Source organism: Uloborus diversus, chromosome 1 (assembly GCF_026930045.1).
Source record: "Uloborus diversus isolate 005 chromosome 1, Udiv.v.3.1, whole genome shotgun sequence".
NCBI lineage: Eukaryota > Metazoa > Arthropoda > Arachnida > Araneae > Uloboridae > Uloborus > Uloborus diversus.
The window spans coordinates 183,211,811-183,272,774 of NC_072731.1; the positions used below are offsets into that span (position 1 = coordinate 183,211,811).

The following is a 60,964-nucleotide window of genomic DNA, read 5'->3' on the forward strand; positions in this document are numbered from 1 at the left end:
TTTTCATGAATATATTATCGTAGAACAAAATGAAAAATATTTAACCGAGAAAGAATTTACTTTATTGCTTTTATTCTCAGCTGAAAGGTTTCGCCAAATTTGTTTAGGGTTATAGCTTTAGTATTGTGCGAGCAAAGTACCCTTGGCGAGATTCCGCATGTTAGTTAAACCATTTTTAATTTTTATCATGAGTGGAATAAAATGGTAGAAAGATTACAGAATTCGAAGAGTAAAAAGAAATAATGGTAGATCAAACTGAAAAGAAAACTACCACCATATATCCGTGAGAATTTTGTTGATGATTTGCATAGCATAACATAATTAAATCATAACTCAGAAATTAGAAACATTCGAAACAGAAAAATTTTAAATTAACCGATTCGGGAATTTGAGAAAAATAACTCAGCTGCAAATGCAAAACAATAAGCGCTAGCCAAGTTAGGCAAAGAAGTATCATCTTCTTTTGATAATAATTCGTAATGTCATATTAAATTTTCTAGCATTAATTGTTATTCTTGTCACGCCACAATTATTATTTAGTTTTATCAAGAATTGATAAATATCGAATTCAACATCGTGGAACAGGCTGCTTTGAACTATGAACTACGTAATTTGCATTAATTTCTAACGTTTAGTAATGCTTCTTGAATTCTCATTTCTTTCTACGTGGGTCAGAATATCAACAAGACTTTGAAAATTAATTTAAAAAGAATTAAGCGAAAAAATCATGCATACGAACAAAATTAACTAGTCTTATTAGCATTTTCTTCGTTACCACGTGCGTTGGTTTTACTTTTTTCGTCCTCCATTAGAAAGTGGCTACAGTGCCCCCTATAGTTCGTTGGAGTTGCGAATTCCGTGACCGGAGAATTCAATTCCGCAGACTATTTTTCAAAAATGAAGACAAGCCTCATTTTAGAATATGAAATCAACTTAAAATGAAGAATTAGGAGGTGTTCTAATTCGGAACTCCAACAAACTGTAGGGGGCACTGCAACCACTGTCTAATGGCGGATGAAAAAGGTAAAACAAACCGATGCCGTGACTTATAACTTGCTTTGAAACTTAATGAATGACAGTACTTTTTCACCATGTTTGTGGGAAGTTTCTTCTTTAATCCTCTGAAATTACATTACACCAAAACTGTCTGAAGCCTATAATTTACCCCAAAGAAAGCACATGGAACAGAATGTTTTACCTTTTTCGGTAGTATTGTTAAGCACCGCGAGGTAGCGTATTCGAGCTGTGGAGTTGCGAATTAGCCCTTGAACTTCGTGTGAAATTCACATTGTGCAGCTTTTTAACGGCTGCGTAACAGACTGCAAAAATCGAACAAATATGAATGTTTTTCGATAAGGTACTCGTAAGTTAATGAACTTATTTAAAGTTGGAATTAAATAGCTTTTTTTTCAAACGAAAGTACTCTGTGTTCACTCCCACACCCATGACAACGTGTATACAAAATTTCATGATGATCGGTTGGATAGTTAAAGCGTGAAAATATTACAAACAAATAAACAAAGAAATTCACTTTCGCATTTATAATATTAGTAAGGATAAGGAGTGAGAGCTATTAAAACAAATTCATATTCTGAATGTTATTAGTCTTTATTGTTCTACGTATGTATATCAGCTGAGAACTTCAGAATGTTTTCTACTAGTAGCTGTTGCGCTATAAAAGGTATTATATTCTTCTACTGCATTTTAAGTGGCAAATTATCTTTTTTGGTACTCCTTTGTGCAAATTATCATAAAAGGAAACGGATGAAAATAAATGTTCCTTAGTTGCGCGTAAATTAGTTGAGAAATTATCAGGGGCAGATGTCGAAATATTTCTGAGGGGGCACCAGTGCCAAAAGTAACTTTATTTCATACGATTATTCATAAGAAAATTCCCATGGGGTTACTTCAAAATGTTCCTTGTGATCCCTCAAAGCCAATTAACCCACTCTAAAGTACAGAAATATTATGTGCTAAATTTATTTTACGGACAAAGTATCTTTTAATTTTGAGCCAATTAAATGCTAAGCGATAAATATTAGTAAGAAACATTGTCAAAATGATTATTAACGAAGACGAAGTTTTTAAACGGACCCATAGCCTCATGTTGAGTTTTTAGAATATTTTTTCCCATGAGAAAGATTAAGTGTGTTATAATACCCCTTCCCCCTGCTTGAACAAAGTGTTAGATATATTAGATAGACTGAAAAATAAAGGTAAATAAGAAAATTATAGCTTCATGGCAGATATAAATGTTATCGAGGTATTCAGAAACTATTTCTTTTTGTATTTTGAAGCACTTGCTGTTTTTGTTCGTGAAAGCCCCATGAAGCAGTTGAGATGCCATTTTACTACTACATGGCGTCTCTATTAATATTATGGTTTTTTTTTTTTTTCAAGAAAATGCCTAGTGGTTTCCTTCATTTTTCATCTTAATATATAAAAGTCTTCTGTGCGGACGTTTGTCAAAATAAGGCTTTTAAACGGCTGGACCGGTTATGATCAAATTTTTTGTGTGTAATTAAATTGGGGCGAGCATGGTTTTGAAGCGCAATAGATCGAATCGGAAACGTTTTTGTTAATTAATTAAAACGTTGGATGGTTATATCTTCCAAATGATTAATATTTATTTTAACTTATTGTTGAGCGAGAACTGAAATAAAGATTTTACTCTTTGCCAAAGTGCAATAGAAAGCCAACTCTGCTTTTGTAATGAAATTTCCTACTGTGATATGTCAATTGAAAACAGATAAAACGTAGAGAGAGAGAGAGAGTGATAAGCCTTCATTGCTTGAAAACAACGATTTTAGGTCCAGTGATATATTTTAAAGTAAAGTACTGGAAGAAAGCGGGTCTCTTTCACTAGGTTCACGCAAAACGCGTATTTTTCGTCGTAGTTGAACCATGCGACCGGATCGGTGCCTTAGGTTTTCCTAACCAAATAATCAGAAAATACTGTTTCCAACATTATTTGTTTCTCGGTTCAAATCCATCTGAGTTTTGGCACCAATGGCAAGAGTACTTTAAGGATTACCAAACTAATCAATGCATTATTAAGAGAACGGTGGAATATAGAGAAGAAACAAATTTTATTTTCGTCCAGATAAAGGTAGAATTACGGTAACCGGGTCGCTTTGGCGTATTTTTTCAACAACAGCCAAATTTGGCATCTACGATTCAATGTAAACGAAGTACTTCAATGTAAACAAAGGAAATCTACCAATAGAAAAGACCCAAAGAAAATGGGCGGAGCTTCTCAAACTATCACCTTGGTAACAAAGAATTAGTTTTTTTTTTCTTTCTCTCATCGTAACCGTAAAGAAAAAAAATGTTTAAATTCTTTTTCCTCTTTCAAATGATGATAATATAGCAAAATATGAAAATAAACATATTTTTAAACCTAAACTAAGAAATCATAAAGCATAGCTAGCAATTTTTTTAGAGAGATAACAATTAAATACTTGGAAAAAGGCGGTAAGTGTAAATTAGGAATGGGTAATTGACAGTTTTCCAAGAACATTTAATGCAAAAAAAAAAAAAATAACTTAAGCTGTTTTTGGCTAGCTTGCACATTTAATTCGAACTAAATACATAACTAGCCATTAGCGAAATAAAGGAAACGAAACATTATGCAACATTAAAATTAAACTGAAATTCAAATAATTTGCGAAATAAATTGAAATAACTGCAAAATAACGTTAACGTTTTGTTAACATGTAAAATAACATTCTAAATAAATGACTCAACATCTCCATTAAAATTTAAATTATCCTACCAAACCACATTAAAACACATTCTAAGGAACATTAAAATGTAACATTAATTTCCAACAAAATTTTAAAACATTAAAAGTTGGATCTAAAAAATTATTTAAATAATTCTTAAAGTAAACGGAAAACGCCATTAAGTACAGGAAAAGTGAAACAGTAAAACTTAAAATAATATATTAGATAAATTAAACCACATTAAAAGATCCATTCAGAGAACGTTATCATAACCGCAAATTTTAATTCAACCATACTGAATGAACTTTTACGATGGTTAATAAATTTTTAATTAAAGATGGAACAATATATGAAACAAAGTACTTACGGCGAGCAAAATCTTAAAACAAAGTATCCAAATGACGAATTTTTAAATCTACAACTTAAAATAGTTAACGGTGAAAATAATTCCACGATAAAAATTTTTATAAGATGTTTCGATGATCTAAAAATTGAAAAGATATTGTTTATGTTGCCAATTTTTAGAAAAAAAAATCACCTTTCAGAAAATTAATAAAATAATTCTATGGAATAAAAAGAAAAAGTATATTTTTCAGTCAAATCAATTACAATTTTTTGTATCGCCGATTGGCCAAACGAATAGCAAATCAGCTTTGTTGTAGGGTTGCCGAAATAGTTTCGTCGCCAAGTTGAGGTAGCGGGTTGCCAGAACGAAATATTTATCGCCGCGACCCGGTTACCGTAATTCTACCCAGATAAATTACAACAGGGTAGTTCCATACACACAAGATCACTGCAGTGGAAGATTCTCATCTTTGGTGGGAAGAACAAATTAGGCAATATATGAAAGTTTTCGTTCAAAAGATCGCACCGCTAATCGGAGTTCGCTTCGCTCACTAATCGTCTGGATTACAGGAACGTGGTGAGTTGGCGATATTGGCCATAACAATACAGTAGCGTGATTATTTGTTTACTACTGTTAATGTAATTCATTTTATTTTTTTTCATTTGGTGAAATATTTTCAAGTGCAAAGAATTGTTTTTGGTTTTTAAAGAGTGTTTACTATCAACTCGCGAAGCACCCGAGTTGCCCGTGCAAATGTTGATGAGATTAAAATGATAGAAGTTCGAAAAGTGTTAAATTAGTAGAACAGATTATTATTATTATTATTATTATTTAAATTAGTTTTATTATTGTTATTAGCGTTTCTACTATTTTTATTATTATTGATACCATTTTGTTTTTAATATCAACATTTTTTAGTTTTATTTTTATTATACAAGGAAAATAATGTAAGGTTTCTTCGTCTTAATCTTCTTACATCAGCGCAGCGAGGAAAGATTGTTTTATCTGCATTTACATAGCGCTCGCAGAGGAATAACTTTTACAGAATTTAGCGCATATTATTGGAGAACTATCAATTCGCGAAGCGTCCGAGTTGCCCATGCAAATGTTGTTGAGATTAAAATGATATAAATTCGAAAAGTTACAATTAGTAAAACAGTTTATTATTATTATAATTATTATTATTATTATTATTATTATTATTATTATTATTATTATTATTATTATTATTATTATTATTATTATTATTATTATTATTATTATTATCAGTATCATTATCTATTTTTTATCTTTTTTGCTTTAATATAAAAATTTTTTAGTTTGTTTTTATGAAAATCATAATGCAAGGTTTCTTCGTTTTTCTCTTCTTATATCACCGAAGTGAGGTAAGGTTGTTTTACCGGCATTTACATAGCACTCGCAGAGGAACAGGTTTTACAGAATTTAATAGCACTTGATTGGAGAATTATCAATTCGCGAAGCACCCGAGTTGCCCGTGCAAATGTTGATGAGGTTAAAATGATATAAGTTCGAAAAGTTTTAAATAGTAGATCAGATTATTATTATTGTTACTTTTAATTAGTTTCATTTTTATTATCAGTGTTACTACTATTTTTATTACTATTTATACCATTTTGTATTTAATATCATTATTTTTTAGTTTTATTTTTATTGTACAAGGAAAATAATGTAAAGTTTCTTCGTCTTTATCTTCTTACATCAGCGCAGTGAGGTAAGATTTTTTTCACCTGCATTTACATAGCGCTCGCAGAGGAACAGGTTTTACAGAATTTAATAGAACTTGATTGGAGAACTAACAATGCGCGAAGCGCCCGAGTCGTCAGTGCAATAGGAGATGAGATTAAATGATATAAATTAGAAAATTCTTAATTTGTAGAGCAGATTATCTTTTTTGATTTAATATAAATATTTTTTAGTTTTGTTTTTATGAAAATCATAATGCAAGGTTTCTTCGTTTTTCTGTTCTTACATCACCGAAGTGAGGTAAGGTTGTTTTACCTGCATTTACTTAGCGCTCGCAGAGAAACAGGTTTTACAAAATTTAATAACGCTTGATTGGAGAACTATCAATTCCTGAAGCACCAGAGTTGCCCGTGCAAATGTTGATGAGATTGAAATGATATAAGTTCGAAAAGTTTTAATTAGTAGATCAGATTATTATTATTGTTATTTTTAATTAGTTTTATTTTATTATTAGAGTTACTACAATTTTTATTACTTTTTATACCATTTTGTTTTTAATATCATTATTTTTTAGTTTTATTTTTACTATACAAGGAAAATAATATAAGGTTTCTTTGTCTTAATCTTCTTACATCAGCGCATTGAAGTAAGGTTGTTTTACCTGCATTTACATAGTGCTCGCAGAGGAACAGGTTTTACAGAACTTAATAGCATTTTATTTGAAAACTATCAATTTGCGATGCACCCGAGTTGCCCGTGCAAATGTTGATGAGATTAAAATGATATAAGTTCGAAAAGTTTTAATTAGTAGAACAGATTATTATTATTATTATTATTTTAAATTAGTTTGATTATTATTGTTAGTGTTACTATTATTATTATTATTATTATTATTAGTGTTAATACTATTTTTATTATTATTGATACCATTTTGTTTTTAATATCATTATTTTTTAGTTTTATTTTTATTATACAAGGAAAATAATGTAAGGTTTCTTCGCCTTAATCTTCTTACATCAGCGCAGCGAGGAAAGGTTGTTTTATCTACATTTACTTAGCGCTCGCAGAGGAATAACTTTTACAGAATTTAGCGCATATTATTGGAGAACTATCAATTCGCGAAGCGTCCGAGTTGCCCATGCAAATGTTGTTGAGATTAAAATGATATAAATTCGAAAAGTTACAATTAGTAGAACAGTTTATTATTATTATTATTATTATTGTTGTTGTTGTTGTTGTTGTTGTTGTTGTTGTTGTTATTATTATTATTATTATTATTAAAACTATCTATTTTGTATACCTTTTTTGATTTAATATAATTATTTTTTAGTTTTGTTTTTATGAAAATCATAATACAAAGTTTCTTGGTTTTTCTATTCTTACATCACCGCAGTGAGGTAAGGTTGTTTTACCTGCATTTACATAGCTCTCGCAAAGGAACAGGTTTTACAGAATTTAATAGCATTTTATTGGAGAACTAACAATTCGCGAAGCTCCCTAGTTGCCCGTGCAAATGTTGGTAAGATTAAAATGATATAAGTTCGAAACGTTTTAATTAGTAGAACAGATTATTATTATTATTATTATTTATATTAGTTTCATTATTATTATTAGTGTTACTACTATTTTTATTATTATTGATACTATTTTGTTTTTAATATCATTATTTTTTAGTTTTATTTTCATTATACAAGGAATATAATGTAAGGTTTCTTCGTCTTAATCTTCTTACATCAACGCATCGAGGAATGGTTGTTTTATCTGCATTTACATAGCGCTCGCAGAGGAATAACTTTTACAGAATTTAGCGCATATTATTGGAGAACTATCAATTCGGGAAGCGTCCGAGTTGCCCATGCAAATGTTGTTGAGATTAAAATGGTAGTAATTCGAAAAGTTACAATTAGTAGAACAGTTTATTATTATTATTATTATTATTATTATTATTATTATTATTATTATTATTATTATTATTATTATTATTATTATTATTATTATTATTATTATTATTATTATTATTATTATTATTATTATTATTATTATTATCATTATCATTGTCATTATTGTTATTAGTATTATTATTATTATTATTATTAATACTATCTATTTTTTATATCTTTTTTGATTTAATATAATTATTTTTTTAGTTTTGCTTTTATGAAAATCATAACGCAAGGTTTCTTCGTTTTTCTATTCTTACATCACCGCAGTGAGGTAAGGTTGTTTTACCTGCATTTACATAGCGTTCGCAGAGGAACAGGTTTTACAGAATTTATTAGCATTTTATTTGAAAACTCTCAATTTGCGATGCACCCGAGTTCCCGTGCAAATGTTGATGAGATTAAAATGATATAAGTTCGAAAAGTTTTAAATAGTAGATCAGATTATTATTATTGTTTCTTTTAATTAGTTTCATTTTTATTATCAGTGTTACTACTATTTTTATTACTATTTATACCTTTCTGTATTTAATATCATTATTTTTTAGTTTTATTTTTATTGTACAAGGAAAATAATGTAAAGTTTCTTCGTCTTTATCTTCTTACATCAGGGCAGTGAGGTAAGGTTTTTTTCACCTGCATTTACATAGCGCTCGCAGAGAAACAGGTTTTACTGAATTTAATAACACTTGATTGGAGAACTATCAATTCCTGAAGCACCAGAGTTGCCCGTGCAAATGTTGATGAGATTGAAATGATATAAGTTCGAAAAGTTTTAATTAGTAGATCAGATTATTATTATTGTTATTTTTAATTAGTTTTATTTTATTATTAGAGTTACTACAATTTTTATTACTTTTTATACCATTTTGTTTTTAATATCATTATTTTTTAGTTTTATTTTTACTATACAAGGAAAATAATATAAGGTTTCTTCGTCTTAATCTTCTTACATCAGCGCATTGAAGTAAGGTTGTTTTACCTGCATTTACATAGTGCTCGCAGAGGAACAGGTTTTACAGAACTTAAAAGCATTTTATTTGAAAACTATCAATTTGCGATGCACCCGAGTTGCCCGTGCAAATGTTGATGAGATTAAAATGATATAAGTTCGAAAAGTTTTAATTATTAGAACAGATTATTATTATTATTTTAAATTAGTTTGATTATTATTATTAGTGTTATTATTATTATTATTATTATTATTATTATTATTATTATTATTATTATTATTATTATTATTATTATTATTATTATTATTATTATTAGTGTTAATACTATTTTTATTATTATTGATACCATTTTGTTTTTAATATCATTTTTTTTAGTTTTATTTTTATTATACAAGGAAAATAATGTAAGGTTTCTTCGTCTTAATCTTCTTACATCAGCGCAGCGAGGAAAGGTTGTTTTATCCACATTTACTTAGCGCTCGCAGAGGAATAACTTTTACAGAATTTAGCGCATATTATTGGAGAACTATCAATTCGCGAAGCGTCCGAGTTGCCCATGCAAATGTTGTTGAGATTAAAATGATATAAATTCGAAAAGTTACAATTAGTAGAACAGTTTATTATTATTATTATTATTATTATTATTATTATTATTATTATTATTATTATTATTATTATTATTATTATTATTATTGTTGTTGTTGTTGTTGTTGTTGTTGTTGTTGTTATTATTATTAAAACTATCTATTTTGTATACCTTTTTTGATTTAATATAATTATTTTTTAGTTTTGTTTTTATGAAAATCATAATACAAAGTTTCTTTGTTTTTCTATTCTTACATCACCGCAGTGAGGTAAGATTGTTTTACCTGCATTTACATAGTGCTCGCCAAGGAACAGGTTTTACAGAATTTAATAGCATTTTATTTGAAAACTATCAATTTGCGATGCACCTGAGTTGCCCGTGCAAATGTTGATGAGATTAAAATGATATAAGTTCGAAACGTTTTAATTAGTAGAACAGACAATTATGATTATTATTTTTTAAATTAGTTTTATTATTATTATTAGTGTTCCTACTATTTTTATTACTATTGATACCATTTTGTTTTTAATATTATTATTTTTTAGTTTTATTTTTATTATACAAGGAAAATGATGTAAGGTTTTTTCGTCTTAAACTTCTTACATCAGCGCAGTGAAGTAAGGTTGTTTTACCTGCATTTACATATCGCTCGCAGAGGAACAGGTTTTACAGAATTTAATAGCATTTTATTGGAGAACTAACAATTCGCGAAGCTCCCTAGTTGCCCGTGCAAATGTTGATAAGATTAAAATGATATAAGTTCGAAACGATTTAATTAGTGGAATAGATTATAATAATAATAATTATTATTATTTAAATTAGTTTCATTATTATTATTAGTGTTACTACTATTTTTATTATTATTGATACTATTTTGTTTTTAAAATCATTATTTTTTAGTTTTATTTTCATTATACAAGGAATATAATGTAAGGTTTCTTCGTCTTAATCTTCTTACATCAGCGCAGCGAGGAATGGTTGTTTTATCTGCATTTACATAGCGCTCGCAGAGGAATAACTTTTACAGAATTTAGCGCATATTATTGGAGAACTATCAATTCGGGAAGCGTCCGAGTTGCCCATGCAAATGTTGTTGAGATTAAAATGGTAGTAATTCGAAAAGTTACAATTAGTAGAACAGTTTATTATTATTATTATTATTATTATTATTATTATTATTATTATTATTATTATTATTATCAGTATCATTGTCATTATTGTTATTATTATTATTATTATTATTAATACTATCTATTTTTTATATCTTTTTTGATTTAATATAATTATTTTTTTAGTTTTGCTTTTATGAAAATCATAACGCAAGGTTTCTTCGTTTTTCTATTCTTACATCACCGCAGTGAGGTAAGGTTGTTTTACCTGCATTTACATAGCGTTCGCAGAGGAACAGGTTTTACAGAATTTATTAGCATTTTATTTGAAAACTCTCAATTTGCGATGCACCCGAGTTGTTGATGAGATTAAAATGATATAAATTCGAAAAGTTTTAATTAGTAGAACAGATTATTATTATTATTATTATTGTTATTATTATTATTATTAGTTTTACTATTATCCATTATTATTTTTATTTATATATTTTTATTTTTTATCATTATTTTTTAGTTTTATTTTTATGGTACAAGGAAAATAATGTGAGGTTTCTTCGTCTTTCTCTTCTTACATCAGAGCAGCGAGGAAGGGTTGTTTTATCTGCATTAACATTTCGCTCGCAGAAGAACAACTCTTACAGAATTTAGTGGCATTTTACTGGAAAACTATCAATTTGCGACGCGCCCGAGTTATGATATTTAACTGATGTATATTAGAAAAGTTTTAATTAGCGGAACAGAAAAAACTATTACTTCAATATCAAATTATTCTCCAAAGGAGATAAATTAAGCAAACATTACTGAGTTACATTAACATAAATTAGCAGATAAAATAACAGATTTTTTTTTTTGAACCATTTTTTTAAATAAGCGAGAAATTTTTGAATTAATATCTTTGAATTTCTTCGTGGCATATCCAGAGTTTAATTTGCATAAGAGCCAGCGGAGGTGAGTTTCTTCACTGCTTTTCCTTTTGTTTTGCAAATTTTAACATTAAACCGAATTTCAGAATATTTATGAGTAAGAAACGGTTGTGAGGACATACGGACTCCTGCACTTATTTGGGTAGAAAGTAAGCTATTGTGTCTAAGCACAACTAGAATCTTAGATTCAGGTGTTTCAGTTTCCACTTTTGTATTTCAGTGCCATATTTGTTGAAAAAAAAAGACTTTGAAGAACCCTCAAAATTTGAGAATTTACGTTAAAGGTTTAAAACAAGAATCGTTTTAAGAACACTGCTTTGTCCTTTCTCCTACACATTTCCAATTTCCTCACTGTCCCCTGTCAATTATGCAAATTTTCAAGTATAGACAAATGGCAGAATTAAACAGTTGCGTACAACATTATGCTGCAATACTTTGTTGAATTTCTAACGACTTTTCGAAATTTTACATTATTACAAAAAATTTTATGTTATATTTTACAAAAAAAAGTGCAATATTATTCTTGTCCCTCAAATTTTAGTCATTACTATCTCTTAAGAATTTCAGTTGTAAAAAGCATCCCTATACAACATTTAGAATCTGCAGAATAATTTTTGTAAGATGAAAAGTTACCAATGCTGCAAAATTGCACATTCTCACGGTACATATTATTAACCACTTAAGACGATTAGTTTTTCATACTAAAGAAAATTAAATCTTTTTTTTTTTTTTTTTTTTGTATCTTCCGCATTGAAAAGTGAAAGGAACTGCGATAAAACAGAATGAGTTGTTTTCCAACTGGCTGAAATGGTTACAAAAGAATGATGAGATGCTGTGAATGCTTTGCTTAAAATTATTATTTTCCTAGTATCAACGAATCACTGGGGAAAACCTTCATCTCATTCCTAAATAATGAAAACATTACCAAAGAGCAGTCTTTTATGCGCGACCCCATTCTTAAAAGTGTATACTTCAAAAAAGTTTCACTGTGAATGCTTTAAAATTTTTTAGCTCGTGGTGACCATTAAATTGCAAGTATTGTGCACTGAAGATTATACAGTAGTCTCACCAATGAATAAACTTTCAGGCACAATTTCATTTTCAGAAATTCGTACTATCTTTAGAAACTAGTATTTGGCACATCACAGTTTTTTCTTTCCCTTTTTTTTTTGGTATGGATACGTTTCAAGAAAAGTTTGAAAGAACCTTTATGGTTCTTTTTTTTTTCGGAGGGTGGAACCCCCTTCCACCCTCCGAAAAAAGTGGGTAAGAGGAAAAGCTCCACAATCCAATAAGTGCTTTTCTTTGTTGTTTTATTTTTGGAATTGTGAGGTAGAAAACTACTATTGCCAATTCATCAAAGATTTTTTTGTTTTGAAACCTTAAACTAATTGCGAAATGCTCACTCACGGTGGTGGGAGGGTCCTTTACTTTTCGGCCTATCCTTCCTCCTTTATTATCTTTGCTGTACTGATATTGCATTAAATGCATTTTAAAATATTATTCTTTGCATTTAAATGTTGCAACAGAAGGTAACCTTTCTCACACATTTTACCCCCTGAAACTATAAATTTTTAATTTAATGTAGGAAAAATGAACCTTTTATTCTTTTTCCCAAACACAATCAAATGCATTATCTCATCGCAAAAATCTTACTACGTCGTCACGCAGCGTGAGCCCTCTCAGATTTTCTAACCCATTTCCACCCGGTCATTCTAGAGGATATTCAAAGTTTAAACCACACCTATGCGTCGGAATTCCTTTTTCGGGAAAAAGTTCATGAAAGGAAATTAAACGACTAGAATTATAAAATGAAAAGCACCCTTATGCTATCACTGTCGGTTAACCCTGACAATGGCGCTGAAAATGACGAGGGAAAGAATAAAAAATCTTCATCAGCTTGGAAATGAGTTGGCAGCTTGCCAAAATCGAAACTCACGTGTAGTTTTGGCAAACTCGCATGTGTTTTTAGGAATACGGTTCAGAAATAAATACGAATTTTAAATAATTAACACCAGAGGAGGGAACAGTTCTCTGAGTCAGAATCACCTGCAGTCTTTAGTTACATTGTTCTCCCTTGCGATTGTTCTTTACAGGTCGTGCTTGATTTCATTTAAGCATAATTCAATACATAAAAATGCAAAAAACTAACAGAATTCTAATCTTCTGTGTAAAAAAGGCACGCTCTTTTACTTGTTATGAGATGTGTAATTCATTTTTTTTCTTCTAATTTACAATTTTGCTTTTAAATTGAACATCCGTAAGTATACTGCATAATGTTCGACTATTCTTCAATTGGGAACTACACAACAAGCGCTAAATTTAGCGTTTAAGTGAGCCACGGTTGAAATGAAAATTTCAGGTTGGTATTCATCTTATTCCAAAAACGTTATTAATTTGATGAAAGTTGCGTATGCTTTTCAATAAATTAATAATAGGCAACGCATAAGTTTGTTACTTTCCCGACACATCAGTATGCTGCTGATTAAATAAACCTACTTTTCTCCAAGTTAGCACCTGAAGGGTAGATCGGGGCACGTTTACGCATAGGGCAGGTTACTTTTTTCAAAGCGAATTATAACTGGAGAACCAACAGTCATAAGAGATTGATGCTGCTTCTTAGCAAATATTCTCACAAGTTTTGAGCTTCCGTCGAGCTTCGGTCTAGAATGCAGAAATAATAATCTGTTTTCTATCAAGTTGAGTAAATTTTGTGTTAAACGTTTTGAAGCTTATTGTGAATAAATAATACTTAGCTAAGAAAGAACAAATATATAAAAGTTAGCAGAATTTTATCCTTTTTTGAGAAATGTACTTGTATGAACTGAAATATTATTAAATTTTTCTGCCCGTTAATAATAAATCGAAACTTGGTGACGGGGCAAATTAACGTGTTGACGTCGGTGCACCTTCAAGCACGTTCTTACAGTGTCTAATTTCTGATCGTGCCCTGACTTTTTTTTTTTACTCCGAACCTCCTCAAACCTTTTTAGTATTTTCAGGTTATTTAGTTTTGAAAATCACCATTTAATGTTAAATTGAGTTACAGATTCGCATCGTATAGCTTACAATCATATAGTTCTGTCGGTGCCCGTTCAGCTTTTACTTTATACACCACTCAGTATGTAATTAATTTGCTTCATTTTAACGACGGTAAGACATTATGTTCAAAACACTAACAGAACCACGTTAAGTGTCAAAATTAACATGCGTAAGCGTCCCCCGTGTCCGGGATAAGTTTACGCAACCGACTTGGACTCAAAAAAAATTTTTTTTTTTTTTTTTGACGTTTAAAAACACAAACTGAGCAACAACTGAATGTACCAATTTTGACTCCATTAACTGCTTCATAAAACCACAATATCTAAAATTTCCCAAGTTAAACATAAAAATCAGAAAATTCATAGAAAAAAATCCGCCTAAATGTGACTCGGTCTACCCGACCCATATCATTGAATCAATTCCTGAAGTATTGTGCTTAATTCATTGAATAGGATGCTTTCAACTTGACTGCTGTACTTTGCCATTTAGCGAATGTTTCGTCTCTAAGCGAATATTCGTTGACAAAGATACGGGTGGCATTTTTCAGTTTTAAGTATGTCACGGCTCATTTTAAAAATGCTTCGCAAAAATTGTCAAAACAATAAAGCGCTTCTTTGCTCGTCAAACGCTGCCAAAATCAATGTTGTTGAAATTTAAATCTAAATAAGACAAATAGTATCATTAAAGAAAAAGATTCGCTAAACAAATGAACTAAGCCCTTTAATACATTAACTTTGGGTGTGTCTCAGAACCATAGAATAATAATAAGAGACTAATAATAATACTCTTATTATTAGTCTATGGTCAGAACAACACCACACTAATATCTAGTGTGGTGTTGGTTAGAAGATCTAACTGTTGAATCTGTTTTAGTCTAGATGTATTTCTGATTCTTTCTTCTTCTGATTCTGCTGTATTTTTTCTAATTTACGTAACAACAAAGCCTGTAGCTGCATAGTTCAAATTCTTTTCCTAAAGCTACTTTTGAATAAATGTTAGATCTATTTTAGCCTTGCAATTTCAGAGACACATTCACAAGCCCTGTGAATTGCGAGTAACTACATAAAAATTTGGAGATAACAGTTCAGTGACTGGCTCAGTCTACTTCAAACCTTACCTTTGAAAAAAAACTGAACCTATGGTTCACATAGTCCATTCCACGGAAAACGGTCGTTTTTTCCCGCACGTGACGCCTCACATATTTCATTAAAAATACTTAAATTTTTATGAACACTTTTTTTCTGCTTAAAAAATTACAAAATTATGTGTAATCACTCATAAGTTTAACTTATTTGTCTTCAGTAAAAAATTTCGTCATTACCCATTAAAATTATTAATTTTTAATGAAACACATGAACCGTCACATGCGGGACAAAAGGTTGGCTTTTTCATGGAATGGCCCAATAATAAATGGTAAAGTATCCATCCAAAAAAAAAGAGATTTATTCCTAGTTTTAACAAAAGAAGACATATAAAACATGGTAGTAAACTCCAAATCTGCGTAAGTTCATTGCGTACACTTTGATGCGTCTGTGAATACACCACAAAGTCAATTCACATTGGGAAAGGTTCGTCTTATTCTCAAGATATAGCATACATGTTCATCATCGGTATTTTCACTACCCTTCAAGAAGAAATCAAATCATGCGTATGTGTGTATGCATGTAACAAGTGTGCTTATGTATGCTCTGTTGAACGTGGTGCCAACCTTCATTAACAAGAAAATTTTCTCGCCGTGTAGCAGGTGGAAAATTAAAGCCAAAACATCCACAGTAATTAACCAATCAATTTTGGAAACAGAAACCACGCCAGGCAATTCAATATTTTCCAAACATTGTTGGGTATATTGTTGGGTTTCTTTATTATATTGTTGGGTAGTTCGTTGATCCATGCAGTAAAAAGGGTCATTAATTACTCCCCATTTAGATCAGAGTTCTCATTACCGGAAAATTTAGAATGGTTCGGCTAAAAGGGAGGAGTCCGAAGCTCTCTCTCTTAAATCAATGTTCCTATATTAATTTAACTCTATACTTCCATTTTCAGAATCGCATATATTTACTAACCATTTTCATGCAAGCTTTTGAAATGTCTTTGACATTCCGGGGGGGGGGGGGAAGAGACAAATAATTGCAGATTTTGATTCGATGCGCTTGATGTACAAATGATACCGAAATGAAAATGATTTCAAAGACATTTAAGACTTTTTTCTTTCTTACACGTGAATGACCTTTTTTTTTTTTTTTTTTTTTTTTTTTTTTTTGAGCAATCACGATTGCTTATTGCTTTCATTTGACTGTTTTGATGTGCTATCAATTCATTTTCCCACCAGCACCCTCTGCAGCATCACCGTCGACTGGATCCTCACGATGCTGCTCCTATAGCGAAAACCGTCTCCAGGTTGAATCCGTATACTACACACGCATACATACACACTCCTACACACACACACAAGCACATACACACACATAAATACACCTACACACATACACAAACATATACACACACACGCCTACACACACATACACACACTCATGCCTGCACACAGACACAAAAACATATGCCTACATACACACACGAACGCCTACACACACACGCGCGTACACACACAGCACTGCATACACAACACGCACACATATGCATACATACACACACATGCACTCACACACATGCGCCTACACAAACACACGCGCATTCATACACACACACGCTCGTGATTGCGAAAAACATAATTTGAATTCAAGATGCCAAAAATTCAAATTAATATATATATATATATATATATTTTAAATATTAATACTGATTTGATTCCAGGCATCTCTCCGTGAAACTCTGCACAGTAAGGTTTCGTTACATGAGAATTCATCAAAGTTATGCTTGATAAAATAACTTTCTTATTATGCAAACATTAATTTATCAGTCTGATTATGTGAAAAAATCTTAACAGTAATTTAAAATTCCTCTTTGAGATAAATTTATGATATTTTCGAATCTGTTAATGCTTTATCGACTAAAGTAAAAGAAGTTGTTTTCAATTCAGCAAAATTCAGTAATAACTTTCTTATAATGCAAACATTAATTTATCAGTCTGATTATGTGAAAAAATCTTAACAGTAATTTAAAATTCCTCTTTGAGATAAATTTATGATATTTTCGAATCTGTTAATGCTTCATCGACTAAAGTAAAAGAAGTTGTTTTCGATTCAGCAAAATTCGGTGATAATTTTCTTATAATGCAAACATTAATTTATCAGTCTGATTATGTGAAAAAATCTTAACAGTAATTTAAAATTCCTCTTTGAGATAAATTTATGATATTTTCGAATATGTTAATGTTTCATCGACTAAAGTAAAAGAAGTTGTTTTCAATTCAGCAAAATTCGGTGATAACTTTCTTATAATGCAAACATTAATTTATCAGTCTGATTATGTGAAAAAATCTTAACAGTAATTTAAAATTCCTCTTTGAGATAAATTTATGATGTTTTCGAATCTGTTAATGCTTTACCGATTAAAGTAAAAGAAGTTGTTTTCAATTTAGCAAAATTCGGTGATAACTTTCTTATAATGCAAACATTAATTTATCAGTCTGATTATGTGAAAAAATCTTAACAGTAATTTAAAATTCCTCTTTGAGATAAATTTATGATATTTTCGAATCTGTTAATGCTTCATCGACTAAAGTAAAAGAAGTTGTTTTCAATTCAGCAAAATTCGGTGATTTTGGCATGGCTCCGTTTTTCTTTTCTTAACTTAACGAGAGCTTTATCCTTGGATATTTTCATCAAGAAAGTTCACATCAACCATCAAAAAGAATTTGCTTGAAAACGGAAGTAAAAAGTTAGTGTTTGTGTTTCTGCACATAAATCAAACCATCTGGAACTTTCTCTCTGATGCAATGTTGGGTTCAATTCATCTTGCAAAATTTACTTTTGTGGCCATTTAATTGTTTTGTCAGAAAACGAGCCAAAGTAGTTGAAGCTGATCCAACAGAAAATAGAGCATTTAGAAGGAACAAACTCGTTAACTGACTGCAGATCGCCACTAACTCTGTCATGTGAATGTAGGGGGAAGGCAATAAAGCATTTTAAATCGTCTTTTAAAAGGAGAAAGTTATCAAATTAGCAGAATGCACCTTTTTTAAACCATACTAAAATTTTTGCTGAACAATCCGATTTGGATGATTTCTTTCTTAATCGTCAGAAGGCGATTCCAAGAAGGTAATATACTTTTGTTTAACTCTATATTTCTTTGAAAAAAGCTGACACAAGAAAAGTATGATTTAAGATGGAATTTTTTAATGAATATTTTTCTGGAACTTTTAGAACTGTATTAATTTAGTGATATGGTATGATTGACGCACTCCCTAGCTCATAACTCTTCTATCTTCTCATTTGTTCCTGTGATTCCTTTTTTTTTTTTTGAGAATCCCTGTTCTGTTTTAAAAGAGGAATCAAAAGTTTAGTTTATTATTTTAACAACCGATTTTTTAAAACAAAAACAATTCTTATTGTGAAAGAAACATTTGTCTAACAAAAATTAGATTGAAATCATAGAACAAATTGCAAAATGCAACTTTTACGGATACTTCTGGATGTACGAAAGGTCATTTATATGCTTTTTTCTATGCCTTAAAGTTATTTCATCTCTGAAATTCAAATAAATTTTACTACAAAAATATCAAAGGTTGAGAATTACAATAAAAAAAACCATTACATATAAATTCAATGCATACATATAGAAATTCTCTTGAAGTATAACACGAATCTTTTCGACAAGAAATCGAGTTTTCTTCCTAGAGAATAAACACATTTCTCTGCAATCTGTACCAACTATGCTGCCACTAGATTCAACATAGCATTCATCAAATTTCTGAGCCATAAACACAGATTGAACTCGCCGTATTTGAACAATATTAGCATTTCGGCGTTTTTTTATTCGTGCTTTGAGAAATAAATAAGAACTGTTAGAGAACGAAAAATATATAAGTGATTTCTTTCGGGCGAGAGTAAAATTCTGTGATTCATTCCAAGAATATTATTCTTTTGCTCGCGAAAGACATGAAATGGGAACGAAAAGTTGAATAATGATAACCTTTTGTTTAAAGTTGAAGTTTATGTTCGATTCATTATTGTGATATCTACATTGAAAAATGACCTTATCTACAACATTTAAGAAGAGTAATTATTAATGGATTTATACTAAAATACACATTTGTTTAACTACTGTAGTTGTGTGATAAAATAAGTGTTACTGGCATGAAAGTTTGCGAAGTTCATTAAGTTCCGGTTAATCAAATTGGTGTGGTTGTCAGTTACTGTTATTACTTATCATCAACTTATTTCAAAATTCAGCAAAATAAGTTTTTTGTCTAAATCATCAACTAAAACAATCTTTAGAGAGCAATTAGCTCAATATTTCACAGCAACGTAATTATCGCGAAAGTTAAAATGTTTCCAACTCGTGATTCTGATACATTGTAAAACTTTTGAATAATGATAATAATTTAGTCATATGTTACGTAATGTAATGAATATGAGCAGTATTTCGCTAAATGATTCTTTGATGGATACGTACCAGAGCACGTACCAGAGCACACGTAGTAAATAGAGGAAAAAGAAAATTACAGTTTGGAGGAGAATTCGATCGACGGTTCGGATGTCTGCCAAGACCGTTAAACTTAAAAATGTGTCAAAATTGAGAACATTTCAGGAATAGAACTTTTTTTTTTTTTCAATGTAGTGAATAAAGAAGAAAGTTAAAAAAAAAAAAAAAAAAAAAACGAATAGCCTGAGGAGCAATTAATATGGGAATTTTCGTGCTCTTACTGCAAATTCTTGAGCAGCTGTAAAAAGTTCATCTTAATGAACATTTTATTAAAAAGTTATCATTAGACATACATTTTTACAAGGCAGATGAAATAATTAATGGAGACGTTGGTTTGTTTTTGTCGATAAAGTTCATCAATGTTTGACTCTACCTTGATCAAATAGCCTTCAACACTGGGCAATTGCTCTTTGCAATTGGGCAACAATTATGCTTTGCAATTGCTCTTCAGGTAATTTGAACTAGAAAACACTCTTTTTGTGCTGAGTAAGCTGTCGCAAATCCCAGAAATTACTCTACGGCTATGTCTTATAGTTCTTCTTCAATACTATGTAGTCCAGAAGTAAAGTAACAAAGTACTTCAATAATTTTGTTTCAGTCTAGGATCGCACGATATAACTCCTACCAAATTCATGTCGCAGTTTAATTCTAGCATTTTCAATGCAGTTTTTACTTCCTTTTACAAAAAAGGAAGTCTTGTATTCGCAAAAAAATTTTCACTCAAAAATCGATCTTAATTTCCATTTTACTCACCCCCGAATGAATATTGAGTTTTTTTTCGACTCGACCACACGTGGATAGGTGCCTAAAAACGTATAGACACGCGAAATATACACGATATTTCGCGTGTCTCCGAATGACGATTCCCGAGTTAATTACAACGAATTTTCTCGTGACGTCTGTATGTACGTATGTATGTATGTGCGGATATGCGTATGTATGTCGCATAACTCAAGAACGGTAAGTCCTAGAAAGTTGAAATTTGGTACGTAGACTCCTAGTGGGGTCTAGTTGTGCACCTCCCCTTTTGGTTGCATTCGAGTGTTTCTAAAGGGGTTTTTTGCCCCTTTTGGGGGGGGGGAATCATTGTTAACTTCGATGTAAACTCAAGTGGTGTTATAATTTGGCGGTCACTTGGCGATATATCGCCAGTCTTTTGGTCGCCAACTTGGTGACAAATTTGCCGTTTTTTTTAAAAATCAGTTTCAATTTAGCCACTTTTGGTGATATATTAAAATTGCCAGTAATGGGGAAATGACATTAAATTGGAGTAAAAGGAAATCATGTGATGCACACATCAGCTCATTTTTTTGTACTTTCGGGTAGTTAACTGCGTACCATCGGCTGAAAACCATTGCTTCAAGGCCTATTTTTGTTTTGTCTCTCCGCAGGTTGACGGCTCGAGATGCGGAGGGTCCTCGACGGCTGAGAGCGACCCCCCTCCCGGTCGCCCGATGGCGTCTCGGCCCTCCAGATGCAGCCCCACTTCGGCAACGACTCCGCCCCTGCGCCCCCGCTGACCCGCTGCGAGCCCTGGGGCGAGACCCGACACCTGCTCCTGCAGGCGGCGCACTGCCTGCTGGCCGCAGCGCTGGCCGTACCGGTGGCGCGCCGCCACGCCATCTACGCCTTCGCCTCGCGCCTGCTGATGGCGCTCTCCTTTCTGGCGGCCTGCGCCTGGGCCGCCTTCGGCCGCGCCTGCACCAGTCCGGACGTGCTGGCCTGGAATGCGACCCTGCTCGTGGCCAACTGCGCGCAGGCTGCCTATCTCGCCTACAGTCACCTGCCGCCTAGGATCGCCCCGGAGCTGCAAGAGCTTTATCTGAAGGTAGGCACTTAAGGGTAGGAATACAAATCTGTAGAATATAGTACCGCTAATAGCATTTATAACTTACATTTACCATGATAACCAAATAACAATTTTCGTCTGTTGAGATCAGAAGACACTTATTTAAAAACAAATCTTTTATTGAGTACACTGCAAAAAATAATTGTTGTTTTTAAAGTAATATACTGTATTTTCCTACAGTTTAATACTGCTTTGCTAAATAACAGAGAAAAACTAAAACTGTTTTAAATAGCGCAAAAGGTGTTTCTTTTCATACGGGAAGATAAACGAATGAATTCGAGGTGTCGACAGCCATGTTAGTAATTTTTGGGGTGTGTGCTGAGACAGGACTGATCAGCTGTAATTCAAGTTAAAGGTAAGTAATAGTTATATTATTCATTCCCTTTTCCTCAAAATGTAGTTTTCTTTATTATCGATAATGTATGTAAAATAATAGTGTGTATTTTGAAATCATAATTCGTATTCCAATGTTCGTTGATGTTGACTTTGCAGTTTCTTTTAGTTGCTAAGTTGTAGCGATTGCTTTGCAGCAAAAGTCCGAGTAGTTGTTGTGATCCTGAATATTTTACTGCACGTATGATAGTTTTTAAACATTTTCTGAAATTCAAATTTGATTTAAAAATAAATCAATTCTTCTTGATCGTATTTAAAGTTATTAGAACATTAGACTTTGTTTACGATTATATTTTGTGTTATATAGGATGTGAGTACTTAAAATTTAAATTCTTATGTTTTCTAGTAAATTTTTAGCGTATCGCGATTGACTTCTTTCTTCTTTGTTCTTTTTCTTTCTTATGTTCAGTTTTAAATTATTTAACAGTTTGTATTTAAATATTTTATTGTTAAACTTTACGCTATAGCGTAAGTAACTTTTATATCCTGTACATAATTCGATGAATAAAGTGTAAATAAATAAAATAACAACGTAACCGAGAGACATGCAAACAGTATCAAGTTTACTGATATTTTTTGTTGAAGAATTTGCCCCTCTGGAAATACAGTACTCTGATGTCTGAACGACTCAAAATTCTCTGAAATCTGGAACCAGCTTTAATACTTATCGAACAAAACTAAAATAACAATAATTAAAAAAATCATCAATGAAGCACTGAAAAAAAAAAAACTAATAAAAATAAGCATTTTTAGATACAAACACGAAACCCTTGTGTTTTTAAAGTTTTATATTTGCGTCAGTAGGAAATTAAAGTTTTACTTCAGGAAAAATGCACTAGCACCATTGAAACTTGTGAACCTAAAAATAATTTTAGAAACTATAGTCAATGGCACTCGATGGGAGGTCACGGGAAGTCTCTATGACCGCCCCAAAATCGCCATATTGGGAAAACTTTGCCGATTCGGCAAATTTGGGGACATAATTGTAATGTTGCAATTTTTGAATTCTCGAATGTCCAAATTTCATTAGATATTGTACTTAATTGTGCGTACTTAATGTGTGCATGCACCAGTATTTTATTAATCGACAAATATGTAAGTTCCGTTCGACAAATTGAGATTATACGCCTTCCCAGCATATTTAAGTTCAGACCGTGCCTGGCTATATTTTAAATTTTTCAGCCTTTCATTTCTGATCAGGCAGTGTTGCGTTCTCGTCAAAAGTACAGCTTTTTAATTAAAAGTAGAAAATTTACATTATTATGCATTGTTTGTCATATTTTATTTACCTTGAAGGACATGCTCGTTTAAAAAAGTAGATGCTCGAGAACTACAGTAGAATTTGAAACTCTTGTAACCTTGAACTCGTCAGTTTCCTTACATTTTAACTTTAAGAACCCTTTGAGTCTTAAAGTTTGGCGTCAACGTGTTTATGCTGAAGAAAAAAACTATATGATAAATACTGAAAAGTATGATTCTGTACTTCACTGTCTTTCACTGCATATAAAAAGTAAAAATATGTCAGAGTGTTATCCGTGTAAAATGGAAAAATCGGGGAATTTCGTTTAAACCTGTAACGGAGATTCAAGCCAAAGCCGAGTAAGATCTTTTGCATTTAAATGCGATGGGTTCCTTAGCAGTTGAGTTCTTTAGATGGAGGGGGATTATTTTCACAATAATAGACAATTTTTCAAAAAAGTGAGGTTTTCGAATATTTTGTCAGGTTTCAAAAAAAGAACAGAGAGATTTGCGGGAAAGATCCGATTACGGAAAAGAAATTCTGAACTCCCGGTTTGAAATTTACCTTAGCGACCAAAGCATAAGAATCGAAAAAACCAACAAATCCTCCAGTTAACAAAGTAGCGTCATAGAACACTATAACTCAACATTAATGAATGGAATTAGGACACTTTTAAATGAATCGGGTTTGCCTAAGCAGTTTTGAGCCGAAGCAGCTATGTGCTTCCACTACTTACGGACTAGACCGGTTTTAAAAAGAAAAACCAAAACCTTTTTTGAGCTATTTGAGGGAAGAGAGTCATCTGTTAAACACTCCCGTGTTTTTTGGCTGTATTTCGTATATTGGAATTCCAAAACAGAAAATAAACAAATTGGATATGAAAGCTAAACAGGTAGTCATGGTAGGATATGCGTTTCATACGAAAGGTTATAAAATTTGGAATCCCGAAAACAGCGAAGTGCCAGAAACTCTGAATGTTTAATTCGATGAAAATAAATTCTGGGCGGGGGAAAAAAAAACAGGAACGGGAAACAGAGATATACAGTTTTTTTTCACTTCTGAGTAAATCTGAAGTAGAAGAAGAATATCCTGAAAATCATAAAATAGCATGTTGTGAGAATTAAATGGGTTAAAGAAATACCAAGGCAAAGTATATATTGACACGACGGTTCTAAAGTCCGAATCGCGAAGTCGAGGTTTATTGTTCTGAAAATAACATTGAATATGACCCAAAATATTTTGATTTCACTTGTGATGATAATTCAAGAAAAGTATCAGATTCTGATGAAGATAGGGGGGATAATTCAAGTAAGCTAGAAGCTAACATTTCCGAAGATGTAATTCCTTCACATTTGAAACAAAGTTTGAGAACGCCAGAAAGTGAAGATTGGCAAAACGCAACAGAACAGATGAGAAGAACGAAATAATGCGCTTCAAGGCCAGACTAGTAATTTTAGGTAACCACCAGCTATGGGGGGGGGGGGGATACTTTTCGCAAGTGTTCTCTCCAGTAATTTCCTTTCTTTTGGTTGAGGCTTTCTTTTCAATTTTTGTGTATAAGCTACATTGGGTCCATTTCCAAGCAGATGTTTGCAATGCGTATCTATATGCGGATTTAAAGGAGGAAATTTGTGAGACAACTGAAGGGTTTGACGATCCCTGAAATCTAAATTTTGTCTGCAAATTGAATAAATCATTGTTATTCTGATACAGATTACGCCTCAAATCACGACGACCGGATTCCAATGCCGGGGGAAGGGGGGGGGGCGCTTGTAATGTTTTTGGATAGGGTACGAATAATATGGTGTACATTCAAACAAAAATGCGTAGCACTGTCAACGATGGAAGCGGAGTATATTTCAATTAGTGAACAATCTAAGGAAGTTATGTGGATCAAAAAAAGTTTAAATGAATTAGCCACGAAAAGAGTTCAGAATTTTAGATTGTCACAGTGCAGAGTACTATTAATCAATCTAGTTGCGATCGATTTTTCTAGTTCTGCAATAGAAAATTGCAGAACTAAGCAGATTAATGTGGGGTACCATTTCCTAAAGAATTCGATTGACAAAAATGAATTTGAAATAAAATTTGTTGAGAAACTAAAAATAATTTTAGCTGACTGTTTCACAAAACCTTTCTGTAGGGAAAATTTACGTAAAGCTTGAACTGCAATGACATATTTTTCTAGAGTTTTTTTTTTTTTTTTTTTTTTTCTGAAATGTTTCAATTATTCCATTATGTTTAAGCTATAATTTGTGCACACAACCGGATGGCCTATAATATATATATATTTTTTTCATTTCTTACAGTATATTTCATTTTTTGCGTGTGCTGGCTTGCCAAGAAGGGGGGTATTTGCTAGCGAATATTTTGTTCCTGTCACTCCAGCGCACGAAAAAAAAAAACAATTGTAGTTGATTTCATTTTGAATTTATGCCCGGTGATATGGTTGCGGTTAGGTATTTCGGAAAAATTTAAACTATAAATTTCATTCTAGCCGCCTGAATTTACTTCATTTAAATTTATTCACTAATGCAATATCATTTCTTTCAGTTTAGTGGTGTGCAAATGTAAAGAACTACGTAATTTGTGACCAGAACTGAATGGCAGTCTTTATCAAGATGGCAGTTCGCATTTGTGTTCCGCTTGGAATTTCAAAGAAGCCTCTAGTCTGAATGATGTTGCGATGATTCACTTTGTGACATGAATGCCGGCAACCGAAAACGGAAGTATGACTTTTCATTTATATTTTTGTGTTTTCGGATGTAATTTGTAATCACCAATGCTTTTGAGTTTTAGAGCGTTCTTAGCCACTGAAGCCTATTCTACGGTCTGCGTGCCGTATTGGGCCCCTGAAGCTGATTTTTGTGACCCGTTGTCAGGTTCTATGTTACAATCAAGAACTATGTATTGGAACAAGATAAACTAAATTTTATTTTGTTTTGATTGAAATGTGATCGGTCATACAATTCATTTAAGTCTGAAGTTTTTTAATTTGTAATTTAATATTAGATTTTACGGGTAGTTGAATAATATCACTTCAAGAATCACCGGAATATAGAAATTTCTATTGCTAGAGCTAAATTAGACGTACATTTCTTTCATTATTTTTTTTAAATTTTCCAGTAAATTTTGAAACACTGATTCTTTGTTTTTACATGTTATTAAAATCGAAGACACCGAAACAGCATGCTAAAAGTACGGTGTATTACAGCGTATGAAACTTTCTTCGCATATTCAGACTTGTGTGACACTTATCAAACAAAATTATAAATTATTTTTATTGTAATATAAATAAAAAGCAGTTATTTTGTAAATGTGAGCATGTTTAAATCTACAGTTAAAAGTGGTGCGGTCTTCTGGCAAAGTATTTTCAAGAAGGGTAGCATTGTTTACAACAAAGACGGCGGGCCAAATGTGGACTTACAATTTCTCAATGATTAGAACTGGCCCTACCAGATTTACTCTTTTTTGACATGTTTGATGATTTATTGTTTTGTTAAAAACTTTCAACTTTTCTGACCGATTTTCATTTTTTACTGAATTGACTTTAACTAAGCCATCTTGATTTTGGGAATATAGAATTGTTTCTTCCAGATTTCAGGTAAACTCTGAAAAACTTAAAGATAAATTGTCTAAATCCTCTCAAAAGAAGTGCCCCTTAAAAAAAAGTCGCTGGTGGCTTAAATGGGAACATCGATAGCTGTTCGGGGCGGGGGGCCTCCCCATTTTGAAAGACATAGAATATAAATGAAACATTTTAAATTATGCTTAAATATTAAGAGATATATAAGATAGAACGTTCTTACGGTATTATTTTATTTCAACTCAAATGACTCTTTTATTTGATTCCTTAGTACTTAAGAAAAAAGCTTCAAAAAATTAAATTTTAATAATATAATAACACAATTACGGAATATAAAATGCATGAAAAAAATATTTTAAAAATTTAGTAAAATATTTCACATTAAGTACAGACAGAGTTCTAAATAATTATTTTTGGCACACTTTGTTTTATATTCAGATTTCTAACGATGGGAAGCTGTCAAAGAAAAAGATGAAGCTGGTATCAGTTGAACATAGTTTGAGCTGTTTAACAAGTGTTGGAAAGGAATATGAATTACCAAAAAAAGGAAAGAAAAACCATCTATATACGACCTTCAGTGCTACTATAGCAACTCGGGGGTGGGGGGGTACTAAAAGAGGCTAGATAGAGTATTCATTGTTTTAAATGGAATACCCCAATATTTCCCAATTGGTTTTCTTAAACATCAACCTTGCTCCATTTCCTAAAAAATATTTCGCTACCTCATCCTTATTATTGTTTTGAAGTAAACATATTGTAATCCGATAATCTGAAGCCTATTATAAGAAAAAACTAGATACAAGTTTTATCATTTTTAAAACATTTTTATTTTTTTCTTTAGGCCAAGATGTTAGCTTTCCTATTTTGGACAACTTGGAATTCTTGACTTATAGAAGGATTTTTATTCTCCTGATCACTTCAGTTATCCGATCGAAAAAAATAAACATTATTCTTAATCAACAGTGTCATATGTATTACGAAATCCTTCAAAAATACCGAAAATTATAAGGACTTTTTTTTTAATTTTACTTCAAAAACCAGTATAAGTGTATTTCTTTGCATGGAAGATAAAATGTAAGATATTATTTTCTTTTTTTTTTCTTTTCTGAGTTCTTATGTAAAGTATCCAGATTAGATCTACTTTAAGTAGACATTAATAACTACCGTTACAAATGCGTAATTTGCAAATTGCTGCCAAACAGTTTTTTTTTTCTCCTTAAAACAACATATTTACGCTTAACTGGTTCCTGAAATAAACGGTTCAATTACAATTTAGGTATATGTTAAGCAGTTTCAAAATAAAAACAACTCTCGAGGCAACCTTAATTTCAGATCATTCAGAGTCATAATTTTAAACATTTTAGGGCGTATTTTTATACCGACGTAATTTGATTTTTCCATGTATGTTTTTTGGTTTCTAAAAGTTTTATGAGATTCTAACAATTTTTATTTTGACAGATGCTTTCATAATATAAGGCCTAATGATGGCTCCAAAGTCGGCAAAGATGTCACAAAGAAGAATCAAGTTCGTGATGTAAAAATGTTGACCTTGAAAGCATTTGCATTCGATTTTGAATGAATTTCTGCAATTTCACTGTAATAATCTGTATTTATAGGTAATGTATACGAAATAAAATAATTTGGCGATTTTTAATGGTGTGAATGTTTTGTTTTTTTCTCATGAAAACAGTATAACAGAATATTAAGTTAAACTTTATATAAACCTGACAGATTTTACTATACCGAGTGAAAAATTGTTTATGTTTAGTAGCTCTGAATTCTGAACTGTCACATATTTATTGTTTTCATCTATGTAAACTTTAAAAGGTTAATAATATCAAGTATTATCTAATCTATAATACTATTCAGTTTACAATAAAAAGCATTCTGTGCAGTCTAAATGCTGAATACTGCACATATGGTGTGAAATAACGTTTGTTAGAAGTATTTCTCAAATAAAGTAGGTACAAGTGCAACTTATAACATTAAAAAAAGAAGAAAACCATGAAAATAATCTGTTTTTCCAGAAAAGGAAAATAAATACAAGGAATTGTATGTATGAAGTTAAAAATAAACTTAAAGGTATAATGGATTGCATACTGTAAAACATTTCCCACGTTATGCTGCTCATTTTAGCATTACAATAATGCTGAAAGTGAAAAAAGTACTTTCAGTGAAGATACGATGTAGTGTTTTCAGTTATATATATAAAAAAACTTCTCATTTTTACTACCTTCATGGATCAAAAAGTTTTGCTTTATGAAAAGGCTATAATTGTTCTTAAAATAATGCTTCAGACCATATCTTGCAATTTCCTTCTATTTGTAAATTTTTAAGTTGGCAATAAAAGCTAAAAGTTTTTTGTAGAAATGAAAAAGCACCATTTTTCCTCCTTTAAGAGGTGTTTATAAAATATAAAGACGGGCATTGATTTATTTTGTGTACAATGAAATTAATATCAATAAAACATATATTTAGCAGCAGTTAATTATTTTTATGTAAAATGCTTTTATATTTCTCTACTTGTTGCTTTTCATAGCCTAAAACATTTTTGTTGTTGAAAAACTTTAGAAAAGGAACAGATTTCGTATGTAGGCTAATTTCTACAACGTACATACAGAATCAATTGCTTTACTTTTCTATATTGTTCTTCAGCTGTAAAAGCAGTGATTTCGGCTATGAAAAGAGACAACAATAGGGGAGAAAACTCTTTTGCATAAAAATTTATAACTATTTAATTTATGGTTTACTGCTGTTAATTTTACTGTACAAATCATTTATAAAACCGTATACTACTGCTTTTACGGAGCAGTGCAGCTGATTTCGCAGCATATTACTGCTAACTTTACAGTGTTACTGTTAATTTTGCAGGGCAATTTCATTAAAAAGCAGTATATTACTGTTAATTTTACATACTATCTCTGTTCAATTTACAGGCCAATTCATTCCTAAAACAGTATATTACTGCTAATTTTACTGTTTGATACTGTTAATTTTACAGGGCAGTTTCATTAAAAAACAGTATATTACTGGTAATTTTACAGTAAGTCATTGTTAATTTCACAGGGCATTTCCATTAAAAGACAGTATATTACTGCTAATTTTACAGTTTATCACTGTAAATTTCACAGTAAAAGTCTGCTATAAGACAGTATAATACTGCAAATTTTACAGTTTAGAACTGTAAATTTTACAGTTTTTCTTTGGAATGTGAGCTGCCAGTATTATACTGTAAAAACAACAGTTTATTTTTTTGCAGTGTATGTTATAATGTACAACATGAATTTCATGGCTACCAGCTTTGTAGCTAACAAAATTAACGGCATAACCTTCTAAAAAAACACACCTAGTTTCCTCACCTTATAAGTACGCAACATTTGCATAATTCAGAATTTTACAGTTCACGGTTTACAGTGATACTTTTCACTTTAAATATATAAGAAAGAATATGTAAATGTGTTCACTTTCAAATGTACGCACGCAAAAACAATCAAATTAAATAATTCTAACACCGCGGATATGCTGCAAAAAGGAAAAAATGACGGACTGATCAGGTAAAAGTTGTGCTTCCTCGAAAACTTAGCTGCATTGATGCATCATGCTTTCAAACAGTGATTTTTTTTTTTTTTTAGTAAAGTAAAAATGTTTTGTATTTTTGCACAACAGAACTTAACAATAAAAAACAAATGTATGCACGATGAAGAAAGTACATTAAATAAATGAATAAATAAAACAACTGAGTTTAAATTTTCAATTTTTCGACAAAAAAACAGCCATCGGTATTCGTTTTTTACTGCGAAAATATGTTTCCTGATTATTAATTGACTCGCGAATAATCAGCCCCGCGGATAATTGGGAGTTTACTATAGTTACTTAATTAATACAGTCCAGATCCATTGGAATAGGGTTGTTTCCTTCAGTCAAAAGTAGTCCTTTTTGTCACTGAAATTGATAGAATAAGTAAAAAAAAAAAAAAAAAACATGGACCCAGAAAATACTTTTATTTCCAAACAATTATTTTTTAGTTAATTTTTTAAAATGTCTGATTTTTCAAACAAGTCGCTGTTTTGTTGACGGCACAAATGATACCCTTTGTCGCATCTTTCTACCGCTATTTCACGTTATGATAATCAAGAAGCGAATTAAAATTGCGCTCTACGATTGCTGTAAACCATATTGTTGCCAATACACGTGAGTAAAGATGCGAATTAAATATTTTGCTCTGTGAATGGCAACACAGATAGACATTTCATCATTTGTGATGTCATCGGACAGAAGCATAAGCATTAAAAGCGCGCCAATTTAAGTAAGTTTTCAAAAATATTAAACTTAAACAAATTATTTATAAGTTTTTAAAAATCTTAAGCTTAAACAAATTATTTAAAAAATAATCAAATCTATGTTTTTAAGCATGCTCTTTCAGAAAAAAATACTTTTAAAATTTTGGAAACGACCCCATTATATATTTAACTTATGATTTTTTGGACTTAAGTTTATGTTCGAAATTACATTTTTGCATTTTTTTCTTACATTCAAATTGAAATGTTTCACAGCAATCCATGAACTCAGAATTATGCAAATTATCTCTACACCAAAAGTAAGGAAATTTGGTGTTGGAAAGATGATCAACTAGCAGTTATGTTAGTTGTAGCTACGGAGATAGTAGCAATGTATTTTTGTATATGGTATATATATTCAATAAAAGCTTTGATTTCAAGAAATGCCACTTGTTCGGAACAGACGGAACCATACTTAGTGTTTAGTCTTCGCGTTGTATACACGTTGTAAACGCAGTTGGCAGAAATATATAAGATATGTTGTTAGAAAATTCATTGTCATCTAATATATTTTGTTCTCGACAGGTTTTTGCACCCCTGAAGGTGGGTAAGGACCAGTTTCGTCAGCTGATCCGTTATGCTCACATCGAACCTTTAGATACGGGGGAGCACTACGCTCTGGAAGGGGTCACCACCACTGAACAGAGACTCTCCGTCCTCCTTTCTGGAAAGTAAGTCATTTCTCCCTCTCAAAAATTTTCTGATAAATTGGCTGTTTAATTATCACTAAAAAAAAGATGCTGATCAAAGACAGAATACTTTAAATGAGAGTAGACTAGTAACGGAATTCCTTTCGCATTCCCCTGGACAGTGATCAAAACTTGTTATATTTCTCTGAGTAACAAGACCGGAGTTTAATTTTACCAAAAACCATAGTTATAACCATAGCCCTCATTAATTTACGTGGTTCCAAAGGAAAGCCATGCTATTGACACTCAGGGCTTTCAAAAGTAAGATTTTTTCCCCTATTTCGTTTATAAAAAAATGTTCAACGGAATTGTTTCGCGGCCCATTCCACTGAAATCTAATACTGAGAGAGTTGTGTCAATTGTCCCTTGTCCCAGCACCTATTCTGTTGTGGCAAATCATTTTGTGAAATCCCGAAGACTCTAAGTGGTCTAGTTGCTGAGATATAAGCAAAAGCAGGCCTCAGAATTTTCCTTGACAAACATGTCAAGTGTAATAAAAGTGCTTAAAAATCACTTCAATTCTTTTTTATGTGTTCATTTCTGTTTTTGTCGGTCAAAAAAAAACTTGCTTTTACTATGCTAAGTATATCCGTGCTGATGTCTAAAACTGGCAACTGTCCCGTTTTGAGGGGAAAAAAATAAATGGTCAACTTAAGTATCCACCGTGTTGTGTCCAACCGTTATGAATCCGTGTTATGGTGTTGCATGAATTTCAAGCTCTGTTGAACTGGCCTTCAAAGCTTTGAAGAATGGACAGCTAGAACAGAACGCATGAGAGTGAAAAACTTCGGGCGCAAGATGGCCCCCAATGACAAAGAGTCACTAATCCCATTCATGCCAACGCGTCTACTTTAACTCCGAGGAAGATTTTCCTTGGACAGAATAAATGAACAAATTAAAGGATTATTTTTAGAAAAGTATATTTAATTTTAACTACTAAAAAAACATCATTCAAAAAGTTTATAACTTAGTTAAACGAGAGAGAGATAGCTAGTGCTACAATTTTGATGTAGTCACATGGAACAGGTTTTTTTTTTTTTTTTTTGAATTCCGAACAACTTTCCTCAGAAAATTAACTTAGACAATTATCGTTCACTTTTTTTTCCGCATTTTCAGTTCGTTGCTGCTTCAAATACTTTCCCCTAATTATATTTCCATTGTTCAATATTTCCTTGAGTGAAATCAACTTCAAATCATTTTATGTGCACTCTTTTCATGTATACTTTTCAAGAATGGTAAAAATGTATTCCCCCTTCAAGATTAATTGAACACTGAACGTTTACCGATTAGTCATTACTTCATCAATCGTGCCGGTTAATACTCCTATACTACTGTTTTGATATTTTTTATTAAACATTGCATAACTCTTGACACGTCCTTCTACGGTAATATTCAATTTCACTGTTACGCTTTGTCTTTCATCTTTTAATTTGGTAACTCTCGATGAAAATTATTTCTAATTGTGAATCCTTTTCCAAAAAGTTACATGCACTCAAAACAATTAATCGAGCATAGTCGATAGGTATTGTCGAATTGATAAAAGAAACAAATTACTATTGTAATCTGCCCTTTTTACAGTAAAAAGGTCCGATTAAAACATTCTCTGATCTTAAACAATGTAAAAGTTCTTGAAACACTTGAATGTATCACACACCTGTATACTTATCTGAAACCATTTGGCCGCGTGCCCACTTTCAAACTTCTTATTTATGACCGCAAAGCAACGGGTGGAGTAGTTTCGTTCAGCAAAATTTTTAAAAAGATATCTCCGTTCTGAATAAGCTTGGTGTAATATATCGCATAACACGCATTTTGTTCCCTTCTAAAACGAACACGTTTTTTAATGGTCTTTTAGTGAAAGTGATAGAAAAGGTGGAAAACTATGACGATTCACTATGTGTTTAACTAGCAGGAAAATAACTCATAAAATATTCTAAGAATTCCAAAGGTAAAGGTAAGAAGAAAATCGGGTTTCTTCATTAATGTGTGGGTGATTCCTACGAGTGCCCCCGAACTTAAATTTTTGATTCGCCGAATGAAACTCCGAATTTTACCGAATGATAAAATATAAGGGTGGAATCATTATAATTTTGTTTTTTAAATGCAACTTCACTTTGATGTCTCCAAATTTGCCGAAACGTCAGACTGAATTTGTTGATTAAGGAATTTTTTTGAGATCTCATAGCCTTTCCAATCTGACTATTCCACGAAAAAAGCAGACATTTTTTGTCGCACGTGACAGACTAACATTTGATTCCAAAATGTGCAATAAGCAAACATTTTCCACCAAGAAACCACACGTGTATGTAGATTTCTGAGGAATTTAAAATCTCTGTTTAGAACAACTTTTAAGTATTACTTTCGACGCAAAAGAGATGTCACGTGTAGGACAAAATGGCGGAATTTCTGTGGAATGGCCTACTATTTCTTCTTAAAACTAACATTGAAAAATTGTGGTTCGTAAAGACACTTGCTAGAAGAGAAACTCTGCCTTTTATTATTATTTTTTTCATTCTGAACAGTTACTTAACTCGCACATTTTCCCTCATGCCACGCTCGTTTTTTCTGCACCTGGCTAAGGCATATTTGTTCAGAACAAAATTGCTTTTAAACTAATCGAGAAAACTTCCTGAAAAAACTTTTTTAATAGTATTTTGCGCGATATTAATTCCAGTGGTATCGCATCAAAAGTAAGCCTTTTCTATCATCGAAGACAAAACGGTGCATTGAGTATTTTATTTTCGTTTCGCAAATGCGAAGCAAGATTACTGAAATCTATTTCTACCTCATCAGTTTAAAAAAAAAGTTGGATATTTTTGTTTCTCCAGATTTCTAGAGTAAAAATTGCTGATTGACTGCACTTGATATTCTTCTGTTTCGTAGTTAGTGTTTTATTGACCTTGGATAATAATGAAAACGATTTTAACAAGTTGGTCATGCATAGAAGGATATTATTATTTCATTAAAAAGCATTAATTTAAGACACTGAATGCCCTAATGGTAATAATTATTGTCTAATAAAATGCTGCAAAAACCGCCAAAACAGCGTGACACTTTTTTTTTTAAAATCAAAAGTCATTACTTTTCCAAAAGACCGATTTAGCTAACCTTTTTCGAAAATTATTTCTTCTGGAGTTAAAATCTATTAGGGTAGACCTACCAATAACTGAACACTTCCCCAGTGAATGAACAGTTCATAGTTTATTTCAAAAAATAAAGTTTCAAAAGTTTTTTCTCAGATGAATCGATTGGAGTCCATTTCACAAAATTCCCAAAAGTAAATGACCTGGAAACACTGTGTATGTCCGTTCTAGCTCATCAGTTTCTCTTAAAAGTTACACAAATCAATAAAAATGTTTTTCATGCCGTCGTATGAACTGCTTCAGTTAAAAACGATTTCAAAAATTTCTTAAAATGAAGTTCTGCTTAAGTGTTCCTTTACTGGTAACCACCATACATTATTTTATATTTTAAATTTATTTTTTGAAGAAGTCTTATAGAGAGAGGGGGGGAGAGTGAGAGAGATGAAAAACAAGAGTAGCACACCGATCTTTATTTTGAATTAAAATGCTGAGGATTAAAATTTGAACTAAAAATTTTAATTTGAATAAAAGTCGAATTTTTTTCTTCTTCCTGAAGCACTTTTAGAATACAATGAGAATGGTAAAATAATAATCCGTGCTAAGAATGAGTATAGACGATTATTGTAGTTTTAAAGTCATGATGTTTTTTTTTTTTTTTGAAATATCCGTATTAAAAAGTGGCCACTTTTTGATTTTATGAAAATAGATGCTGTATTGAGAAAACTATTTCTTTCAAACAAAATAGAATTTCTAATAAAAACATACACTCTATCATTATATTATTTTTTCAATGATACTAAATACCACCTATATTTTGTACAGAATTTATAAAACTGTCCATATAGCAATATAAGTAAAGATTTAAACTAATCACTGAAGCTACGTTCTTAACATTTTGAGAGAATTTAATAGAGAATTCATTCTAATTGAAATTTTGGAATGAAAACGGTATTTTACTAAAAGAGCATTTTTTTTTGCCGCAAAGAGAGTTGAGTAAACTATTTCAAATTTTGATTACATTTTCCTCGTGAGATTCGATTATATTTTGCTGGTACTTAATCGACTCGTTTTAAAACACTGCTCATTCCCGTTTCTAAGCGCTCAGTGGATAACTTTTGAGGAAACAGAAACAAATGAAAATTCAACTCGGATGAATTACAAATATGATGAGCCCCACAGAAAGATAGGCATATAAACACAAAACGAGAAGGGCAACCAGCAGTGGCGAACATAGTATATAGTTGAAAAAAATAAAACATTCAGGATACCACACTTCTTTATATTTACTAAAAGTAATGATTGACAGATTTCGCCAATTGAAAAAAAAAAGGGAAAGAAAGAAAGAAGAAAGAGAGAACAGGAAAAGAAAGAAAAGAAAAATTTTTTTTCAGCTATAATTTAAAAAGCAGACAGTTATTTTATTTATTTATTTATTATTATTATTATTATTATTTTTGAAAAAAAGTTAGTTTTAAACCAATTTACAGTCAAATTTGATTAATTTTTAAAATTTTGGCGTACGACGTTCTCCAACGTTTCCCTCCAGTTAAAGCACTGGTGGAGTGATGACGAACGAAAATCAAAGAAGAATCAGCATAAATGTCAAGCATAAATTTCTCCGATTCATGTAAGTCTCTTTTCTTTTCTTTTTTTTTTCTCTCAGTTTTAACTTTCTTTGCTACTTTCGAAAATGTGTTTCATTCAATGAAACAATTAAAATCTCGTTCTTGTGTACCTTAAAACAAAAACCTGAAATAGAAAAGTGTACCATTTAATTCAGCATTCATACATCGGAGTAAAAATATTCGAGTAGTAAAACAGAAATGTAGAAGCCATACTATTTTGAATTTTTTTTGTTATTCTTTGCTCTACTTTAAACAAGTTCTTGGTACAAAGAACTTTTGGGTCTCGGTGCTTTTACGACGATTTTTCTCACTTCCTTTCTATTGATCGTCTTACATACAGCTACAAGTTCTAAAAATATATTTATATAGTTAAATCTATCTGCACTTCATGAATAATGTAAGCTTTTACCATACATGTTAGGGTACTTGCTACGGGGGAGTTTTTTCTGATCAAAGGGCAAAAGGCGATATAAATATTTATCAATTGTATTTTTTGCAAATGAATTTTCATGAAATTGGTGATTTAATGAAAAAATACAATGACTGGTTTTGAATTATGCATTTAATACAAAATGATAAAATCCTTGCAAACTGAAATTTGATGTGTCATTTTGATTTCAGTGTGTTTTGTCTTCATATTATTCAATTTTTCTTGGTCTTTCAAAACTAAATGATCGAGTTGCTTGGGAGGAAAAGTTCAGTTGCATTACATCCAGCCAACAGTCAAATGGTTTTGAAAAGAGAAAACTCAATGAAAGAGAGGGAACAACTGAAAAATGGTGGTCAGGAATTAAATCATTGAGTTGCTTGGAAGGAAGAGGGACGAATCAGTTGTATTACATCCAGCCCAGTGGCGGATACAGTCGGCGGGCAACCGGGCATCTGCCCGGTGGGCCGGTCATGCTTGGGGCCGATCAACTAGCAGCAAAGTCTTTCGGGCCTGTCTATAACAGCAAAATGTAAATTTTACGCGCATGTGTTTAGAAAAACGCAAGTTCGCAAAACACAGCCTCAGCTCCTCTTTACGCATGGGCTAAAGCTTGCGGGTGGAAGGAGATAGGGCCGTCACAACAAGAGGGTGAGGGGGGGGGGTTCTGAAATGGGGCTGCCCAACTAGGCCTAGGCCTGGGGCCCCATGTTCTTAAGGAGCCCCATATTTTTTAAATAATTAGGCATGTATTAGAAAAATACATGTATTTTTAAAAAATAAAAAATTATGACTTATTAATTGGAAAAAAATTTCTTTAAAAGGGAATTTTTAATCATTCTGCCAGTAACGAATTTACTTGGTCACGATTATGAGGGGGCCCAAAGAGGATTCATAAATGCACATAAGGGATTTATACATAGTTGTGTGATTAGACAAAGAGACCTCCAAAAGTGCATTCGTACTTTAAAAATGTAAATCAAACACTGTATAGTCTTCAGGGGTCCTCCAAATTAATGTGGGCCTAGGGCCTCACTTTTAGTTAGTCGGACTTTGGGGCTGCCAATATATTTTTAGTGGTATAATAAAAAATAAATGAATACATTTAAAAAAAAAAAAAAAGGAAACCTTATCGGTTGAAAAAAGTTAAAATATTTTTGGACGCTTTTATTTATAAATGACAATTCACAATTGCTATAAAATGCAACTTACAACAAGGGCCGACGTGAGGTCATGTCAGCTTAGTTGAAGAATAGGGGCCCGGCTCGGAATTGAACTCGTGCAGAGGGTAAAATATCCTAATGGTGAAAGGTGTAGAAGGAGGCTTGTGAAAAAATGGACCTTTGTCATTTTTTTTCCCGGATCCGCTTTTGCTCTCGGCGACCCTGTTTTCAACAATTGGAATAAAAGTGACAAAATATTTTTTTCCGTAAAATTATTTAAAAATATGCAATCTTAAAATACCATTGAGGAGCATCCAGTTTCGAAAATTTGCTGGAGGAAAGTACGCGAACCTCTCCCATTTTTTTTAACATTCCCAAAGATGGTCTAAAACTGTGTTCTTAAATTAACAGTATCAAAAATTTTCTGGGAAAGTGCCCCGTCTCCTCCTCTCTCTCAGCATATCATCAATGAAGAAAGTTTTCAATCTCGTTTTTAGTGCATCAATTTCGAAAAATTTTCGGGAGGAGCCTCATGAAAACTCCTTTTCCTAACATCACTGAAGGTCAGCAAAAATTTCGTTTTTGGAACTTAATTTTCGAGTAACTGCCGGTGTCCTAGTCTTTACCAAAAAAAGGCTTTTAAGACTTCAATTTGAAAATTTTCTGATGGATGGTCTTGGAATCTATCTCGAATCAAAATCACCAAAGATCTTCTAAAACTGCGTTTTCAGAGCTAATATATTTTTAAAAATTTCATAGGAGAGCCCCCGGAACCGCTCTTCATACCATTTACTCGAAGATTATTTAAAATTCTGTTTTTGGATTTTCACTTCTGGAAAATTGCAGCAGGAGAAACCCTGAACCTACGCTCCCCTAATATCACCAAATATTGTCTAAAATTGAGTTTTTAAGACTACAATTTTGAAAATTTTCCGGGGGAGAGGTCCCCGGACCCCCCTATTTCAGACTCAATGTTAATCTTTCAATTAAGTTTATATTGCTAATACTTTAATGACTCCCAAAAGCCAGAAAGCTAAGTCCACTCTCTCACTCGCTCTTTGTATTGATACATGCGTTTGCAAAAATATTAAGGTGCTGCCAAACTCGTACCCGACCCCTCCCACCAGGTTTTTGACCTCGCATCGAGTCTGGGGGTCGTCAGGATATAGCAGTATAAAAAAGGGATTGTTTATGACAGGGTCCAGTAATGTATGTTTGTGTCGAGGGACCCATCACGTTCTAAGACGGCCCTAGTCTTTCCCCCATGAACATAGCTAGATTAGTTTCATATAACAGGGCAGGGCAATTAAGTTACTTGTTATGACTGCAGAAAAGGACATACATGCCAAGCAGTGTTATTATTAAGGAAATTTTGAATCTAGTTCCGGGCATTATAAAATTACTTAAATGGACAATTACAATCACAATTTTCCCCCAAAATAAGGTTTAGCTAATACTGTATCAATTTATTCACCATTAAAGCGCAGAAGTGTTCATATCTGTTAAATTTTGTTTAAATAAAACATATTTAGTTGTTAAGAATAATTTTCTCATATTTAAGTGCTATCCCAATCATTAGGTAAAATTTAATATCTATAAGAGCTATGGGGCCGCTACACCTCCTAATGCCAGGGCCGATTTTTTTCAACCAATCCGCCACTGATCCAGCCGTCAGTCAAACGGTTTTGAAAAGAGAAAATTCAACGAAAGAGAGAAAGCAATTAAAAAATGGTGATCAAGAGAAAAAAAATGTGATTGCTTGAAAGGAAAAGAGACGCATCAGTTGCACTGCATCCAGTCATCAGGAAACGATTTTGTAACGAGAAAACTACGAAATTAAACGAGATTAAACAATGGATGGGGGCGGTAAAAAAACGAATGATTGAGTTCCCGAGGAGGAAGAACTCTATATGTCTTAACATCTAGAAGCTCACACCTTTGAATTGAAAAAGGCGTTCCTGGAAACCCCGAAACACGTGTATTCTGTACTCTTTTTATTTGTACTTCACATTGCCGTTATACCTCATAGTATTTGAGATCGTTGGTGGGAATGCGCAACCCTGATTAATATACAATAATGTCTCGCTTGTGCGTCACTTTTATGTCTATACCTGAGCTGTAAACCAATTTCGAAAGTCCCAACAAAAAGTAGAAAAGTCAAAGTAATTAAACTTCCATTATACGCCACTGGTTCAAAGATATCCCTCACTCATGTGTCGCAAAAACTTTACTGTACTTTTTTTTTTTTTTTTTGTCACTCCCTTTTCCGAAATATTTGTATTTCAAAAACAATCTCTAACAAAGGAGGAGGAAAACCTGACACCGTCTGTCAAAAAAGGGAGTGAGTATAGCTTTGCATATAAAATTTCCAAAATAAGTTATCTGACATTTTTATCCTAGTACTGAAATTAGGTTGCAAATTGCAACACAAAGAAAATCAAATGTTTTGCAAGATGACGATTTGCCGGTGTTTAAAGTAGTAAACTTCATTTTCAGGCTTTTTAACAGAGTTTGTTTTAACTGAATTTATTGGTATTAAACGTTGCCGATTCCAAAAATGATCCATTGAGTTACATTACCGATTTCATTCAAAATGAAAGTTGCAAAACTGTTCAAGTTCAAACACAGGACAACGAAAACATAATAGAACAATTTAAAATCTCGAAAGCCAGCAAAAGCAGCTTTGAAGAACAAAAAGGCATTTCTTGCCCCTTTTTTTCTCTTTTATTTACTTGATTTTGAATTGATCTAAAATAACGATGTTCATTTGTATGTCTCTATCACTTTACGCATTTACTGGTCTGTCGGTCTCTTATGCCCACAGTTGTAGCGGGGGGGGGGGGGGGGGGGGGGGGTCGCCGTTGTCCAAAATATTTGGCTTTATATGGTAAAAATATTGAAAATGTAATGTTAAATTTGTTTCGTGTCACTTTTCTTTTAATGTGTTCACCCAAACAACAAGATGCATTTCCTCAAATATACTCCCCCCCCCCCAAAAAAAAAATCACTGCTAATGCCGACACATAATTGAGAAATTACTGTAGTTGTTTCGCTTGAACTTAAGGAATAGATTTTTTTTTTTCAAAAGATAGAAAACACAATTCTTTTATGTATTGTTTTATTAAAACATCTTTTCTCTTTCCTCGTAAAATATCAATAGAAAAGGTTTAAACTTAACAAAACTACAAGGTTTTAAAACTATTATACAGTAATTCAGACTGAGCCACATGTCGATAAGCTTTTCAGTTAGGAAGCTATTTTTCAATGTTTTTTAAGTCGTTGAAATTGCTCTTTCTACATTGTAACCGGCTCCGGGGCCAGATAATATTTATCCGAAAATTTTAGTTGAATGTGCAGAGGAATTAGCAGATGTAATCGCAAACATTTTCAATGCTTCTTATAATTCGGGGACAGTGCCAGAGGACTGGAAGCTGGCTAACATTACACCGCTCTTCAAGAAAGGGTCTAAAGGGAGTGTGGGAAATTATAGACCTGTGAGTCTAACTTCGGTGGTTTGCAAAATTTTTGAAACATTGATGAAAATTAAGATAGTAAATTTTCTAGAGACTAATAATCTATTGACTAGTTTTCAGTACGGTTTCAGGAAAGGTAAATCTTGTGCAACTAATTTATTACATTTCTATGACAAAGTTACCATGGCTTTGGACAATAAGAAGCCTGTAGATGTTGTTTACATTGATTTTCAAAAAGCTTTCGATAAGGTACCTCATGTTGCTCTACTTAGCAAATTAGCTGATATAGGAATAGGAGGGAAAACTTTCATTTGGGTAAAAAATTGGCTGACCGGAAGGAAACAAAGAGTAGTTGTAAGGGGAAATTATTCTAATTGGAGTGAGGTCTTAAGCGGGGTTCCTCAAGGATCAGTATTAGGGCCTGTTTTGTTCATTGTCTTTATGAACGATATTCACAAAAATATTTCTGGGAACATGAATTGTTTTGCTGATGATGTCAAAGTTATGGGGACTGTAGAAAATGAAGAACAAGCAAATCAGCTGCAAGAGGATCTAGATCATATTACGGAGTGGGCTGATAAATGGGGTATGGCTGTTAATGTTGGGAAATGTCAAGTGCTACATTTAGGGCATGGAAATAAGTGTATAAGTTATTATTTGCAAGGTCCAGTCATTAGTCAGGCAGACAAAGTTACTGATCTGGGGGTCCTAATAAGTCAGGATTTAAAGTTTAGCCAACAGTGCAGTATTGCTAGCAACAAAGCCAATAAGATGCTTGGGTTTATCAATAGATCTATTTCAAATAAATCTAAAGAAGTTCTTCTGCCCTTATATAGAAGTTTGGTAAGACCCTATATGGAGTATGCTGTTCAGTTTTGGTCTCCTTATCTTAAGAAAGACATTAATGTATTGGAAAGGGTTCAAAGGCGGGCTACAAGGCTAATAAGTGGACTTTCCCACTTAGATTATGATTCCAGGCTTAGAAGGCTAAAAATGTACAGTCTTGAGCAAAGAAGAGACCGAGGGAACATGATTCAGCTGTTTAAATTTATTAAAACGAAAGATGTTACGGGGCTAAAGTTTACCACTGAAAACAGGACAAGAGGTCATTGTTTTAAGCTATTTAAATCTCAGGCTAACATGGATATTAGGAAAAATTATTATTTTAGCAGGGTAGTGGAACCTTGGAACAGCTTACCGGAAGAGGTGGTAATGAGCAAAGGAGTAGACAGTTTTAAGAGGGCCATTGATCTTCACTGGGGATTGTAAATTGACTAGGACCAGTCTAGCTGGGCCCAGAGCCTGTTGCTGGTCGTCACTTTTGTATTTGTATTTGTATTTGTAATAGTCCAATCAAATTTTCTAAATGATAGATATATTTTGATAGTGGTAAGTGCATGGGGGAGTTTTTAAACGTTCAGATTTTTTTCGCCTTAAAAGTTGCACTACTTTTATTAAAATAAGTAATATTGCGCCCCCATTTTTTGAAGTGGCTCAAAATAACTCTAAACGTTAGGTCAATTTTGAACCAAGCTAATAATTTATTATAAACGATTTTCACAAAAGTCTGCCTGTCCGGAGATGGCCCTTGACCCCGCTTTATTCCAGAAGCGTCCATTTTCATAAATGTGTGATACCCAGAGGAAAATTGAAGAACGGAATTCTCAAGTGCAGTGATAACTATTAGTTCTTAATTTTGAATAACTATATATTATACAATGCTTTAGGCGTGTTTCTCCCATTTCACTCCATCGTATACAATAAAACTATTAAAATATAAGTGGGGCAATTTAAAATAGAGAAACTGGACTCAAATTTACAGTTACTCTGAATGACTGTACATAATTTATTTAATGCTCCTTAAAAATACACAGGAAACCGAGAAATGCAGAGTGGATTTGATTCTTCCGTTCCGTGTTAAGATAAAAGAATTAACTTCTAGTGTTGTTTCTCCTCTTTATGCGCAAAGAACCAAGGAATTTAAAAAGATCTCCATTCGTCTAGAAAACCCAGTCTTAAAATGCAGATCATCACTTCAAATTTCTGGCACGTCCGAGACTTAGTGGTCCGAAAAGCACATGCCTGATAGTCACGCTATGTCATTGAACTCTAACCTCATTATGATTAATCGCCAATTCCATGCCCGCAAAGATAAAAGGAGGAAAAAAGAACTTCAAGATTGCTTTTAGAAATTAAAGGGAGAGTCCGCTTTTCAGTTTGAAGCGATAAAATCCTCTCGACTTCGATTCGATCCCAAATCTAAAGCTGAAATCGATATCCAGGGGTGGGAGTGGGCTAGATGTCGCTAACAGCATCAAAAGGAATTGTTCCATTCCCGCAAAGGAACAGCCGCGAATAGCATTGATAATCTTATTGTGCCGACTCTTACTATCTTAAATTTCAGGAAATATACTTTTGGAGAGAGTTTATTACATTTTTCATTCCCTCTCAGACGATTGGTTTTCTTTCGTCCCGGAGAAATGAATTTCTTTTTCGATTCTAGTTCAAGGTTATGCACCTCGTGATATTTTTATCGTTAACAATGAGATTTGTGACTCAAAGTAATTGAAATAAATAAGTAAAACCTGTTAATTACTACGAGAGGCATCCATGACTTTTTTTGTTTGAAATTTGAGGAGATGAACCGAACAAAATCTTTAACCATTTGACTAATTCTGTTCCGTTTGACTAATGTGCAGATTTCGCCATAAAAAATCAATTTTTTTTTCAAATTACTTTTACGCATTGCAACAAATAAAATGGATTCTACACTTTACGAATTTCGCCGTTTTAAATCACATAGAAGTCAACGCTGCTGGTTCATCATTGGCTGACACGAATATAGAAATCATTCGAAACTACAGAGTATGTTGGACCATGACCAAAGCACTCTGTCTCTCGTTAAGTTTTCCAAACTGTTTTTAATTTTTCTTCGTTTTTTTTCTTATTTTATGCTTTTTAGGTACCTTCAAACTTCGTCGAAACAGTTTTAAAGTATTAAGCAGTAAGTTACCGCCCCTAAGCCAATGTTAAGGCAGAACTACATACAATATACGTAATATACACGACAGCTCGGTTATCCCATCCAGAGACTTCAGTTTCGTTTTTGTTATGGACCCATCAGTTTGGAATAGAGAATAACCGAGTTGGAGGGAGATACCATCTCATTAAAGCCGAGAGCGCCAACAAACTAGTAGATAAAGAAAATTTATCTCACCAGTGAGAATCCGCAGACATGGCGCAGTTCAACTCGTAAATTGAAGTTAAAACTTAGGTATTAAGCAGTAAGTTACAGTCGTTTAGCCAGGACTAAGGCCAGAACAACATGTAATATACCGGCAGCCCGGTTTTCCCACTCAGAGACTGCAGTTTCGTCCTTCTTATGGACTCATCAGTGAATGAGAATGACATCAATGAGATAACATCTGCCTCCCGCTCGGGTATTTCCTGTTTTAAACTGATGAGTCCGTAACAAGGACAAAACTGTTGTCTCTGGATGGGATAACAGGATTGTCGGTATATTGCATGCAGCTTTTAAGTTATTATCATTTTCGTTACATTGGCATTGAATTTCAAAATATTTTCTAGGAATCGTTTATTATCATTCATTCTCTCCACACATGTCCAATAACTGGATTCATTTCGAGCTCACAAAACTTACACTCTTCTTTAAACAGTTTTTGAATTTAATGATAGTATATTATTTCTTCTAAGCATCGTCCTCTCTGATTGCTCCACATGCGGCACTTTAAAAATTTTCTTCCAATATTTTCGGGTTCAAGTCCAAATCTCTGATCCATGATTAGCCGTCAGTCTGATCACATAGCTTTGTACCTACACCAAAAGTTGCATTTCCTATGTTTTCGCATTAGATTTTATTCGTTTTTGTAACCCAAAAAACTATGGTTACTGGTATCTAGCCTTTGCTTGATTTCTGGCGTATCATTATTTTACCGTTATAATTATGTAAAAATACTTGAAATCCGTAACTCTTTCTTTTTTTTTATTCGTTTACTTTCATTTGAGTGTCTGTTTCTTTGCAACACATAATTGTGTACTGAATCTTTTTAATATTGATTTTCAGTCCAAAAGCAATAGCTTTTGATACCAACTTATGGAACAAAAATACAGGAGTTATAGCCCGTTCAATTTAGACGTAAAAATAGAGATCAAATTACAAAAATTCCGGGAAAGTTAAATTTTTGTAGATATCTTGGGTTTAGCATTACAAATAAAGTGCCAAAAGTCCCCGTCGATCCCATGTGCGCTAAAAAAGTTATTCGGGGTCAAAGGTCAAAATTTTAGGTTTTTTGGATTTTTCTCAAAAACGGTAAGTTTTATCGAAAAGTACCTCAGACCAAAGTTGTCGATCTCAAAATTCTCTATAAAAATGGTCCTTATGATTTTTATCTCCAAGACCAAACCATTTCCCGGATATTGCGTACTCTCAAAAGACAGCCAGTCACTTACAGAATCCCCTCTACTCGCATGGCCTTGAATAACATCTGGCTATTCTAGTCCGTGTGGCGTCGTTCACATACCCAGGGGTGCCCAACCCACTAAGGGCATGGGCGCACCCCTCAATATCGCGGAGCCCCCCCCCCTCAAAAGCAAGAGCCCCCCTCCATAAACTGAGAAAAATACCCCTCAAAACAATCCCCCCCCCTTTAAATATTTTTTGACCTCTCAAACTGTAACCACATTTCATACAATAAAACATAGTTTGGCTGGCGAGTCGCATTATTATCTTGACTCCTGACAATGTTTGGCCTTAGTGATAGTTTGGCCCTAGTAGTCAAGATTTCTAGATTCTAAAATCCATCTCTCTTGGTTAGACAACAAACTGTGGTTGACGCTTCTTCACCTAATTTTGCGCATCGTCTCACTGCTTTAGTATAACGTGAGGTATTGGAATAAATACGTTTATTCACTCGAATTGCACGTTTAACTCTAAAAGAAGCATGTACGTCAGCCCACCTAGAAGGGGTCATGGCCCAGACTGCGCCATCGAAATTTTTAGGGGGATTGTTTTGAGGGGTATTTTTCTCAGTTTTTGGAGGGGGGCTCTTGCTTTTGAGGGGGGGGGGGGGCTCCGCGATATTGAGGAGTGCGCCCATGCCCTTAGTGGATTGGGTACCCCTGGGTATGTGAACGACGCCACACGGACTAGAATAGCCAGATGTTATTTAAGGCCATGCGAGTAGAGGGGATTCTGTAAGTGACTGGCTGTCTTTTGAGAATACGCAATATCTGGGAAATGGTTTGGTCTTGGAGATAAAAATCATAAGGACCATTTTTATAGAGAATATTGAGATCTACAACTTTGGTCTGAGGTACTTTTCGATAAAACTTACCGTTTTTGAGAAAAATCCAAAAAACCTAAAACTTTGACCTTTGACCCCGAATAACTTTTTTAGCGCACATGGGATTGACGGGGACTTTTAGCACTTTATTTGTAATGCTAAACCCAAGGTCTCTACAAAAGTTTAGCTTTCCCGGAATTTTTGTTGTTTCAATTGTCTAAATTGACCGGACTATCACACGTGAAATAACTTATTTTTTGGCCTCTTTCCAAGCTCTTGATTCCGAATTCTGATCACACTCTTGTTTCACATGCGATCGAAGCAAACTATTCGAAAGACTACGAATGGCATTTAAGTTTACAAATACTTTGATTTCTTCTTCACATCTAAAAACCAAGATTACCCATGAAAACTCTGAAATTATAATGCCGTTTTTCCATTTTGAAAGAATACAGCAAGATACCTCACCACGTGTGTCAGATAAGATGGTCGTCATGCAGCCTAATGATCTTCCGTTTCTTTCAGGATGAAGGTGACTTGCGAAGATGTCCTCCTGCATTACTTGTTGCCGACAGAATTCGTGGATTCGCCAGAGTGGGAATCCTGCGCCTCCAACACAGACAAACACTTCCAAGTAAGAGATGTTTTCATTATTTACATTTGAATTTCGTGCAAAAACGCAAAAATGTATCCTATCCCCAATTCCTTCATTACGGAGGGTCAATTGCCCCCTCTATATTGGAAAAACTAATATTTTTATACGTAAGTACGCACGTTTTTTGTTGTTTTTCGATAAATTATGCATCGAGTATCTACCTTTTGCTCCACAGTCTGGAAAAATTCGAAATTACGGATTCCCCCCCCCCCCCCCCCATTACGAGTAATTCACATGGCACTTAGTTTTTCAATTTTCACGTCCAGTTTCAGTTTTCTCGTCGGTTTGTGGCAATTAGATCCACTTTATCCCCAGCAAAAAAAAAAAAAAAAAAAAACGGAATAAGGGTAGCAGGTTATAGGGGTGCCATGTAAACGGGGCCATGATCTTATGTCTATTTCCAGAAACGGCAGGAGTGGGAGATCCGAAAGAGAAAATATATGTGTGTAGTTAGCGGTGGCGCAATGGGGCCTGAGTGAAGGATTCTCTGATTCGGATAATCTTTCCACTAGGGCCTAGAGCATCGGATTAACGGAAATGGAACATAAAATTCGAAGCTTAACTGTGTAGGACATGCGCACATATGGAATTGGGGAAGTAAAATCAATATTTTTCTCTTCCTGTCGAGCAGGTGACTCTCTCAGCGACCGAGCCCTGCCAACTGCTGTGTTGGGGCCGCAAGGAGCTGCAGACAATCCTGGCCACGAACCCGTTCCTGGACGTGGTGATGTACAATCTGATCGGAAAGGACATCACGCACAAGCTGTACTCGCTCAATGAGCAGCACCGGAAAGACGCCGCCGCCGGCGGGAAACTCTCGATCGCCGAGTCGCTCGACTTCTGGAGGAATCCCTCGGACAAGCAGCGCAGCCACTCGCTCGACACCCTGCACACGGGCAAGAGAGGACATGTCCGATCCGTCTTCTGGAAGAAGCCGGACAGGCTAGACAGGCGAACCAGCGCAGTTTTCGTCGAAAAGCTAGGTAATGTTGGAAGATTCGACACGAACGCATTGTCTGTCTTCGAGCGTTATTAGGGCGTTTAGGAGTACTGTCTGTCTGTAAAACATATGAAGTACTCAGAAGCAAATGGATTTAAGTATCAAAATACTTAAAAAAAAACGGAGATGACAAGTACAAATGGTATAAGACTCTTATATATTTAGAGGTAATAGGTGGTATTAGTAGCTTTGTCAACTGCTGTTATACAGCATGACTTAAAAACATTTCATTGAAAGCCTACATTTGAACTTTGCATGCGTTTTACATGAAAATTTGAAAAGTCCACTTTCATCCTTTTGCTTCTAATGCCTATGCCTGTCGAGAATATGCCATAACCCTACTAGCAAAATTTCTTGCATCAACCTTGACAGATCTTGATGTTATACTGACGGCGTCAATATTGACGTGTTTCATACAGCATAAAGCTTGCATAAAGATTAAAAAGCAACATTACAATAACAACACGTATGCAACATTGCATTCATCTTAAAATATCAATATTGATATTACCTTACAATAACAACATTGCATACATGTTGTCGCCGTCAAGATGATATTGATTTCATGCTGTCGCCGGCAAGGTAATTAGTACACAATAGAACAGGTGGACCTTCGTTGATACTTGCGCATGCGCGCAGTTCTTTCTACCCAGCGTCCCTCGCATTGCTGGCACATTCTTCCTGCTTCAACCTCAATCAGTTCAGAGGTGCTGCACGTGGCGTTGCATTCTTTTAGGCTTCGTTAAATTGGTTGCTTAGTTATTAGTGTGGAATAGTATTGTTTTAGGAAAAACTTATAAATGACTAATAACTGCATTTGTTTATTAATATAGTACTAAACAAGTCATATCGCAGACGATGTGCGATCAGTATTAGAAATTGCCGAAAATAACTTTTTTCGTCCCTAGACTTTGAAACAAAGGACATGAAGCCCAGAATTTCGTATTATTACTTCAATCTCATGTAAGATTAATTTTATTCAATGGTATTTATGTTATTCTTTAAGTTAAATTCATATGTTTTGTCCATGGGATATTTTCAATGCTGACCTCCATTTGAAAATGTACTTTATTGTATTTATTTATTATTTTGCTACCTTTACTCTTAAATGTGCTATAAAAACTTCCGCAATTATTCCTAACTAGGCATTTTATGTCTTTATAATACAATTAGAAGCATGAATTTAAAAAACAAGTCAAGTATTACGCAAAACGAAGAAACTTTCATTTTTTAAATTAAATTGCGAGTACTATTAATATCTTTATATGAATTTCCGATCAGATGTCAGCTTTAAGAAAATATTCTTAGGCTAGAAAATTATCTTGAAGAATAACAGAAATAATTAAAGAATGAAATTTAATTCTCGAGTTTGAAGTGCAAATAATACAAATAAATAAATGGATAAAACACCTTGCAAACGTGCTGATTTCATACTGTCATGTCAATGTATCTTGATATTATCCTGTCATATCAATAGGTATGCAAGATTACAAAAGCAAGATCATCTTGCCTAGACCTTGATTTCATGCTGTCATGACAACATCTTGATATTATCCTGTCATATCAATACGTATGCAATGTTACAAAAGCAGCCTACCTTGATATTTTCCTGATATTATGCTGCATACACCTTGTCAGTCAATATTGTGGCAGCCTGCTGACAGCATAAAGGGAGTAACATAACAACATTGAGGCAGTATTAATGCAAGATGATTTTTCTTGCATGTCAACCTTTATGCAATACTGAGGCAAGATATTTTGCTTACTGGGAAGAGGGCAGTCCACATCGTGTGGCCGTGGTGGCCTGATTGGTAAGGCATCGGACTTGTGACCGGAGGGTCTCGAGTTCGATCCTAGCCGGTCGAAGATCCACCGTCTTCATTAATGGTGACTGGGGAAGGTTAAATATGCTCATGGTCACAAATAACTAAGTGAAACGATAACCTTTGGGGGTGCTGGACCAGTAATTGCTCGGCTTCTAGTCTGGATTAAAAAAATCAGAGCTGTCTTCAGAGGATGGATGTCTCATCTAACTGGTTAAACCATAAACAGTGGTAAGTGCGGGGGATCCTGGAGTGAAAGGTTCACATTGTGTTACAGCACGTTTGACGGCAATGCTTAAACTTCTCCCAATGCCCCATGGAGGTACAAAAAGTACTGGGATACTTCCTAATACAGACCTTTTTTCACTTGGTGAAGCGCAACAACTCGAAGTAGTAGGGATGCAATAAGTTGTCAGAAGTCTTCTACAGAAATAGGACGCTATACTGACGCTAGAGATATTCATAATTGTGAAAGTGCTTCCGTTTCGAGATTTTGTGCACGAAGTACTGATCTCTCGATTCTGTCACATAAATGATTGATGAAATTCATGTCGGGTGATCTATGGAGTTAAATTATTTACTGGAACTGTACAAAATGTTTTTCTAGCAAGTTGCCATTGTTTTTGTCTGCTAAGTGACATGATACAATACCATCCCTAAAAATTCTATCGTTATTCCTGTAAATGAACTCCACAAATAATTGCGAGTGGTCTTTAAGTAGCTGACGTAAACATTTTCAGTCAGTCTGCGGTTCAGTTGGATCAGAGGACTAAGTCCATGATCCAACTGACATGTAAAAACAGCTCACACCGTTATACAGTCAACACCAGGTTGTACTTACACTGCACAGTGCTTTGTTGAAAGCTTGGGTTCATGGCTCGTATGGATTCGGCGCCACTCTCGACCCCTACCATAAGCACTTAACTGAAATCACGACTCAACTGAATAAGCCACGGTTTCCTAAGTCTTTCCTAAGTTCCAACCGATACTGTGACGAGCCCAACAGCAGGTCTACAGGTGATTTCGTTCTGGTTTGGAAGGCACTCGAGTCTGTCTTCTGCTGCAGTAGGCCATAAAAGTCAAATTTTGCTACTCTGTTCCAATGGACACATCTGTTGCATGTCTCACATTTATTTCTCTAGTTATTTAACGCCTTGTTATTATTTAACTCGCTGGTGTAGCTAGTAATTTAACTCGCTGGTCTCGGTCATTAAGTGCAGGCGTTGCCCATGGTTATGATGAAACTAGATATTTTCGCTACTTTTTTGACACTAAGAATATTAGAATGTTGAATTTCTCAATGTATTCGGAAATAGAATTTTCCACGCTCCTAAAACCATTCAATTTGCTTCCATAATGGGGATCGAAACTTTTTCACGTGAATCACTTGAGTACAAATGAAAAGCCTAATGAACTGGCTATTTATACATTTTGTACGTGACGCTATTATCATCTATATTTGCTACTGTTATCCCACGAATTTTGTCACCTCAGGGTAGGGGATAACTTGTTTGCCTCAGTAATAAATAAAAGCACCGAGAGAATGGAATAAAGTATTCTCCCGCTCTCTGTTAGGGACATCCAATCAAGTCATAAAAATTGCTTTGATCTTCGCTTACTCAGAACAGTTGGGGTTGATGATTTAAATAATATCGTTTGAACTAGGAAAGGAACATATAACAATGTTGTTAAATGTCTATGAATCAATCAAACTTTTCAGCCGATTCTTTTTACAGCAACATCTCTGAGTTCTGCTTCTAATCACGCTTAGCACTAGGTAGGAGACCAAATGAGATATCATCGCACATATGGCGTTATAAGTTTTTCAACAATAATTTTACCTACCTTTCTTTGACAGAGTTCAAAAGAATTCTCGCAGTTTGAAGTAAATTTTTATTACGGCAATTGCAAAAGTTACTATGATGATGCTACCAAAGTTCTTAGATCCCTAGATGAAATCGATTGCTTCTTGTAATTTTTTTTTCATGTATCAGCACTGTTGGGACATTTAGCAAATGCATGCTTTTTTTTTTGCTGAGTGAAGCATTTGTTAATATTTAAGTTCGAAATTTGCTTATTCAATTTGAAAATCTGTTCTTTATTTTGCAAAGTTGATTATAAGCAAATTCACTAGCTAATTATTTGCTTCGAAATTATCATCATTTTGAAGACAGTTTTACTTCATTTCAAAAGTTAGCTTTTAGCTTTGAGCATACATCTAATCTATATTTTAAATTTTAGCAATTGCTTGCTTTGAAAAGTTTCATAGAACTGTTGAAAAGTAACAGTAACTTTTTCAAAAATATTATTTGTTTTAAAACATATACAACAGACAAAATTTATTTCATCGCAATAAAATATAGTGCTTAAAAGTAAACTGAAAACTACGTCATACTCTATTAATATTTTTAGATCATGAGCTAAATTAATGTAGAAACAAGTTTTACATCTTCATTTATCAAATAAGCAGGTATTACTGAAGTGTGGTATCTCGCTTGGACATAAATTCGCTTTTCAGCAAACGTTGTTTCGAATAAACTAAAATAAAGGAAATAATAAACAAATATGTAAGGACGAAAGGATTAAAAAAACACTGCAAATGTTATTTTAAAAATATTTCAAGCACGAGAGCTTGCATGTTGTTTATATTTAAATCAGTTACTTTTTTTGCATGTAGCAGAACAAGTGATGATTTGAATAATCTTATACAAAAAATGAATAAATAAAATAAAACAGCTAGAGATTATGAATTTTGCATGTGAAATATAAATAGTATAAGACTAATATCACTCTAGCAGGACATTAAAAACTGCGTATATAAAATCAGTTGGTCGAAAAATATTAGGATTTTCATTTTAGTTTAACACTATGTTTCGAGTACAAAATATTCTTTAAAAAAAATGCAGCATTGCATTTAATTAGCATCGGTAATTGATTTTTAAGTAGCTATTAGCAATTAAATTTTAAGGGAGGGTGGCCCAAAGCGGGTAGGTTTTCGAAGAACGCTCGAATATTGTAGTTTTTGGATTTTTATCACAACTTCGGTTCTATTTCCTAGCAGGGTTCTTGAATTTCAAAATAAAAAGTGATTTTTGCGTTATTTCAAACCCAATATTTATTTATTATCAAACTTTGCTAACATTTGAAAAACCCGCTTTGCCATATCTAAAGCGGGTAAGCTTAACTAATTGTGATTTGGTACATTTGCCAATCAAATATGAAGTTATAAATTATTAAACTAATTGACTGCCATTATAATAAAAAAGTATAAAAATGTTGTACTCATCCAACTTAAAGTTAGCACATTTGTGTATAAAACATAAAGAAATAACTCATTAAATTAATAGACTAATTAATTGCCATCCTAAAAATAACTTTTTAAAATTATACTTATCCTATTGAAATAGAAAATCTAAGTCAGCACACAAGAATTAAAAATAAATATATGATTAAATCCTCCGCTTTACCCACAGGCACGTTTTTTATTTCAATAATTATTACCTTACATTTAAAGAAGAAACAAACGAAATGACTATCGTAATTTGTCGGTGGGTGATGTCAGAATAACGTACAATCAATAAAATAAGCTGGTCTTCGACTAATCACAAGTTACAAAACTTCATTTTTTTTTTTTAAAGAAATGTTTTTTTTTTTTTTTTGAAATTTAAGCCAGGTTGAGCCATGCCGCTTCACTACTGCTTCGCTGGGACTGATTAAAACGCGGGGGTGTTCATGTAAACACGACATACGTATGCATTACCGCTTACACACCATGGAGGGACATACGAAAGCCTACCCGCTTTGGGCCACCCTCCCCTGTATTTATGATTTGTTAAAATCTAGAACTTTTACTCCTGGTTTCGCTTTAATGTGGTTCTTCACATTTCAATAGTTTTTCAAAACATTAATGGCTGTTAACTAAAACAAAATTATAGTTTGTGAGAATGAAAAATTACTGTAAAGGTATCTTATCGCTTCAAGGTTGTTTTCGAAATATTTGTTGCCTAGTCATAAAGTTAAATGAAGAAAAATATTTACATAAATGAATATCCAAACATTCCAGGGTTGTCATAACAAAACCAAGTGCAACATTGTTGTTCATCGTAAATCAAAAGTAACAGTATGCAAGTTTAAATTCGACACAGCTATTAGTGTCCAATGGGAGTCCCTCCAAACCATGAAAGTATATAACTCATTCTATAAGCTTTTTTTTTTTTTTTTAAGTTGACACGTGAGAAAGCTATTGATGAAGAACAAGATCCTAGCCCAGTAAGCAAAATATCTTGCCTCAGTATTGCATAAAGGTTGACATGCAAGAAAAATCATCTTGCATTAATGCTGCCTCAATCTTGCTATGTTACTCCATTTATGCTGTCAGCAGGCTGCCACAATATTGACTGACAAGGTGTATGCAGCATAATATCAGGAAAATAACAAGGTAGGCTGCTTTTGTAATATTGCATACATATTGATATGACAGGATAATATCAAGATGTTGTCATGACAGCATGAAATCAAGGTCTAGGCAATATGATCTTGCTTTTGTATTATTGCATACGTATTGATATGACAGGAAAATGTCAGGATACATTGACATGACAGTATGAAATCAGCACGTTTGCAAGGTGTTTTATCTATTTATTTATTTGTATTATTTTCACTTTAAACTCGAGAGTTAAATTTCATTCTTTAATTATTTCTGTTATTCTTCAAGATAGTTTCTAGCCTAAGAATATTTTCTTAAAGCTGACATCTGATCGGAAATTCATATAAAGGTATTAATAGTACTCGCAATTTAATTTAAAGAATGAAAGTTTCTTCGTTTTGCGTAATACTTGACTTATTTTTTAAATTCATGCTTCTAATTGTATTATAAAGACATAAAATGCCTAGTTAGGAATAATTGCGGAAGTTTTTATAGCACATTTAAGAGTAAAGATAGCAAAATGATAAATAAATACAATAAAGTACATTTCCAAATAGATGTCAGCATTAAAAATATACATGGACAAAACATATGAATTTATCATAAAGAATAACATAAATAACCATTGAATAAAATTAATCTTACTCGTGATATTGAAGTGATAATACGAAATTCTGGACTTCATGTCCTTTTTTTCAAAGTCTAGGGACGAAAAAAGTAATTTTCGGCCATTTCTAACATTGATCGCACATCGTCTGCGATATGACTTGTTTAGTACTACATTAATAAACAAATGCAGTTATCAGTCATTCATAAGTTATTCCTAAAACAATACTATTCCACACTAATAACTAAGCAACCAATAATTTAACGAAGCCTAAAAGAATGCAACGCCACGTGCAGCACCTCTGAACTGATTGAGGTCGAAGCAGGAATACAGTTAAGTTATTGAAAAAACACAAACAACTAACGAGCTAAGCTTAACTGGAGTGGTGCACCTTCTTGCTATAGATTGAAGTTACTAGGTTTGTTCTACACTGTAAAAACATTCCGAAACGTTAGTGATTATTTCCGAAGAATCTTTAGGGATTTGACAGGTTTTTATCCATCTCTTGAGAAAATCAAGTACCTTTGTCAAAAAGCTTAATGAACTGCTACAAGTTGCACGAATGTAGACTTCTTATTGGTGTGAAAAATATTTTTACCTACCAGTATTAATATTAATTGGGAGTACTTGATAAGTGTTTCGGCTGCAGCTCGCTTACGGCCCGTCTAGAAACTAATAAGTCTCATATGTGCAGCAATGCTTTTGGAGTTTTCTTGATAATGCAGGAAGGTGCCAAGCTATTATATTAAACCTACATAATATTTTTCTGAAGTAGAGACACGACTGGTTTTAACCGGGGAGATTACTGAATTCTTCAGGAAGATTCCTGAATAATTTCAGGAAGGTTACTGAATTTTAGAGGAAAACTTTTCTGCTTTTGCAAGATATGTTACTTACAGAAATCGGGAACATCCAAGCGCGCCCATATGGGGGGGGGAGTGGGGGCTCAAGCCCCCCCCCCCCCCCGAAATTAGAACTTCCTTGCTTTTAAGTACTTTTTACTTTGCAAAAATGTAAAAGCATTTCTTCTCCAGCAATTAATGAATAAGTTATTAAAAATGTCAAACTTTAATAACTCTAATCTGTACTGAAATCGGTTTCTATGGGGAAAATATCTGAGCCCCCCCTTAAAATCTTGCATATGGGCGCCCTTTGGTACATCAGCTGCCCATTGTTTTTCAGGAATGTTTCTGAATTGTTTTTACTGGAGCAGCAAACAAATTTTTGGCATATAAAAATAAATAAGTCGTTAACAGTTTTCTCATGAACAGATGGCAAACAATTTTCAACAGTTATTTTCGATGAACAACAAAGTTGTACTTCTTTTCACTGTTAACAGTCTTGTAAACAGAGGAGATTCATTTATACACATCTTGTGTAGTAAAATATTATTAGTCTTCGCAATATCACTTGGTTATAATGATATGCACAACCTGCTTTAAATGTTTTTCTGCTTTAAATGAAAAAAAGTGCTGCTCACTTTTTTTCACTGCTTACGCACTTTTTCCTTTTGCAGGCGATTCACGCACCATAAACTTTTCAGATCCAGGCCCTGTGAAACACAAGAGAAGGTTCCCACCACGGGAATCGGAATTTGAAACACCCATTTGAAACAAGAGCTGCCGTCCACATGGAGAGAATAGTTGTGATCTACTAGTTCTACGAAATTCATGAGCAAACCCGTGGCATTCCTGTACGAAATACAATCTTGATATATCGATATTCGGTATAAAGTCAATCCAATGTTGGCCTAGAAGTTCTGAAACTTTTCAGCTATACAAAACTATTCTTTACCCAAATGTTGCGACTACACTTGTGGTAAAGTTAACCTGATACTGTCAGCTATCTAGATGCGGCACAAGCATGTTAGAAAAAAAAAAAAAAAAAAAAGTAAAATTAAACAAATAAATAAGGTAATTAAAATGTAAACTAATGTTTATCAACGTTTGTCAATGCAGAGCTCGTTTTTTTTTTTTTTTTTTTTTTTTTTTTTTTTTTTTTTTTTTTTTTTAAAGAAGCTATTCCATATGCATTATTTTTTTCACAATTTGCAGTGGAAAGATTTAGAATTCAGCTAACAGCAGCAAATAAAATATTATCAATCATTCCGCCATAATTGTTTGCAGCTTTTTATATTTTTCTACAATTTGTATTTATAAACTTACATTTTATCTATTTTATAATAAATTTAATATATGTATTTTTACAAAAACTTGACGTTTATTACATTTTAGCACTTGCTAAACAACAAATAAAAAGTTCTGAGTAAAACACAATAAAGAATAGCGCTAGCAAATTTAGAGAAAAAAATTCATTGCTATTATTATTTTTCAACGTCTTCAAACCTTTTCACATTTACAAGAAAAGCTATTCACTTGCCAAATAAATACCTATACACAAAAATTGTATGGGTTAGATCAGGAAAAGGTGCTCATAACATACAGGTTAAGGAGATTATCAGGTTAAATATGCTGCTGGCCGACATTTCTAAAGTAACGTTTCTGAGTTTTATATAAAACAAGTTCGTTTCATATTGAGATTTGTAGAAATAAAGCAAGCCCTATATAATGTCTGAAAAAACTGAAACACTCTACCTGCATTAAACATCGTGAACAAAAGAGCAATTGAAGGACTTGATGCAAGAACCAGATTTAGTCCAGATTCACACATTTTTGGTATGACCAACAAGTAACATCAGTGGCTAATAGAAACCCTATTTTTTCAACATATTTACAACAAAGCAGAGGTCTGATCTAACATGTGTGTTCCGTTGTTGCACCAATCGGAACATCTACATTGTCCGCATGCAAAAATGAATTAAAAAATAATAATAATAACAATAATAATAATAAGTAAAAAATTTGGACTTACCTGGTTCTCGCATCAAGGCCCTCAATCGTTTTACAAAAGGGAAGAAAAAGATCTTACAAAATGTAATCCAAGTACTGGAATTTACCAAGCAAACAAGATATCCTTCATAGAACAGCATTGACAATGACTTCTTTGTAGAAAACTTTCTAGTGACGTTTTAGGTTTCTTCAAGAATGTACGAATACAATGTGGATAGATAAAAAGGAAAAGAGGCAACGCACAAGGCCATAGCAAAATGTTTTGCCAAAGCTAATCAAACAAATACCCTACTCAATGATCAACACAAACCAACTTTCAAAGCGCAAACCAGGTCACTCTGCACCTCGAAGACAAATGGCTTTTGCTTATTAATATATTTTAATATTGCAGATGTCGATATCTGTTGGAAGTAATTGCAGTAGAATTCAAGCATCTTCGTTGCATGATTGCTTACGAATATGTTTTCCCTTTATAAGGGGCTTCATAATGCTCTGTCATCGAAATCGATGGTAAATGGAAGTGAATGAATTTTGTTTAAATGCTGTTACTTGAAATGTGTTCAATTTATTTGTAATTATTTTGCAGGAATCATATAAAACATATTTGAAAAAAAAAAGAAAATCTTCATTATTTCTGGTATTTTGAGTTATTGAATTATAAACTATAGTTGTGCCCGTTTGTGGCGAAGTCGAAGGGACTAAATAAAAATTTCGATAGAAAAAGTTAAAAAATTACACAGTAAAACGTTAAGGGGAAATGAAGTTATAATGCTACTTCCATAAATCTGCCACATATGGCATCATTATAAACGGGCGCAACTGTATTTGCTTAGATTGATGAAATACACACTCACATTATTTGTGATTAATTTTTGTTGGTTCATAGAATAAGTTAGTCGCACTCGCACTCTGCAGTCATTGAAGAGGAAGACCTACATAAGGAAGCATAAATAATAGGATCGGCAAAGAAAATGCTCGTATTTGTTTAATTGATGTAAATTAATGCTCGATAATTTAAAGTATAAAAAAAAAATAAATAATTGCAGAATATAAATCCTATTTAGCAAAAAAATACATATACAGTGAAACCAAGATTTTACGTTTCTCAAGGGACTCTGTTTAAAAAATGTAAAATATGGGAAACATAGAAAGCAAAAAAAAAAAAAAAACTAAAGATATAAAGACTCTTTCAAAAGGTATAATAATTTTACAAAAAGAACATTATTATACATACCATTTTAGATCATTTTTAACACATTTAGTTGTGAATCCTGGTATTTAGGTTGAAAATAGTCCACAATAGTGGATTGTTTTTTAGTCAATGAGTTCAAAGTAAATGCAGCATCTTTCAGTATTGAAATACTTTGCATGTTTTTTTCCTGATTTTTATGAGAAAGAAAACTTGCACTATTTGTAAGCTCTTCAATGCAATATTAAAAGAAGGGACGGGCTGCACTTACGGTTCTTCTTGCCATCTTCATTGGCGGACGAAAAGACCATAAGGATGGCTATGTGGACGAAGCAGTAGCATTTTTGTTTTCAAAAATTAACTTTCAATAATGTGATTATCCTTAAAAAAGTGCACACAAATAAAACATATTGCTTGTTTAAAAAAAAAAATATATATATATATTTTTTACTTCCTGGAAAAAACGTAAAATTCGGGAAATTCATAAAAAAACTTACAATATGACTTGAATTAACATTATTTAGTATACAGAAAAGCTGGGATCTGATGAACGTGAAATATGGGAAAAACCTAGATTCGGGGGATGTAAACTCGGGGTTTCACTGTACATGCATAACTGCCGAACTTACTATTTTTCATGGGAGCTTTGTGTTTCTTAGGCTGCCTCCTGGTTCCAATTCCCCTGTTGAGTATGAGGCTAAAATTATTTAAATTGGAACAAAACCTTAAGAGATTGAGCGTTACAGAATAAGATTAACCGTAATTCAGAACGGTTGAAGAGTGGAACTGATAAAAAGGGTTGTATACACTTGAAAAAGTGAGAAAACAAAAATTAGTGGCAAAACATAACTACTTGCTGCTTCATCATAGCAATAATCATTCTGAATAAAAAGTTATATACCACAATGAGTTGATTGTGAGTTTAAAGGATACATTCTCCATCTTAAACCTGTAGATTTTTTTTAAAAAATACTGCAGTAGCTATAATTGTTCAGTATCAAGATATTGAATTTAGTTTTACTGTGTCATTTTGATATCAAGGGTTTGACTATAATTTTATTTGTGAAATGATGCTTTTTGGAGCACTTTCAACATTTGTAAATTTAGTTTTTTTTTCTTTTTCTTATTTTTTCTCAAAAATTATCTGTAGTTTCTCTCAGAAGTGTTTTATACTTCTGTTGTATATCATATAAGTAGATCTATTTTATTTTCATTTGCAGTGCATTGAAAAAGCACTAAGCACTTCTTAAGTATCTCTTCTTCAGTATCTTTTGCATGTAAAGCATTTAGTTATATTTTTTCCTCCTTTGGAATA

The 60,964-nt window shown here is 33.0% G+C and overlaps 1 protein-coding gene across 1 annotated transcript; it reads left to right on the top strand.

The window, feature by feature from the left end:
- Nucleotides 1-18,477: 18,477 nt before the first annotated feature.
- Nucleotides 18,478-57,565, top strand: LOC129223575 (blood vessel epicardial substance-like). Its single transcript, XM_054858073.1, has 6 exons — nucleotides 18,478-18,545; nucleotides 21,324-21,760; nucleotides 31,863-32,008; nucleotides 47,626-47,734; nucleotides 48,387-48,738; nucleotides 57,128-57,565. The coding sequence occupies exons 2-6, from the start codon at nucleotides 21,407-21,409 to the stop codon at nucleotides 57,220-57,222; spliced, it is 1,056 nt and encodes a 351-aa protein (XP_054714048.1). The 5' UTR covers nucleotides 18,478-18,545; nucleotides 21,324-21,406; the 3' UTR covers nucleotides 57,223-57,565.
- The last annotated feature ends 3,399 nt before the right edge of the window (nucleotides 57,566-60,964 follow it).

What these genes read in the sequence shown, in the direction of transcription:
- LOC129223575 (XM_054858073.1), top strand. Translation starts at nt 21,407, where the DNA reads ATGCAGCCCCACTTCGGCAACGACTCCGCCCCTGCGCCCCCGCTGACC. An exon ending in TCCGTCCTCCTTTCTGGAAA is followed by an intron (nt 32,009 to 47,625) that starts GTAAGTCATTTC and finishes CGTTTCTTTCAG; the next exon opens with GATGAAGGTGACTTGCGAAG. An exon ending in AGTTTTCGTCGAAAAGCTAG is followed by an intron (nt 48,739 to 57,127) that starts GTAATGTTGGAA and finishes TTCCTTTTGCAG; the next exon opens with GCGATTCACGCACCATAAAC.